At 48.4% G+C, this 70,656-nt stretch overlaps 1 protein-coding gene across 3 annotated transcripts; it reads left to right on the top strand.

Moving 5' to 3' along the window:
- The first annotated feature begins 14,294 nt into the window (after positions 1–14,294).
- SLC25A37 (solute carrier family 25 member 37) lies at positions 14,295–50,390 on the top strand. Of its 3 annotated transcripts, XM_044225138.1 has the most exons (4): positions 14,295–14,625; positions 45,604–45,832; positions 47,846–47,902; positions 49,775–50,390. In XM_044225138.1, exons 1-4 carry the CDS (start codon positions 14,413–14,415, stop codon positions 50,293–50,295), a joined length of 1,020 nt encoding a protein of 339 aa, XP_044081073.1. In that variant the 5' UTR covers positions 14,295–14,412; the 3' UTR covers positions 50,296–50,390. The 3 variants fall into 3 exon arrangements, with proteins under 3 accessions (XP_044081073.1, XP_044081075.1, XP_044081074.1); XM_044225140.1 differs by lacking the exons at positions 14,295–14,625; positions 45,604–45,832 and adding an exon at positions 45,871–46,308; XM_044225139.1 differs by lacking the exons at positions 14,295–14,625; positions 45,604–45,832 and adding an exon at positions 45,871–46,448.
- The last annotated feature ends 20,266 nt before the right edge of the window (positions 50,391–70,656 follow it).

Here is a 70,656-nt window from a genome sequence, read left to right as displayed (position 1 = left end):
TGATACAGGTCCCATTAACCAGCCCTCGGGGGACAGCGACAGATGGACCCAACCATACGATAATATTGCACAGCCTGCCCTTCTCCATCTTATTCCTTAATAACAGCCCTCAGAATTGTATTAGATAAGACATGTAAGTGGCTGGAAAGTTCTCCAGAGGAACACCAGTGGTCATTGTTTACTACGACTCAGCTGCCAGCTTCTGGGAATGGAGATGCACAGGGGCCGAGGGAGCATGAACCTGTCATACAGCCAACGAGGGGAGGGTTCCTACCTGCGCAAATGTGTACAGTAAGGCATCCCTTACTTGCACCAAGCTGACCCGTTTCAAGAGATTGCTATGGCTCTGAAGTCACGTTTGTGGGTGTGAAATCAATGGTGAGAATTTGAATGGGTTCTGTTTATTAGAACACTGATATGAAGCCTATTAAATCAAGCAAGTTGTGTTCATGCCCTGATTTTATACACTTACATTTATCAAGAACACTCTGATCAACATTTTATATACTTGCCTTTTTTGGGGAGAGAAAGGAGAACACTTAAGAAAGAGAATTAGGGGCACCTGGGTGGCTCAGTCATTAAGCATCTGCCTTCCGCTCAGGTCATGATCCCAGGGTCCTGGATTGAGCCCTGCATCGGGTTCCCTGCTTGGTGGGAAGCCTCCTTCTCCTTCTCCCACCACCCCCTGCCTGTGTTCCCTCTCTTGCTGTGTCTCTATCAAATAAATAAAATCTTAAAAAAAAAAAACAAAAAACAACCCACAGCATTAACTGCTGCCTAAGAGAAAATCTTTGGTGAACATAAGCATGCTATGAAATATGTCCATGGTTAGTCAGAGATGACAAACTATTGTCAAACGTTGAAGGGAAATGGACATTTTTAAACACACACACATACACATTGCTTAATGTAACTTCTTTTTAAGTCCTATGCTGTTGGAATTCCAGCACCCATTTTACAACAGAGGATCCAGACCCAGAGATGCTGAGTAAATTGTCCAAGGACATGCAGCTAGGTAATTAGGGGTAAGAGGAGCTTCAGACTACAAAGTCCACCTTTTCTACTAGGCTCTGCTTCCTCCTCAATGAACTGAGCACATGTTTATTGCTTTCTGTTATGAGCAGGAGGTTTGGAGCCTGCCATGAGCCAGGTTTCGTGGATAGAAGGAAGTTTAGACCAGGAATTCTGCCTTCCAGGGTCGTGCAAGGGGGACCAAGGCAAGTACTGAAATGAGCCACATTACAAAGTAGTGAATGATAAATGTCATGTCATTTACAAAAATGCTGTAGATATAGCAAACAAATCCTAGAAAAGTCCTGTGGAGAGGACTTTTGTGTGTGGGCTGTTGGGTCAGGGAAGGCTTCCTGGAGGAAGTGACATTGTATTTATTCATTCACATATAGTCATTCTGTATGTGACATAGAGTGTCATCCTATATGACATGTAGTCATTCTATATATTTATTCATTCACTATAGTCATTCACATATAGTCAGCTGTATGTAGTGATAGCTGACTCTGTGTCAGTCATAGTTTCAGGCACTGGGGACACAGTTATGAAGATGTGACACACACACTGTCTGTTTTCTTGAAGCTTCTGGGGTGTGTGTGTGTGTGTGTGCGTGTGAATGAGAGAGAGGGAGAGGGAGCAATACGGGGAAGGGAGAGAGAAAATAAATAAATAAGATCATTTGAGAGAGCAACGAGTATTATACATTTTGGGGAGGGGGCAGGGTGCCTGTCTGGCTCAGGCAGAACAGTGTGTGAATTTTGATCTCGGGGTCTTGAGTTCAAGCCCCATGTTGGATGGATAGATAACTTAAAAAAATAAACTTTAAAAAAAAGTGACTGGGGACTCGGTTAGATGGTTTTATCTGAGGATGAGACATTAATACTGAAAGATGAGAAGCCGCCCATGGGAAGAGCTGGCAGGGGGAACAGCAAGTACAGAGCTTTGAGGACGGAGCCAGACAAGATACGTGGCTGGAACCTGGTGTGCCAGAGACTCAGAGAGTGGGGAAGGCTCCTGGAGAAGCAGCTTTGCAGGGTCTAGCTTCAGTCCTAGGACAGTGGGGAACTCCCAGGGGGTGGCACGCTCCCCGAGGAACAAAGAGCTTGCAAAAACAAAAAGAAGTACTGAGGCGTGTTGGAAACTTGAGGGTTCCATTGTCCATTGTTCCATTGTCCCAATGGAGGGACAAGAACGGTGGTCACCCTAGATTCAGATCTAAAGGGTTGTGGGAGGAGGAACCCTTCACTGAATTTTCTACACCCCTGGTTCTCCATTTACCTCACACTTCTCTGCATGGAGGGCCGGAAAGAGGATTAGTAGGATATTTCCATTTTGGATCTATCATCTACAAGTTTTGTCAATGCAAAAGGAGAGGTTATATTTTTCCTCCAAAATATAGAAATATTTCCATATTTATTATTACGTATGGACTTAAACACGTGGAAGAGTGCAAGTCACAAGAGCCCGGCTCAGCGAATTTCCACAGAGTGAACACACCTGTGTACCAGCCCCCAGTTAGAGAAACAGAACACAACGAGAATCTTAGAAGGGTAACACTGTGCTGATTTTTCTTCCTTTTTAAAAAACGTTTTATTTATTTGACGTGGAGAGAGACGGGGAGGAGGGAGAGAGCAAACACGAGCAGGGGGAGTGGCAGAGGGAAAGGGAGAAGGCTCCCCACTGAGCAGGGAGCCCAATGCGGGGCTCGATTCCAGGACCCTGGGATCACGACCTGAACAGAAAGCTAACGGACTGAGCCACCCAGACGCCCCACTGTGCGGATTGCTAACATTCACAATTGGCTTTGACTGCTTTGAGCTTTATCTAAAAAGATTTCTACTTTGTCTATATTTTGTGTCTACCTTCTTTTTTTTTTTAATTTTTTTTTTAAGATTTTTATTTATTTATTTGATAGAGAGAGATCACAAGTAGGCAGAGAGGCAGGGGGAAGCAGGCTCCCCGCTAAGCAGAGAGCCCGATGCGGGGCTCGATCCCAGGACCCTGAGATCATGACCTGAGCTGAAGGCAGAGGCTTAAACCACTGAGCCACCCAGGTGCTCCTGTGTCTGCCTTCTGTTGTTCAGTATTACCTGTCTGAGATTCATCCATGTTGTCCCCTCGAGCATCATCCATTCTTACCGCCGCTCACAGTCCCTTATGTGAACATACTACAGTTGACCTACCCATTCTGCTACTGATGGACATCTGGGTTTTTTCCATTTGGGGACTGTTGTGAATTGTGCTGCCATGAGCATTTTTGTAAATGTACAAAATATACCTGGTACCTGTAACCAAGTGTATGTTGGTATTTTGGGAACCAAGTATATGTTTTTGCTGGATGTATATTATGAGAAGAATTGCTGGGTCAAAAGTTATGCATATGTATGTTCAGGTTTAGTACATACTGTCAGACAATTTTCCAGGCTGGTTGTATCAGTTTAGCTAGTTTTAAAAACCAGACTAAAAATGCTCCTTCCGATTATGTTGACCAAATACCTTGGCTTTTGATAACCTGTCCTGGTTAGGCAGATTTCTGAGGGAAAAACTGCCAAGACAAATTTTGTGGATTACTACATTTGGGCTAACTTGAGAAGAATATTAGCAAGGGAGACATCATTAACAAACAGAATTAAGGAATTTTTAAAAATAGATTTTATTTATTTGAGAGAGAGAGAGAGAGAATAATCGAGAAAGCACAGGAACAGAGGGAGAGGGAGAAACCAACTCCCCTGCTGAGCAGGGAGCCTGATGTGAGGCTCTATCCCAGGACCTGGGGGTCAGGACTTGAGCAAAGGACAGATGCTTAACTGACTGAGCTGCCCAGGCGCCCCTGGATTATGGACTTCACAGTTTATGTGTGATGGAATTTTCCCATAGTCTGGAGCTATATTTTAGGGAAAGGTGCCTTCCAGCCCATTCTAGGAAAACCAAGTTAGGAGCCTTGGATATTGGTGTTCACCTTCCAACATAGTAGCTGAGGGGTTTGGACTGGCTGTTCTCTGAGGGCACTCATGGGACTCTTCCCTTCTCTCCATTTCTGAAGGGGAGTATAGAGTTGGGTAATCCAGTGGTGATCCTGGGTTAATACTTCTCCTTGACTGGAGAGACTGGCAAGCGCTAACCCAACCCCTTTGCTTTGTTTACTAGTGACCAAGGCATCTTTGGGTGTCTTTCACCTGTTAACTCACAATTGCTCTGCAATCATTCCTCAACAGAAGCTGAAGCTGAGCCCGCACCAGAAAGACACATGTCCAGAGGTCCAGAGAGACACGCCATGCATAACAGCATACTATGGACAGAGAAAACAAATATGAAACCCAAATGAAAAATCACAATGTTGGTGCCCCAATGTGCAAATGAGCTGCTCTGCTCAAGCACAATTCTTGGAAGCAGCAGGTATTTGTTTAATTAATCCTGGTCTGTCTCCAAAGAACATGCTTTCTTACTTTCTTTTTTTTAAGATTTTTAAAATTCATTTTTGAGAGAGAGCGAGAGAGCAAGAGAGAAGAATGAGTAGGAGGGAGCAGCAGAGAGAGAGGGAGAAGCAGACTCCCTACTGAGCAGGGAGCCGGATATGGGACTCGATCCCAGGACCCTGGGATCATGACCCGAGCTGAAGGCATAAGCCTAACCAACTGAACCACCCAGGTGCCCCACAAAGCACATGCTTTCTATTTCTCCTATATTCCCTTAAGGAGCACTTCTTTTAGGCTCAGTAGTCTATCTGAGATGTTTGAAAATGCTCACTGTATCACTGAAGGATCACAATCCGTCATTCATGCGGACCAGAGCCCAGTGTAAAGCTCCCTTGCGGAGGGGTGCCTGGGTGTTCAGTCCTTAAGCATTTGCCTTCAGCTCAGGTCATGATCCCAGGGTCCTGGGATCAAGACCCGCATCAGGCTTCCTGCTCAGTGGAGTGCCTGTTTCTTCCTTTCCCTCTGCCTGCTGTTCTGCCTACTTGTGCTCTCTCTCTCTCTTTCAAATAAATATTTTTTAAGAACCAAAAATCTCCCATGTGGAATTTGGAAAGTGTGGCCATGTGCTAATATGCTGTGTCAGGCAAACCTGGCCAGAATGGAGGATTGATGACTATTGATTTTTAGACATCAGCCATCTGAGATATGACTAATGGCAGTAATAAAGGAGTCTTATCAGCCTCCACGTTTATTTCAAAGGTGTGGAGTGAAAGAGTACTGAATGAAACACCTGGGGTTTGAACTCAGTTCTGCCATTAACCACTTTGTGTCCTTGGACAAGTTGCTTTAACTTTTGGATCTCTTTTGTGATATGCGAGATGAGACTTGCAGACTATATCACTTTCTAGGTCTCTTCAGTTCCTGGGTGTAGCAACTCCAAGCTCCTAAGAAAAGTAGCAACTTAAGTTAGCATTTATGACATGTCCTTCAGAAGAAAAGAAAGTGCCCCTTTTTTCTCTTTTTGACAAACTATATTCAGAGCCTTGGGATCTAAAGAGCGACATGCTTTAATTTCCTGGAGATCATGAGTCTGCAGTGTTTTAATGTTGTGTGAGAATATGGGGCTCTTTTGAAAGAAACTCTGACTCCTTTAACAAATATGGGTTGCTTACTCAGCTTACATCCTCAAGGAACTTAGATTGTAGTGGGAGAGCTAAGACAGGGCTACTAGAACTGTAATGCAAAGTGAGAGGTAGCAAAAGCCATGGAGGAAGCATGAAAGTGTGACAGGGTTCAGCTCCCTTCTTCCGGGTCAGATAAGACTTCAAGAAAGCAAAGCTATCTGAGCAAGAAATGAGTACCATTTCAGCAAGTGGAGACACGGAGAGCCCTCTCTTACAAGAGGATATAAGGAAGGGACAGAGCTATAGGTCAATGAAGGTTTGGGGATGGAAAACAAGGGCTGGCTATATGCAGGGTGACCATATGTCCGAATTTTCTTAGAACAGTCTGTTTATATTTTCTGTCCTGGTGTAATTTTTAACAGCACCTCCTTTTTACTCTCAAAAATCAACCCAATTTGGGGTCACCTGGGTGGCTCAGTCTGTTAAGCGTCTGCCTTAGACTCAGGTCATGATCCCAAGGTCCTGGGACTGAATCCCTCATGAGGCTCCCTGCTCAGCAAGGAGTTTGCTTCTCCTACTCCCCCTGCTTGGACTCTCTCTCTATATATAATACAAATAAATAAAATCTTTTAAAAAATTGTCCCAATTTGGATGAAAAACTATATAGTCACCATAGCTATAAGAGATGCTAAGAGGACAAAACTCCACAGGGTCAACAGGATCTTTGAGGGAGAAAAGGAGAGGAGTGTTACTAAACAACCAGTGGGTCAGTGAAGAAAGCAAGGAAGAAACCAGAAAATACCTTGAGATGAATGAAAATGGAAACAAAACTTTCCAAAATCTTTGGGATGCAGCAAACACTAAACACTAAACACTAAACAACCAGTGGGTTAGTGAAGAAAGCAAAGAAGAAACCAGAAAATACCTTGAGATGAATGAAAATGGAAACACAACTTTCCAAAATCTTTGGGATGCAGCAAAACCAATTCTAAGAGGGAAATTCATAGTTATACAAGCCTACCTCAGGAAAGAACAATTGCAAATAAAGAACCTAATTTTATACCTAAAGGGTAGAAAAAGAAGAACAAACAGAACCCAAAATTAAAAGGAAGGACATAATAAAGATGAGAGAGGAAATAAATGAAACATGGACTAAAAAAAAACCAAAAAGAGCAATGAAATTAAAACCAGGTTCTTTGAAAAGGTAAAAAGAAATTGATAAACGTTTAGCCAGACTCATCAAGAAGCAGAGAGGGCCCAAAGTAATCCACAAAAATACAAAAACTAATAGCCTGCTATGAACCATGATATGCTGACTAACTAGAAAACCTTAAAAAAAATGGATAAATTCCTGGAAACATACAAATTTCTTATACTGCATCACAAAGAAATGGAAAATCTTTATAGACAGATTACAAGTAATAAAATTGAATCAGGAATTTTAAAACTCCACCAAAACAAAAATCCAAAACCAGATGGCTTCCTGGTTGAATTCTACAAAACATTTACAGAAGGGCACATATCCTTTTCAAATTATTCCAAGAAATTAAAGAGGAGGGAATGCTCCCAAACTCATTTTTCAAGGTAAGTATTACTCTGATACCAAAACCAAAGCTAACACACAAAGAAGAAAATTACAGGCCAATATTCTTGGTGAACACAGATGTAAAAATCCTCAAGAAAATATCAGCAAACTGAATTCAACAATACATCAAAAGAGCATAACCATGATCAAGTGGGATTTATTCCAGGGATGCAGGGATGGTTCAACATCCACAAATCTCTCAAGAGGACACACCACGTTTGCAAAACAAAGGATAAACATCATACGATCGTCTCAATAGATGCAGAAAAAACATTTGACAAAATTCACCATCCTTTTATGATGATTACAAACTCAAGAAAGTGGGTAGAGAAGAAATTTTAAATGTACCTCAACACAATAAAGGCCACTTATATGTGGAATATAAAAAGCAAAATAAACAAACAAAATAGAAACAGAAACAGACACAGACTCAAAGATAGAAGAAACAAACTGCTGGCTACCAGAGTGGGAAGGGGGTGGGGAGAAGGCAAAATTGGTGAAGGGGATTAGAGGTACAAACTTGCAGTTATAAAATTAAGTAAGTTATGGGGGTATAATGTACAGTGTTTGGAATATACTCAGTAATAGTGTAATAACTTTATATGGTGATCGATGATAGCTAGACATTGTGGGGATTATTTCATAAAGTACAAAGTTATCAAATCACTACAGCATACACATGAAACTAATAGGAAACTAATAGGATATTTCATAAACTATAAAATTATCAATCACTATAACATACACCTGAAATTAGCTAATATGTTAATTTGACTTCAACTAAAATAAGGATGAAAAAGAGAGGAGTCAGGAAAGACTCTAGGCTTGCCATTTGGTTGCCTGGCAAAACACAGGTAAAAATGGCATTAGAAGGAGTTGCCATTTAGAAGGAAAGATTATGAATTCAGCTTTTTTTTTTTAATAAATTAATTTATTTATTTTCAGAAAAACAGAATTCATTATTTTTTCACCACACTCCGTGCTCCATGCAATCCGTGCCCTCCATAATACCCACCACCCGGTACCCCAACCTCCTACCCCCCCGCCACTTCAAACCCATCAAATTGTTTTTCGGAGTCCATAGCATCTCATGGTTCACCTCCCCTTCCAATTTTGAATTCAGCTTTTTTTAACTGAAAAAAATTTTTTTTTAAATTTGAGAGTGAGGAGCGAGAACTGGGGAAGGAGCAGAGGGAGAGGGAGAAGCAGACTATCCGCTGAGCAGGGAGCCGGATGTGGGGCTCTATCCCAGGATTCGAGGACTATGACCTGAGCCAAAGACAGGTGCTTAGGTGACAAAGCCACCCAGGTGCCCTATGAATTCAGTTTTTGATCAGAAAGATAGAGCTGGAGGGGGCCTTCCCACCACCGATTCCAACCCCTCCTTTCACAGATAAAGGAAATGGCATCAAGGACATTATTCAGGACAGAAACCCAGGTCGCCTGCCCCCCCTCCCCTTGCACCTCTTGCCTCTCTACCTCCCTGTACTGAGTTGAATAGAGTCCCTCCTAAATTCATGTCTGCTGAAAACCTGAAAATGTGGCTTTATTTGGAAATAGGGTCTTTGCCAGATGTAATCAAGTTAAGATGATGGCATGCTGACGTGGTATGGGCCCCTAATCTAACATGACAGGAATCTTTATAAGAAGAGGAAAATCTGGGATCGCCTGGGTGATTCAGTTGATTTAGGTGACTGCCTTTGGCTCAGGTCATGATCCTGGAGTCCCAGGATCAAGTCTCGCATGAGGATCCCCACTCAGTATGGAGTCTGCTTCTCCCTCTTACCCCTCCCGCTCTCCTGCTCTCTCTCCCTCTCTCTCAAATAAATAAAATCTTAAAAAAAAAAAAAAAAGAAAAGCAAAATCTAGACGGTAGACATGGAGACACACAGGGAGAAGCTGAGATGAGAGTGGAGGCAGAGATTGGAGCGATACATCTACAAGCCAAAGACCATCAAGCGTAACCCAGAGCGACCAGAAGCTAGGAAGAGATGAGAAGGGCCCTCCCGTAGCGGCCCTGGGGGGAGCCTGGCTTTGCCAACATCTTGATCTTGGACTTGTCACCTTCAGAACCATGAGGGAGCATCGTTCCGTTAATTTAGGCCACCCCGTGTGTGGTATTCAGTTATGGCAGTCCTGGGACACGGATGTGTCTTCTGAGCTTTCGGTTCCGGTGTAGGGGTGAGATGGCACTGTCTGTGATGCACAGGGAAACGTGGGGCTCGAGTGCGGGGGAGCGGCTGGGAGTAAGACAGAGCCAGGACTGGTGATGGGAACGGGGGGACAGAAGAAAGGACCAGAGGGAGGGAAAGAAAGGAGCTCCGAGGGCAGGGCTTGGAGAGACAAGGTAGAGGCAGAGGGCACAGCCGGAAGTGCAAGAAGAGACCGGAAGTGAGGGAGGAATTCCAGAGGCGGCGGCAGTCAAGAGGTCAGGACTGGACCATGCTGATTTGGCACTGAGGCCCTCGGTGACCTTTCCCAGAGCCCCTTTAGAAAAGCACAGGGCTTAGAAACTGGCGTGCAGAAGCTTCAGGAGTGACTCTGCATTGAGAGTATGGAAAGATAAGGGGAGATACTCTTTCAAAGGATTTCAGGATGGAGGGAGAAACAGGGCAACACCTTAAGGTGTGGAGCAGGGAAGAGGGATTTTGGAGAATTGAGTATATTTGTGGAAAAAGGGGAGGAGAGGACTATGGATGTGAGCAGTTGGATGGGCCCAGGTCCACCCATGCAAACACACAGACACGGTGCCTCTCACCCAGAATTTAGCCAATGCTTTGCCTCCACTGGGACCTTGGCATTCCTCTGCCACACCCCCATCCAATTGTGGAGCCTTGAGCCATTCACTAGGGGATGGGCTCTTAAGTACAGTGGGCATGACAGCAGTGCAGGGACAGCGTGGCCCCTGATGTGGGGAGAGGGCAGCTGACATCATTGTGTCTCATCAGTGAAAGTGCATGGGGCAGCTGCTAAGGCTGTTGGGACAGGCATCCATAGAACAGGAGTCAGGGGACTGTCCCCGAGCAGTGGTTCCCAGCCATGTCACATGGACGATTACCAGGGGACTCAAACAGTAGAGTCTGCAGAAGTGTGAACAGGGTCAGGCTCTCAGGAGACACAGTAGGTCGACACTTGACCCCTAGCTTGCTGATCAAACCCCCAGCTCTGACCCTTGCCCATCAGCATCCTTTGGAAAAGATGGTAAAGTGAATCAGCTCTGTGTTCCCTGGGCTTGATGGCTCTCACCCACGACTTCCTTATTTGACATGGGGCTCTGGAGTAAGACTAGCTTTTTGCCTCCATTTCTTCTTCTGCCTCTCTTGTGGAGAAACTCATTCCAAAGTATGAATCACAGAACTTTTAGGAAACACAATGGTGTCCTTGGGAGAGTGAGAGATTCTGGGAATACACGGCCAGATATATAAGTGGGAGGGATCCAGCATACTGAGAGGACCTTGTAGCCCTCCCAACAGATAAACCCCACTTAAAATTAATGGATATGTGGATGAGAGCACATTGAGAAAAACAAGGACAAAATGCACCCCTTCCCACTCCCCCCCACCCCCCGCGGTAACCACACCACATCGTATTTGATCTAGGAGACATCATACCAGCTGCCCTCGCTCCAAGGCACAGAGCCTCCTCTCTGGCAGACAAGGGTGTCCCTGGTGGGAGCCACAGCATTGGCTGAGATCTGGGCAAGGTGTTAGTATCTCTGTGTGTTGCAGAGGTGGGCAGGTGGGTGCCAGGGTCGGAGCAATGACTGTGGGGAAAAAAGTAAGATTTTGGAGAAAGTTTAGACCTTACCTCTGTACTGTTAACTCCTTCCCATTTTCTTTCCTTTCAGTACTCCCAAATCATATATGCTTTACCACGAGATTTTTATTTTCTCATTTTTTTGTGCTTCCTTCACCAACAAATGAGGAAGTATGCCAACCAATGGGCAGGAACCACATGGCAAGTAAATGGCGGAACCAGGGTTCAAACAGGTCCATAATTCCAAGCCAAGTGCTCTTCACCCTCTACCCTCTTCAGCTCCCCACTCCCCTTTCAAAATGAAGGCTGGCTCCCAGATGGGCTATGGCAGTATGATGACATCTTCAGAACGTCACATTCAGGAGCTTTAAATAGAGACCCCAGTGGAACCGAGCCAAGTCATCTTGAGTCTCCAGGTTCACTCTATAGGAAAGGATCACTGCTCTGCTCCTGAGCCCCTATGCCATCTTTGTTGACAGTGTGGCCAAAGCACTGGGTGATGGTAGCTGGTAGCTTTGCACAGAAGTCTAGGACCAGGGCTAGTGGCTGTATTCTGATGTCCAGGAATGGCTCCTTCTGTATTTTGCCCTCCTGCTACCATATACAGTATTGTTGGAGCTGAAACCTAGGCTGGGCCTTCAGGAAAAACTCTCAGATCCACGTTCCCAAACTGGCATCCCAAGGGGTCCTCTGGCATGTCCTGGAAGGCGAGGAAGGCCATCTGCTGAAGCTACGGTACAGGGATCAGGAGGTTGCTACTGTTCCTGCTGCCATATTGCTTCTTGACATCCATGAATCTGGTGACCAGACACTGCAGGGCTGTTGCAAGAGGAAAGCCATTGCCCACTCTAATCCAAGTGTCTATGGCTTTGCTAGGCAGCAGAAAACATCAAAGCAGCAGGAAGGTGACCTCCTTCTCTTTTCTGCCTCACAGATCTCTCCAGTTCATCCAACTGGCACAATATAAGAATTCACATCTGGACTATGAGCTGCAAGGATCTGATTAATGAGGTTTACAAATTTCTGGCCACTGCAGTACAAGAAGGAATTTAAGATAGATGCTGAGTGCCAACCCACCATATCTACCTTATAGGATGAGAAAAAAATATTGAATGCTTATAGTATTCCAAATATTTTCGAAATTGTTCTGGCTTAATATTTACTTAGTGAAGTTTTTTAAAATTTTATTTGACACACAGAGAGAGAGAGAGAGAGAGATCATAAGTAGGAGGAGAGGCAGGCGGGGGGCGGGGAGGAAGCAGGCTTCCCGCTGAGCAGACAGCCCAATGCGGGGCTCGATTCCAGGACCCTGGGATCATGATCTGAGCTGAAGGCAGAGGCTTTAACCCACTGATCCACACAGGCACAGGCACCCCCTTAATGAAGTTTTTAAAAAGTCTGATATCTCTTAAGTTTATGGGCCTGTTTACGTTTGCCAAAAGTCCCCTTAATCATCCAGAGGATGGCTTCTCTCCACCAATATCACCGCTGCAAAGTCCAGAAGGCTCCTCATCCATTAGAAGACTACATCCTAAAAAAGAATTAAGTTATAGAAATGACACATGTATTATTTAGGTCTGAAAAATATAGTAAAAATACCTTTAATCCTACATCACTATCACAATGACCCCTTCCCTCTTCCTGTGTGCCTAATGTTTACATCTTTGTAAATGTCATAGAGTTTCATGTTGTTTCTTCACCCAACATTGTATCATCATCATTTTTCATCTTATTGCATAACACAACCACAATTTTTGATGACCCCAATGTACATGTCATCATTTATTCAGCCATCCCCTTCTAGTTGAACATTTCAGTTGTTTCCAATTATTTAGTACTATAAATAGTGCTTTGAAGAGGGACTTAGGCATATTTACACTTTCGTGGCACATTTCCAGAAGTGGGACAACTGTTTTAAGAATATATACTGGTTAAAAGGTATCCATTTTCAAGTGGGTATCAGTGGCTTTTGATGAATGTTTCTTAAAAATCACCTATGGTAAAAGCGGGGAAAATTTTCTCTGCCAACCACTAAACAAAGAGCTTGCTTCTACCTGTAACAACCTCAGTACTTCCTCTGGGAGCTACTTACTATTGGCTGCTACCCAAAATGGGGAATTGGTGCCCTTGGCCTTGAAGGACAATGCTCACATCACTGTATCTCGAATCCCTGGAAGGTGCCTGGGTTGCTGTGACCTGAAGCTTGGGAGCAGGGTGAGGGTAGAGTGGGTGCAGCATCTTGGGGATCTCCTCCACCCTTTCCTATCTCAAGGCCCAGCTCTCCTGACCAGAAGGCTTCTCTGGATAAGGTGTCTGGTATCTCAGAAGTGCCAAGTCTTAAGCCCCAGAACATTTAGACGTGCAGGTACCCTACTTTCCCAGAGAAGACTTCCATAGACAGGTCATTCCCCTGCTTTCTGATTTCTCCTCCATCCCCGAGATACAGCAAGACAATACTGTTTAGGTTGAAATAAAGTAACCTGGGTTACACTTTAAGAGGTCAGCTCAGGATGAGTTTAAGAACCCGGAGACCAGGCAGGTAGATGTAATGCTCTAAGATTTTACTGGGAGCCACTTAGCACCTGAGTGAGAGACCGGCCTCTAAAGACCTCCCAGGCTTATTAGTCCTGAGAAAAATGTGCTGAAGGTGCTGAAAAGCTCCATTCTGATGACTAGTCATGTCTTGCTCAGTCCAGGACAGGGTGGCTTTAAGCTTCTTTGTGAGAATAAGAAGAGGAACGCATTTAGCTCTGTGTGTTTCCAGGGAGGGAAAAAAATTTCAGCTAAACGATGTACTTCCCAGCAAAGCAGCCTAGCACAGGACCTTGACTCTGTCTCCTCCACGGTATATGCCCTTGTGCTGCACAAAAGGAGGTATGAGCCACTGATAGCACGCAGTGAGTCTCCAATTTTCGAACTCCACTCCGCCCGCACGTGTGCCCTCACCCCCTACCTGGCTATCATAACTGCTCCATAAATGGGATTCGCAGTAACTGTCCCCTCTCCAGGCCTTAGGAATGCCAACGCTTGCTGAGCAACACTGTTTGCAAAACCCCGGGCTCTGGAAAAAGATTGTGCGTGGTTCCTGATCTCCCTCCACCCCCGGGCATGGGCATGTCCCCGCCGGGGAACTGGACGACCCTCTCCAGTTACTACCAGACCCCCTCCTCCGCCCAGCCAGCCTCAAGCGCCGCAGCAGCACCCTGGAGATTGTACAACTTCCCGGGACACCCCAACGTCTCCTCTCGCCCCCGTCCGGTTGCTTGGAAATTTGCACTGGACAGTGACGTCACACAGGAAGGCGGGTCCCCAGTGTCCCGTGCACCAATGGTGGGGCCGCGGCCGGCCTCTTCTTTTCCAGCGATTGGTGTGTCGGGCCTCTTCGCTCCACCCCAGCCCGCCATGGCGTCAGGCGCCGCAAAACCGGGGAGGTGGTTCCCACTTTAAGAAGTGAAGTTTTTCGCCCCCTCCCCCTCCCTGCCCACCTCCTGCAGCCTCCCGCGCCCCGCGGAGCTGGCGGATGGAGCTGCGCTGCAGCGGCGTAGGGAGCCAAGCTGTGGGGCGCAGGATGGATGGGGACAGCCGAGATGGCGGCGGCGGCGGCTGCAAGGACGCCGGGTCGGAGGACTATGAGAACCTGCCGACCAGCGCCTCCTTATCCACCCACATGACAGCCGGAGCGATGGCCGGGATCCTGGAGCACTCGGTCATGTACCCGGTAGACTCGGTGAAGGTGAGGCGCGAGGAGACTTGCGGGACGGAGCGAGCGGACTGGGGAGCGCGCGCGCGCGTGCGTTTGCATCCCGCGCAAGAGCAGCCTGGGGGAGCGCCCCAAAGCGCCTCTCCTCCCGCCTGCGGCGGGCGTGGGGCGCGGCACCCCAGCTCCTGCCGCGAGCGCGCCGCGCCGCGCCGCTCCTTCCGCCGCGCGCCTGGGCCCCGGGGGCGCCCCTAAGCCCACGAGGGTGCTTCGCCCCGCGCTGCGCACCGCCGCTCCCACCGCCTTCCCGACCCGGGCTGCTGGCGGCGCTGCGGCGGGGGAGAAGAATTGGCGAGCGCCCCTGGTCTCGGTGGTGGCGGCGGGGTGCCCGAGAGGCGATCGGTGCAGCTCCGCACAGTCTTATCACGCCTGCCCACGCGATCCGAGGACTTCGGGCTTCCAGCTCTTCGCGGCTCCCGCTGGCGCGCCCGGTGTCCGAGCCGCGGCGAGATGCGTCCTCCGGTGTATGCGGGGTGGCCACGGCTGCCCCCACGTGCGCAGTTTCCGAGGGAGCGTGCCGCCGGGAAGCGCTAACTGCGCTAGCTGTCGCGGAGAAACGTGGCCCCGGCTCGGCCGCGCGCCCTCCGGCCGGGGTGTGTGTGGCTTCTGCTTCCCTGGTCTCTGGGCAGGCGGAGGAGTGGCAGGGGTTCTGCTGGTTCTTGTTAGCTCTCTTGGGAATACCGGTTCAGCGACGCCCGACGTGATCCCCTTTTCTCAGGGTTTCTGCACAGCTTCCCCCAAAAGTTCGTGCAGCAGCCTAGATAGAGGCAGGGAGCCCTGCAGTGACATTTGCCTTCTCTTTTTGTTGCAGGGAGGAGGGCAGGCGAGAAGAGCGTGGGCTATCCAACTCTTACTGTGGGTTGTGTAATAGGCACTCGGTTTGCCTGTCACCTCCCCACGTAGTTTTACTAGCATTTGTGCAAGGAGGCAGCGTTAGCCGGGCGGATTTTCCCTGTTAGACTGAGAGCTGCCTTCTGTCCGACTGTTCAGGAAGGTAATGCTGGCATTGACATTTTGCCCTTCTGTAGGTATAACTCATCGAATTCGTCCAGCAAACCCAGGGATTAACAGATGAAGAAACGGAGGCAAAAAAAAAAAAAAACTGATTCCCCTTGCCCAGGCTCGTACTCCACCTGTCTCCTCTGACTCCAGCCCCAGAGTGCTTTCTGAGAGTTGGGGACGGCTCTGGGTGGCAGTTATTTTGAAAGGCAGGGCCCACAGAGCTCCCCCACTGGCAGCTGTCTCTTGTTGATGCTCGCCCCACACGTGAGATGTGAAGACCAGAATGTCAAAGTCAGGGTTTTCTCTGCCCTGGGCAGCTCTCTGGGAGCTGGCAGTCAGTGGACAGACACGAATCCAGTGAGAGAAAGCATGGGCATTTGCATTAAGGTGAGGCCCAAGCCTTTGATGTTGCTACCCTGCCTGAGGCATCAGCTCTTCGGACCCTCCAGCATCCCCAGGGAGGATTAAGGGAAGGAATGGTCTTTGCTGCTAGGGTTATGGAGGGCATGGGAGAGAGTTTTGCCTGGTAGGTTTTCACAGTTTCTCCAGGAAAGACCCTGGACAGATACCCGGAGGCATTTGTATAGGAAAGAATCCATCACATGTAATAAAATTTCCCATATTCGAAGCTGTTGTGTCCAATGCCCTGGACAGACTAGGAGGAGAGTTAGGGGCAGGAACGTGTTATTCGAGCAGGCACCCGGCTCACAGGGTGGCAGAGATGAACATTCCATTGGGGAACGATGCCACATGTGAGGTTTTGCTGAGCATGGCTTGGAGCACCACTATTGGTTGTCTTTAGGATTAGATGTAATTAGTCATGCCTTTTCAACTCCCTGTGTCAGCCCAAGAGGTATTTGTCTCATATGTTTAAATTGTGTGTTTGGTGTTTAGTTTCTTTTCTGCCCCGTAGACGTCGCATGTTTTAATCCAGATGTCACTGTGTACTTAGCACATAGCAGTGAAGTAATCACCTGTGGATAGGAAACAGGGCCGTCCCAGACGAGTCACCCACCTTATAGGGCTTGACTATAAAATGAAGGCCCTGTTTAGGTAATTAGTAAGGGCTTCTGTTTCTAAGCATGCAGGTTTGGTTTTAAAGCACCTCGTTTCTCACTACAGTTTCTCGGGAGAGGGTAGCAAGGATTCTTCTTTTCATGTTTCAGCTGAGACAAAAGGCACAGAGAGAGGGTTAAGTGGTGTGAGCCCCGTTGCATGATCCCAGGGAGGCTGCGGCCAAGTGCCAAGGTCTACCAAGATCAGCATGGCTGTCTGTGCCCAGCATGACAAAACAGGGACACAACCATGCATCACTTGGGGAAACCTCGACTGTATTTTTCTTAAATATTTTGGGTGATGGAGACCATGAGTAATGGAGTCAGGAGCCTGGATTGGGTTTCCAGCCCTGCCTGTAATGTAACTTGCTTCATGCCTTAGCCACTGTTCTGCGCCTTAGTTTTGTGGCTGTAAAATGGGGCCCGCGGGCCAGTTCAGTATTTCTCCCCATTCTTAACCTGTCCCCCTTTTTGCATACACAGAACACCCACTGTCTTCTTTTATGATACTTGAAATTCCAAAGAATTATTACAGTCGAAGCCATGGCAATGGGAATTGTGTGTTGGAAAAAAAATTCATCTCTGATTTTATAAGGTACACATTTTAAACTTTGAGTACGTGAGGTTAAGTGAGAGTAACAGGTGGACCCGCTTTTCCCAGTTTTTCTGTCCTAGGTGGTGTGGACCATGGAACTCAGTGCTGGTCACTTTGACCACAGAGCCAGACGAGCTGCTTCCTTTTGTGGTCATAGGGGCAGAAAGCCAACCTTATCAGTGCTTAAAATTATTATGTTAAATATGCTTTCCCATGAAGTCCTATCCTAACCAACATCCCACAATGTCACTTTAATTACCTGTGTTTTTTCAAACTGTGGGTTGTGACCCATTAATGGCATCAACATTTTAAGAAAGATTAGTTTCTCTAGGGGCACCTGGGTGGCTCAGTGGGTTAAGCATCTGCCTTCCGCTCCGGTCAGGACCCCAGGGTCCTGGGATGGAGCCCGGCTTTGGGCTCTCTGCTCAGCGGGGAATCTGCTTCTCCCTCTCCCACTCCCCCTGCTTGTGTTCCCTCTCTCGCTCTCGCTTTCTCTCTCTCTGTGAAATAAATAAATAAAATCTTTAAAAAAAAAAAGATTAGTTTCTCTAATGGTGAAAGTACAAAATACAAGTGAGTGTGGTGTGGCCTGCAGTAAGACGTGTTGCTTGGTGAAATTGTTTGGGTTTTGTGTGTGTGTGTGTGTGTGCGCGCGCGCGCGTCCCCTGGATGGCTGTGTACAATCCCATTCTGACGGGCAGTTATGGCCAAAAAAGTATGAGGAGCACTGAACCTGATGATGGGTAACGTCTCTGAAGCTACAGCAGTCTGTGATTATTAAAGGGTTATTTGGAAGACCTTTGGCAACATTTTTGCTCCTTCCTGTGCCTCCTTCTCTCACTTAGTCCCCGGGGGTGGAGTGTGAGTACTTATTGAGTCCCTAAAGGGCCAGGTCACCCGGATCTCCTGTCAGTTCCCAGTAACTGTACGGTCTGCCTGGTACCAAGGACCGGAGCATGGGGACTCCACAGCCCTTTCGCCAACCGGTAGTGATTACTTCCTTCCCAACTGGGGCTTTGCAGTGGGTTTTCCGTGATTCTGTAGCCGGTGCCCCAGAGTGTGCAAGTGGCATGGTCCCCGGGGCCAGCACGTGGGGTGGCTGTAGGAAGCCCGGGTCGGGAGAGTGCTCAAGACCATGGGGAGAATGCCAGGTGGGTGGAGGAGGAAATTCCAACCAGATTAGGCACACCACTCTAGACCATGCTGAATCCCATGGTGGTGAAAGCAGGGGGCAAAAGGAAACAGGAAAGATTTGAAGCGAGGGAACTTCCCCTGACCCTCTCTCGGCCCTTCCCTTGGCTTCTCAAGGAAGCGCTGTCTGTAACTGTGCGGGGAGAAGCCCCCCTTCCCCGGGCCAGGCGCAGTCCGAGGGGAGGAGCGGGCAGCCAGGGGGTGAGGCTCAGCCTTCTCTCGAGGAGCTGGTGGGTGTTGAGCCAGTTGGAAACGTCGGTTGGCCTCCGGGGATTCTGCAGTTGGCCTTGCTGAGCTCTGAGCCACAGCAAGCCAGGCAGGTGCCAGGACAGCTCAGCATTCCTCCACTTCTGAGTTTGCTCCTCCGGGTCCCAGCGGTGCAGGCTGGCTGGTAGGAAGGGTGCTCAGCCGGAAGGGGAAGGCCACAGCCGGAGCCCCCTCCCGATCCCACTGCAGTGTTTTCAAAGCCAAGTACAGTTCAGTAGATGCCGCTCGGCTTCAAAAGGGCGTGAAATCCCAAATTGCTCAAGTTCTTGCAAGAAAATTATAGTGATTTCTCTGTCTCTCTTCTCCTGTCCTGTCTTCTTCAGGTTCCTCCCCTCCCTTTTTTTCTGTCCTTAAGTGGGTGATGCTTTTTTAAAAGGTGCATTTGGAAGGGGTGTGGAGTCAAAAAAGGCGTGTTCTTGAACTTGTGTCCTTTTCTTTGCCTCCTGAGGATGCCCATAGCCAGGATCTGCACCTTTTGCAGGCCTGCTGCTGGAGGAGGGGGCGGACCTTAGCCAGCCCCCTCTGCCTGGAAGTGGGGGAGGGGCCAGCTGGGTCAGGGCTTGAGGGGCGCCCCTAGGAGTCTAGTGGACAAGGAAGGCACCTTCACCTCTTCAGTAGGGAGAGGCAGTTTTGCCCGCATGGGGGATTTACCTGACTGGGTCTTTAAAGCACACAGGGGTGCCCTGCCTGGCACATGGGAGAGAGCATTGCTCGTGGAGTGTGTGTGTCCCTTATCCCTTCCTGGTTTTCTTTTGGGCATGTCTTAGCTACCTTTGGCCATCTCATTTGTGAGAGCTTTCATCCCATCTGCTCTTGGGCACAGTGATCCGCTGCGGTCCACTTTCCCTTTTTGATGGGCGTTGGTTCTTGACCCCCTTTCAACTTCAGGAGGGCTGCCTTTCCCCAGCTTCTGTGTTGAACGTAGCCTCTCTCAAGCCCCAGAACATTCTGGCTGTCTTCATATTTCTCCTAGGACCCAACATTTTCTTCTCAGAGAATTTTCCTTTTGGTTTTCTAATCCTTGGTGAGCCCTCTGGCCTCCTCAGTGCCGGCTGCAGATGCATCTGTACGGGCTGGCTGTTTGCACGAGCTCTTCAGCAGGCATTGCAAGCCCCGAGCCTGCCCTTCCCCTCCCCGCCTCCACCTAGAATGTTCTGGCTGACATTTTCGATAGAGGGGACGTATCTAATCACTTTGTCTTTAACTCTAAACCTCCCCTCAAGGTCTTTCTGTGCCACATGTCTCACCCTCAGAGAACTATATTGGGGAGATTCAGATCCCTAGTCATTGATGTACTGGTTGGGGCAGAGCCGGCTTAGCTTTTCTGAGTCGTAATTGCTTTGTCCGTAAAACGCAGATAATAATTTTCTTGCTGGTTTCTCTCTCCCGACTGAGCTTTACACTGCTTTCTTCCTTTATTTTTCATCACACCCGACGGAAGTTGCTTGGAACATGCTCGCTTGTATCTGCACCGAATGTTCCTTTCGTCTCCCTGTCCTGATAGGGAGACAGCTCTTCCCCTGAGGTCACTCCTTCCCGGAAGCCTCTCAAGTGTTAAGATTCCCACCGGCTCAAGCCCAGGCACCTCTGGGGCTCGTGGCCTCTCACTGTGACCCACCAGCCTGTTAGTCTCGCTCTTCCTTTGAGGCTCCTGTCCTTCCTCTTTTTTTCTCTCTCTCTCTCTCATCTGCTCACCTCGGGGCAGGAGGAGGAGAGGTGAGGAGCACCAGTGCGTGGAGGGCGTCCAGGCTCTGCTTAGTGTGACCCTGGACCTCTTCTCCCGGTGCCCTGTCTCCTGTTGGTGAAAAGGGGAGAGTGGCGGTGAGGCGGAAGTCCTTCAAGCAGTGGATGACGGAGCCTGCTGTGCCCAGAGTGCTCTCTGGAGCTCAGTGCTCATCTTCATCTCTGTCATGGTCAACAACATAGTTGTGCCCCTCTTTCCCCGATCTCTCTGGACGTTAGCGTCATGTTCACAAAGACTGTTTCCACCCCGAAGGAATCCCGCTATCACTCTTGAGAACATCCCCTCCTGGTCGCCAGCCAACTAACATCCAAACCCCTCTGTTCTTTATGGCCCTCAGATTGATGGCCTGTAACTCCACGGGGCCTCGTCCTAACCTGGCACTTTTCCACCTTTGAGATCCCGAATTTAGCTGTGTTAGCCTGGCCCCACCGGGCTGGGCCTCCGCCTGGCCCTGTTTTCCTCCTCCAGCCTAGAGCCTGTGGCCGGCCACTGCAGCCACTCCCAGGACCTCCCTTTCCCTGCCTCATTGGTCTGCCCAAACCCCAGTCCTGGATGACCCATTGCCCCATTGGGCGGTCGAGCCCTTCTGGAAAAAAAATCGCACGTTTGCCTCCACTGGTGCCCTGTGTGCACGTGTGTCTGGGGCCCTCAGCCTGTCCTTTTGTGTGTTCCGGTCAGCCTGTTCCCAACCTTCTCAGCAGCTCCTCACACTCCCCTCTGCTTTCTCAGCCCCTTGTGTGGTCTCTTGCTCCGTAGCTCACAGGGAAACCAGGACCCCAGTGAAGATCACCTTCTTCTCACTGCCCTTCCAACCAGCCTGCTGTTCCCTGCCTTCCTCCTGTCATAAGGTAAAAGGGTCTTGCCTCTGTCAGAGGGGAATCACCAGGCCTGGGAAAGGCAGTGCGTGGGAACCGCTTGCATACACCTGTGTTTCAGCCTTGCCTCTACCCTGGGCCGCGGGAGTGACCTCTGTCACCTCAGTGTCCTTGTCTGCAGAGTGGGGATGTTCATACCAAGCCCTCCCTTGTAGGGCTGTTGGAAGAACTGAACAAGGCATCTCTCGGAAAGCTGTTGCTGTAGCGTCTGCTGCCCGTGTGCTATAAATGCTCATGGTGGCAGTTATTTTGGTCGTCTCTCTCATGAGCAACTCGGTTTCAGTATCTTTAGCCTTCCCCCGACCTGTGATTCCTTCTTACAAGCATTTATAAAGTCCAGACTCATCCCATCTTAAATAACAAATACCGGACATCTCACCTTGACCTCATGTGCCCCCAGGGGTTCTTCTCCTCAAAATAACCAGGGTTAGGAAAGGATCCTGGACACTTGGTCTCTACTTCCTCACCTCCTCCTCCCCTCCTCCTCCCACCCCTCACTGGCCAGGCCTTTGGCTTTGTGGCCACCGCTCTGCTGGAAACCTCACAGAGGCTGCTAGTGATCTCCTGGCTAATAAAATCAGTCATCATTTTCCTGGCCTCTCTGATGAGGGGGGCAGCTGCCTGGTCTTCCTTAGAGGTCAGCCCCCACCCTCTCTGCTTCCCGCAGTTTCTGTCTGCGTCCTGCTCACTCACAGTTGGAAGACTGGGGTCTCTGGTCCAGCCTTTCTGGAAGCTGGGTATCTGTGGCCTCCCAGACATGTCTTAGACGTGGCTGCCTCAGTGTCCAGGATGTGCCATGTAGACATCACCGCCTCCCCTCCAGCCTGGGCTCCCTCCCTCAGAAACTTTCTCTTCTTAAATAGGGAAGAGTCGCGATACCTACCCTGCCCTCCTTTCAGGTCTTGTTACTACATCTAGAAAGAAAATGCAGCCGGGTTTGCAATGAACTCTGAACAGTGAATACAGTCTAAGAAGTATAAAATAGCTCTCTGCAGGTGCCAGGCCATGGTTTTATCAAACTGGGAACTTGCTAAAAGGTAGGGTTAGCTGATTGGAATGGAAAACCCAGCCTGTTCTGCACGTGCGGCAGAACCCGTGCCGGGAGCTGAGGACCAGCCCCATCTTCTGTATCTCGTATCAGATGGTCCCTCTCTCTGCTTCATAGGCCCCTAGCTGCCCCCGTTGCCTGCAGAACAAAGCCCGAACCTTGAGCAGTGTGCAGACGCCTAGACCTTCTCCCCTCTGACTTGTCTAACAGAGCAAGACAGATAAAGGTATTCTGTGAATAGCGGTTGAATGAATGTAGGCACAGTTGTTGTTTTAAACAGGTGTGGGAGGAAGAGGGGGCACCTGTGTGGCTCATTTGGTTGGGCGTCTGACTCTTGATTTCGGCTTGGGTGGTGACCTCAGGGTTGTGGGATCAAGCCACCTATCAGGCTCCGTGCTCAGCAGGGAGTCTGCTTGAGTTTCTCTCCCCCTGCCCCACCATGTCCCCCTAGTGCGTTCTTGCTTTCTAAAATACATAAATCTCTAAAACAAAAGAAGAGATGTGGTGGGGAAAAGTTCTTTAAAACATGCTCAGCCCCTTTGTTTGTCCTTTGTTTTGCAGTAGAATTCGCAAGCCACCGTTCTATCCCGATGAGGCTATTAATTCTTCTGGCCACCCACTTCATTCCACACTTCCTGAGCGCCTTCCCTGCTCGTCTCTGTGCTATAGACACCAGACAGCAAAAATAAGTGCTGGCCCCTGGCCTCAGAGCATTGCTCGCTATAATTAGATCCTGAGCTAAAGTGGCAGGATGGGCTCCCTTTGAGGGGAAGAAGGGCCCAACTTGGTGTTTGCTTTCAAAGGGGCAAAAGGTCTGGGGTGTCCAGGCTCTGCCATCTTGCAGGTCCCGAGGCTGCCCAGGGAGCATCATTCCGGACTTCTTTGCCGTGTAATCTTGAGTTGGCTCCTTGCCCTGGAGAAAACAGTGGCCCTTAGTTGTCCTATGTGCCCCCCCCCGCCCCCGGCAATCCTCTCCCTCACCCCTGAGATGGTTAGTCATTCTGGAAGCTGAACTTGGCTCCCAGAAGGTGCCTCTGAAAACATTCTCCACCCTACCAGTAACCCCAGACAGTTGGGAAGGGCCGTTGTCTGGTCACTAAGAGGTGTTACGGTTTCACATTCACGCTTTCTCTCTGAAGAGAAAACAAAACGTGTTGAAATGGAAATCCCAGCAGCAGCTTGGCTGAAGCAAGAGTTGCATAACAGCTTTAAGAAACGTCTGGCCATTGTTGGGTCAAGTGGGGGGCTGCAGCTTCGAGTCGCCGAGGGGACTTCCTCTGGGGCCTCTGGATCCATCGGACGTGTCCAGCAAGAGACCCAGAAAGCGGCGGCACGCCGAGGTCTGATTGGCAAATGCCCTTGCCGCGGTCGCTCATTGGGGTGACAGCTTTGGTTCCCTGGCATGGCCATAAAGGCTTCATCTGAGATCCTTCCGTGGGCAGGGGCTGGAGAGAGCCGTATGTGCTGGTGTGGAAGACCCTAGAAGGCCCCAGTAGGCTCTGTGACGTTAATTTCTGGGCCTGCCATGGACCAGCTTTGAAACCTTGACCATGGTACTTCTCTAGGCTAGGCTGGTGTCTCCTGGTCTCACAGGCTAATCCTAGTCTCCTAGACTAACATCGTCTGCTTCCCCACTTGACGGGGCCTTTGAGAAGCTCAGGCAGGATCACGTTTGTGGGCGGCTTTTGTAAACCTGGACATGCCCAGATAATCCTAGATATTATCAGAGGTAACATGCTTCATGATGAAGAGGGGAGTGGTTCAGGTTCACAGAGCAGGCTCTGGGGCCGGACTGCCTTGGGACGGTGCCTACAGAAGCTACTGACCTCTCCGTGCCCCATTTTCCTCATCCGTAAGAGGGGGTAATCACACGACCCACCTCAGAGTGTTGCCATGAGAATTAATTGTGATATACCGCGAGTGTTAAGAATAGCATCAGGTGGGGCGCCTGGGTGACTCAGTGGGTTAAAGCCTCTGCCTTCGGCTCAGGTCATGATCCCAGGTTCTGGGATCAAGCCCCGCATCGGGCTCTCTGCTCAGCGGGGAGCCTGCTTCCTCCTCTCTCTCTCTGCCTGCCTCTCTGCCTACTTGTGATTTCTGTCTGTCAAATAAATGAATAAAATCTTTAAAAAAAAAAAAAAGAAAAGAAAAGAAAAAAAAAGAATAGCATCAGGTACTTGGTAAGCATTCAGTTAATTTTAGTTCCTGTGTCGTTTCTAAAGGTGTTATTGCTTGAAAGCCTATTGATACTTGTATGTTGCTTTTGCACTTGTATGTTGCACTGTTTTTGTATTGTTCTCACCTGCATTCTGTCGGTGGATTCTCTTAGCGCTCCTGTGAAGGTGGGAAAAGACATGTGCTGTTTCTCATTTTGAGAAAACAAAACTTCAGAAAAATAAGACGCTCTGGAAGTCGGGCATTTTCTGCCATTCAAGAGTGGAGCGGAGACAAAGAGGAAGGGAAAAGGCAGGAGAAAGCTAAGGAGGTACCGGGGAGTAGAATCACACGTTAATGGCAGCAGGGGCCCCTGAGCTGGGTTCTGAGACAAGATGACATGGCCCCAGCTGCATTCTTGGGAGGGAGGAACTGGAGTGAAGGGAGCACCAGCAGTGACTCAAAAGTCCGGCATGGAACGCAGGGCTCTAACGTATTAGTAGGAGTTCTTCGGTCAGATACTCCAGCACAGAGGGCAAGGGGATGATGACATATGGTTATGGCTGTAGGTAATCTCTGGCTCTGTCTGACTTCTCTCTCTGGATCGACTTGCAGCCGCTGTGGCCCCTTCTCATGTCAGCAGGGAGTTGAAACGTGGAGCTCAGTATTGTGATTTGACTTTGGACTGGCCCGAGAATCCTTTCCTGAATCCCAGGATCAGGACGGCCTGTTTTTGGGAAGAGCACTACGTCATCATTCCTCGGTCGGCTAGGGTAGCTGTTTCCTTCCCTTCCACAGGGAAGAGTAGCAATGACCGTCGTGCCTCCCTTTCCCATCTGCTCACTGCCTCTAGGAAGAAAATAGAGACGGGCTTGCAGCAAACAAACCTTTCTACTGTTGAAAAAGTCTAAAGCTCTCCGTAGGTGCCAGGTCACGGTATTTATTATCCATCAGGGATCCTGTTAAAGGGGTAAGGTTAGCTCATTGGAATGGAAAATCCAGGCTCTGTTTCCAGCCACTGTGGGATTCGCAGCATGGCCTCGGGCACTTCACCTCTCTCCTTACACAGTGTCTCCCATCTGTTGAGTAAGGACCGGGGTGGCCCCCCTGCACCCGCCGCCTTCGCTGCGTTGTACTCAGGGCATGCTCTGAAACACATTTAAAATTGATCACGGAGGGCTGATGTTGAGAGTTGCTGCGTGTGGCCACCGAGATGAAGGATCGTGAATGACGGGCTGAGTGCAGGGAGGGCAGTAGGGTGCCCGGGGCAGTGTGGGGTGCCCAGGGCAGTGAGGGGTGCCCGGGACAGTGAGGGTCCCGTTCTTCTCTGCGGGTCAGCCTTTTATAGCCTCACTTTTACTTTTTAAGTGAGCCTGCCCCTCCAATGCCAGGCAGCTGGGGCTGGGATTTTCCCACCGTGGTCCGTCCTGTGTCTGTTTTCCCCGTTTTCTCAATGACTGCTGTCACAGAGAAGTAAGAGGGGAAAGAGGTAGGACACAGACGCCTTTGTCTTGAGGTCCTCCGGTCCTTGTTTCCGCATGCTGCCTGCTTTGAGGGTTTTGCTGGCTGGTGCCTGGCTTGCCCTCGGCCTGGCAGTAGGTGCGGAAGGGGGTGGGTGGACACGGGCAGCCCGCAGGAAGCTTGCCAGCCGGGCCTGCTCCGGACAGGAACACGCCGGGCACTGCCTCTGACTCGCAGTGCCTCCCTTTCCCCTGGAAGACGGGATGTCCCAAGGATGTCCCGGGGCTGTCACGAGCCTGGATTAAAGGAGCAGGGGGGTTAGCTGATGAGCCACTCAGAGAAGTCAGACCGGAGCCGGGAAGCCTTTCCAAAGGAGAGATGTTGGTGTGTGTGTATACATGTGTGTGAGGCTGGAAGGGGCGGGCCCAGGGCGTGTCAGTCTCTTTCCTTAGTCACTGTCTCCGTGGCTTATTTGCTAAACGTGGGCTTGTGTTAGCCTGATTCATAGAACGGTGGAAGAGTTGAAAGGCCTTTGCAACAATGCAACTTCATCTGCTGGATTTCACTGAATGACTAAATTAAGTGAGGAGTGAGGACATATGGAGAGTAAGGATGTGTGCGGGGCCCCGGGGGAGCTGGAAGGCTCGACACCTGGGAGGTCTCGCCTGACAGAAGACCCGTCCGGCGGGGAGGACAGATAGATTGATGACTCCTTCCTGTAGTGGATGTTGAGCCTGTCCTCAGGGAACCTGCACCTCATCCAGGGGGTCAGGAAAAGGCACCTCCAGGAATTAGCTCAGTATCTATATGTAGAACAAAGGGGATACAGATGTTAGAACAAAGCCATGCCATTCTCTCTGTCTGCTAGGCTGTCCCGTCCTGTTCTCCAACGTGCCTGGCCATAAGCAGGACACCTACATCCCTCTGACACTCTGGTTTTGGGGTTCTGCTCTGAGCCTTCTGATTGCAGAATCCGCAGAGACCATTTTCATAGTTGGAGGTCACCACATCGGGTCTTCCACGTGGGACCTGCTCCCTGTTCTGAAATTTTCTGCCCCCGCCCCGCCTTTTCCTGAAATTTCTTTTTTTTCTCCCTCATGTTCTGGGATTTTAATTCCCTGTCCAGCTACCAAATGACAGCCTGATGGCTTTCCCTCCGAGTGGGACTTTTTACCGCAGTGCCAAAGACCAGAGGAAGGCGGGAACAAGGAGGGAGGGATGAAGGCTGTCATCTCAAAGGCATTTCTGCTCCTAATTGGCTCATAATTAATGGGTGGCATTAGTGGCAAATGCAGCTGCAGCAGCGGCCAGAGAAGTGGCTAAAAATTAAATACCGTCATGTGACTTACAGAGGTTTAGGGTTTGTTTGCCTGAGTGACCTTTACTTGCACAGGTCACCATTTGTAGGGTTACGAGGAGAGACTGGACAAACAGTGTAGTGACCAGTGTGCTTTCCAGAGGGTGGAGACCTATCTAGAGTCCATAGCGCCTGTACTCCTTCCCGACACTCAGATGCGAATGTCATTCCTTTTCGCTTTTTAAAGGACACTGCGGAGCTGAACGTGTTTCCCCGTCCCCTCTTCCGTTTTAGCCTATCTGGCTCTGGTGGAGCCTTCTAGAAAATGCGGAGAGCACAGTTTCCCGGGCTTGTCCCATCCGCCTGTGGCAGTTTTGATAAAGAGCCTGAAACCGGGCTCTTGAGGAATGTTCCCCCTGGTGTCTGTGTTCGTCCAGGGTTTAGACAGAAGTTCCTGGAACTCACCGCTTTTGGAAGCCAAGTCCTGTTTCTCCAAAAGGCCAGTCCGGTGACATAAGCAAGAATCGACTGACCCCAAGGCCAGCCCTCTCTTTCTGTGTCTGCGGATTCCCCTGGCACAGGAGGTCTTTGTTACCAAGTCTGTTTGCTGAGTGTTTTGAAGGAGGGCATGTGTGGGCCTTTTCAGTGTCGTTAGACAATGCTGAGCTGTTACCCAGAAGAAACGGTCCTGGGAGAAGCCAAGATTTGATCTGGTTGAAGTTCTACCACAGAAAGTGCCCAGATAAGAAGCGGCCAGCGAAATGGTTAAAATCCTATTGTAGTATGTGAGACTTGAGAGCTCGCTTTTAATGTGATTGTGTTTCAGTGTTTTCTTCCCCCTTGAATCTCAGCTTCTCAGATAATAAACTGAATTAACGTGCATGTATTACGCAGTCCAGGAAGGATGGCGTCCAGTGAACTTTCTTCACAAATTACTGCGTATTTATAGTTTGCACCTACAGCTTTAAGAACGTCCGCTTCAGAAGTGACTTTTCCTCATAAAAGCAAGGTAATAGCAATAAGGAATATATTGACAAGTTGGTAGGAGGCCCAGCGCCTTCTGTGCTTCCAAAAGAATCTTTCGAGTTTTGGAAGGAAGCAGAGAAGTGCTGGTGTTGTTGTCTGTCCTCTTGGGCGTGCACGTAGGGACAGTTTCAGGTGGAAGTGAGTTCCCGTTCTCCCTGGACTTAGCCCTGTTCCTTCACAGGCTTCTGAGGCCGGCGGCTGGTGCTCTGCCTGACCTTGGCTAAGGAGTCTCATTTTGAACTTCCCTCGAGTGTCTCTTTCAAGGGTCGTTTGTATTTTCTGATAATACAGGCACAAGAAAGTTTCTGAAATTCTCGTTCGGACCCTAAGAACCGAAAGTCACTGCAAAGCCGGAATTTTACCAGAAACTGCTTTAAATTGGAAACAGATTTCTGATTCCTGAGCAGTCAGTTTAAGGGACAGGGAGAACCTTTGTCAGCCCAGAACTTGAGCATGGCGGTCAGGGAACAAACTAAAGAAAAGCAAGGCGAAAGCAGATCCTTTCTGTACATCTGCGCACGTAATGTTCGCATTTGCCTTTTATTTTATTTTATTGTTTTTTAGCAGTTGCCCTCGAGAGTGAATTGTAATTAGCTTAAGACGACCGGAGGCCCACCAACCGAGTGACTCTGAAGAGAAGCACTTCACTTGTGCAAGTCTCAGTTTCTTCATCTGTAAAATGGCAAGAGTGAATCCAAACTAAATGATCTCTTTGGAAGTTTCCAGTTTTAAAATTTCCACCCTTTATTTCCATGGGACATATAACTTTGGGACATCTTCTTCTGACTTTGAATATATAGACTTAGAGGCACTTGTGTTTGGAGTGGGACACTGGAAGACCCCGGTCCTGGAATTTCTACCAGGGGGATAAGGAGCAGGGAGAGGAGCGGCTGCCCAAGTACCATTTGGGATCCCTGCATCCCAGAGTGCCTGCTAGTCCTAACTAGACAACTGGAGATTAGAGTCTGTTTAATTTCCTTCAAACCTCCAACTACAGTGCTTTAAGACGGCAGACCATTCATTCAGGCAATTCCAGAAATGCTGAATGGCCACAGCCCCACCCTGGAATCAAGGGGAGCCGTGTAGCAGATACTTCTGGAAGGCCCTGTTTATAACTCTGACTCCTTCCTGCCGGGGACCTTTTACAAGTTCACTACCAGGAAGCTGAGTCATTGAGGGGTCAGCTGGCACGGCCAAGGTCAGGCAGTGTTGCCAGCAGCACAGATGGATTAGCCCAGACAACCCGAGGGTTTTGGGGGGGCGTTGTTGGGAATGGCAGGGTGGGTGGGGCTCCTCCCTTGAGAGGCTTTCGGGGGTGTCCCCTCACAGTAACGGGAGCACCAACTCTCCTCATAGCTTGCATTCCTGTCTAGATTTTACAGTGAGAAATGTGTCTTCTCCTGTGTCCTTTACCTCCTTTCTTACCTCCTTCCTCCTCCTCTGTTCCCACGTCCAAGGCCGGAGGTCAGAACCGCACAGACTGAAGGGTGAATCGATCCTTGCTCCTGCCATGGACTTCAGGGCTCACCGTGGGCTCAGCTCCCAGTGATACCCTTCTTGGGATGGCTGGCTCCTTCCCACCTGCCACACTACCTATGCCCCAGGAAGCCCCTGCATCCTGAGGTCCACTTGCCTGACTCCCCCAGGCTTCAGAGTCCCTTTCGGGATCCCCCCCACCCATGGAAGTGAGGCTTCCTGCCTTTGCTGTCCTGGCACCATCCCCTTCCGCTTTGCTTCAGGGCCCTTAGACTCTGTCGTTTTATTACTTATATGGTTTTTGGTTTACTCTTGCTGTCCTTACTAAGACGATGGATCCCCTTGAAGGCAAGGACTCGGCCACAGCACCCTCGTGGGCACACTGATGATGTTTGTGCAGTGGGGAGAAAAACCCCATTGTCTGACCATGCGGGTCTCCTGCTCTCACTTCTGGAATCCCTTCAAATCCTTTAAAGCTCTTGTTTCCACCACAAGGGTTTTTAGTCAGCATCAAAGCTCACCCATGATTGTAGGCCCCCGCCATACCCTTGGGCATCCAGTAAAACTTAAACATGACTCCCCCAAAAGCTTATGAGATAATTTATACATGCAGACGTTTGCACGTGTAAGTAGATTCCAGAGCCTGAGAGGGGGATCTCTGGGACGTTTCCTTTGGGCTCCACCCCCCCCCCCCACCACGAGAGAGACCCTGAGAACATCAAGCGTGCTGTTCCTGGTATTTTTGGTTTCTTTCTCTGTTATTGGCTGGTGTGCAAGGTGTGTGAAGAAAGCAGGGGAACGTCCCTTCTAGTTGTGACCTGCCTCCACCGGCACATAAATCAACCAGCATTATGGAGATAATGGGATCTGAGCATTTTTGGGGAAATCTGGCTTCAGTAACAACTGGGAAATTTACCCCACACCCTTCCTCAGGCCTCTAGTACGCACTGAGCCCCGGAGTCCAGCTCTGATTGGGGCTTCCATCCCTGGCTCCTCTGCTGTGTAGGAGGCCCAGAAAAGTGAGATGCATAGTGCTGGGGGACACAGCTAGTGGGTAGCCTTTTGGGGGAGCAGGCAGCAAGGAGACAGCTGTTCGGCAAGGGGCCGTGCATGCGGGGTTTTAAGGACCTCCTTTGTGTATGTCTGTGGGTGGAATTTTATGCACCTCCGAGACCTTGACTGCCGGTTATCTCGTCCGCCTTATAAAGCATGATGCTGGGGCACTGAGATCACCAATGCATGAGGCCGTCTCCTCCTTCGTGTCCTCAGACTTTATTGGAAGTCAGGCATGCAGACGCATCATCTGCTAATAATTACAAGTAGAGAAAGGAGCAAGAGCAGGCTGGCAACAGGGCTGCTCTGAAAAGCCTTTTCTTCCTGTGGATAATGGGCTCACGGTGGGGCGTGCAGTTAGACGGCCTGGCCTCCGAGAAGGGTGTGGAAGCCGCTGCTGCAGAGGCTGACAGGACCACACTTGACTCGAGAAGCGTACGCAGGGCTTCGGAGGTGCCCGGCTCGCTGGGCCTGTCTGGGACGGATTCCAGCAGGGCCGTCCCTCACGGCGCTCCCTGGCACTGATGGCCTGTCACCCATGTCGTCACCCAGTCTGTCACATGCAAACCCTCGGCTGGCTTTTGACAGCTCCCTCCTGCCTGAGCAGCTGGGGTACTGGTCCCTGGGATGATGTCTTTTTGGGGTGGCCCAGGCCAGCGAGCCCTGGACAGGGAAGCACGGCCTCATCGAGGCTGGGGGGACAGCCTCCGGGAAAGGGCGGAAATTCAAACAGCATCTTCGCCATTTCTGCCTCCTGGGGAACGTTTGCCTGCTGTCCGAGGACTCCTGGGCTGACCTTCCGGGGCTTCCTTCCAAGAGTGGCCCTGGAGCCAGGAATACTGCTGTATCTAGGGGATTCTGCTGTGTTCGAGACCCCTGGTAACCTTCACCAAAAACAAACAAATAAAAAAACTGCTCTCTCTGGTGTTGGAGGAAGTCTAGGGAATTACTGATTGTAACAGGATTTCAGATGATGAAAAGCCTGTGGAACAAGCTACGGATTAAATTCAGGATTTTAAAAGTGTGTGGTAAAATACACATAAAATTTACCATCACGACTATTTTGTTTTTCTTCTCATTTTCCTTGAGTTTTTAATTTAATTGCAGGGTAGTTAACATACAGTGTGTGTTCGTTTCAGGTGAACAGGACCATGTTAACACTTTTTAAAAAGATGTTGTTTATTTTGAGAGAGAGGGGGAGAAAGAGAGAGGGAGAACGTGAGGAAGAGTGAGAGAGAGAAACAGGCTCCCCGCCGAGCAGGGAGCCTGGGACCCTGGGATCATGACCTGAGCCTAACGGAGCTGCTTAACTGAGCCACCGAGGAGCCCCCCCACCCCCAATCTTTAACATTTTAGAGCGGGCAGTTCAGTAGTGCTGAGTACATTCACGTTGTGAAGCCACCCTCCAGAACTTCTTGTCTTCTCAGAGTGAAACTGTCTCCATTAAACAACCACTCTCCCTTCCCCCACCTCCTGCAACCCCATGGCTACCCCCATTCTGCTTTCAGCCCCTGAATTTGGCTATTCTAGGTGCCTCATGGCACACACATTTGTTTTTCAAAGGATTTTTTGCCAGTTTCACAGGTTTAGACTGTACGAAGCCAAAAAGGACTTCCTTAGTGACATAGTATTAACTCCATTGATCCACTGGACAGATATTTGCAATTGTAATAGATCGTGAACAAAACAGTAGAAATCTTTTCTGGTATTTACCTCCCGGTGGAAAGCCATGTTGTTGGTGCCTAGCTAGGCTGGCTGGCTTCGAGGTCCTCAGGGATTTGAAGGCAGAGCTGGCTTGGAGTCTGGGTCTTCTTACTCTTGGAACAGGGCTCTGTCTGTTCGGTCATACTCAGGTTTAAGTGCATATTTTGGGGGGATTGCCGCTGTTTGGGGAAGTGAGACATGCTTGGTGGAAACATCCTGCAGCACTGTGTGGATTGATCCCCCAGAATCCGAGGGACCTGCGAGCCTGCCCACGCCCATGCCCATGCCCGCGGTGAAAGCCCAGGTGCTGCAGGGTGACCGTGGAACACAGGACAGGGGGCAGAACCCATAGAGGACTCCCCGTGCCCAGTGCTATAGTTCCTCTTTGGCCCCATCTGGCTATTTCTCTACAGTTCAGAGAGGAACCAGTTCTTGAGCACGGGGAGGGCCCTCTCCATGGTGGTGACCTCGAGGGAATGGGCTGCAGTCAGCAGTGTGAGGGAACCTTGGGACTTTAGCACTGGTGAAAGGTTTCCAGAACCGCCCTTGCCGCCGAGCAGCCAGGCCTGGCGAGCCAGCTTCCTGAGTGAGGCACTGTCATCTTGGACCCTCTGCGCCTGTGTAAACTGACACTGGTGATTTTCCCTCCACCTTTCAGCCTACCCAAGTTCCCTTTGTTACATAATCAGGATTAATGTAAGCAGCCAGGTCCATTCGTTTAGAAATTGAGAGCCAGGAGAGGGGAATGCGGGAGTGGGGCCGGTGAGAGGGACAGAGGCCCTTGTGGGTGCTCTAGTTAAGTCCCCTGGCTTTTCTGGGCCTTAGTTTCTCTTCTTTGAGGAAACAGCAGAACTGCAAGCTGCTCAGCCTGAGGGGGACTCAGGTAGGCTGGTCTCAGTGTGTGGTAATGGTTGGGGGCGGGGTGTTGCTCCCCACTGGGGCTGATCTCCTCCGGAGGGAATGAGTTTTATGAAGGAATTAGAGTAAAAGTTACATCTTCCTAGGAATTTGCAGTTTATCCAAAAACAAACAAACAAACAAACCCCCCCCCATGCCAGACCCCAGACAAAGGCCTTGTCATTCATTATTTCCTTTAATCCTCACAGAGCCAGGAGGAGGTAGGTGCTGTTATGATCCCCCGTTCACAGATAAAAGAACAGGCTCAGAGAGATTGAATAACCTGCCAAAGGTGCAGAGGTCTGAGGCGGAAGCAGGGAGTGGTGCTGTTTCAACTTGGGCAGGGCCCTCGGCCAGCAGTGCTGGCCCTTGTGGATCTGGAATCCAGTGGAAACAAGGAGGCCACCTCGCTTTTCCAGCCTCTTTCTGACCAGAGGGGGTGGGGGCTGGGTTTCATGCCTCTCCCTACCTTGGGAGGTTACAGGAATTGGGCCCCATGGCTGGCCACTTCCTTCTGGGATCTGGGGGTCTATTGCGTGTGTGGTTTACGGCCTATCCTACTCTGTAGTCTGGTGTTCAGCTCAGACACGCAGTGAGATCCTTTGTGCTGAACAGCCAGTCATCAGCAAGCAGGAGGGAAAGTCCCACACCTTCCGGCAAGATGAAGCTAGTTTTTTGCTGGTGGTTCTTACTAAGATTTCAAAGCCATTTTATTAACATCGGCGGTGGTTTAGGGAACATGCTGGAGCCTTTACGAAAATAATGACCCAGACAATAAGCATGTGTTGAGCACCTCAAGTACTGTGCCAGGTGACCCTGTGCTGAAAAGGCTCCTTGTGTCTTCGAGGCAAGGACACATGTGAGGGAGGGGTTTTGCAGATGAGGGACCGCCATTCAGAGAAGTTGAGTAACTTCCCTCAAGCGCATACAGCTGCAAAGTAGAACAGGCCTTCAGCTTCGAGGTGGTTGAGAACAGGGGACGTCTTGGCGTCCTCGGGTCCTGATCACAGAGTCAGGCCTAGAGCCGAAGCCCAACATGTAATTTTCCATGGAACATACATGCTTCAAACCCGGGGACCGTCTGAGCTTCAGGCAGGTGGTGGTTGAACAAGTTGTGTCTGAGATTCCACAGCTGTGATTTTCAACAAAAGGCTGAAGGATGGTCAGCAGGGCAGGGTCTGGGAGCTGGAGTGCTGACCAGTGCTGGCACCATGGTGACCAGCCCTGGGAGCTTGGGCAAGTAACATACTAGTTCCTCATTAGAGAAGACAAAGTGGAGGTTGGGGGGCTCCATGGGTGGCAGAACTCAGAAGTCAAACAGAAGCCCATCGGGAGCCCCACCCTGCCGAGCCGTCATGGCAGAGCCACCAGAGCTGAAGGTGGGGACAGGGCCCGGAATGGTCGTATGGAGACTCGGTGCTCGGACTCTGTTCTTCTGTACTCAGGTAGTCTTGGTGCCTTTGGAGTGGCGTCATGTGCTTTTACGGTATTTCCGTGTGGATTCTTGCATTAAATTTGTTCTTTGATGTGGCGTGCCGATGCCTCAGCGAGTTTACTGACGTGCAGGGAGAAGAAAGCACTTCGGAGAGCAAGTATCTCTTCACTTCTGCCCCTGACATCTTGTCCTTACTCGTAGGTGGGGCGTCTTATAAGCCAATGACATAGACAAGGCTACTGAGTCAGGGGAGGCCCTGGGCAGGCCAGGATCTCGAAGTGAATTAAATTCTTGCCCCAAAGCGGCCTGAACTTTGGAATATTCAGTCTTCGCCTTTGAATAGGGTAGGAGTACCGGGCTTTCATCCATCAGCGCGCCCCTCCTTCCCATGACCTGAGCGAGCTCCTTTGGAGGGGAGAGAATGTGTTCTTACTGAATGAGGCGCGGTTACCCAGTTGCGCTTGGGGCCCATTGGCCAGGCTAATGGCCACCAGTGCGAAACAGTGAAGCTCTGTGACCTCCATGGGACAGGGCTCATGACTCTCTGCAAGTACCCAGCTTGCGGCCCGATGTTGGTAGGACCCTTAGGAAGGAGCTTTGTGGTCTCAACTGGTGGCGATTTTGGTGACTTGAATGTAGTCGGGGCTACTGCCTCTTCACAGGGTGATCGCTTAGCTTGGTAGGAGAAGCAGAGGACCTCAGAGACAGGAAGGAAGTTGGAGATCACTTGTGATCCCTAACTGTCCACCCCCTGGCGAGAGTTTGGGGGGCCTCCTGGTTCAGAGCATGGCTCTGGAGCCAGTCTGCCTGGCTTCCATTCTGCGTGTACTCTGTGACCTGGGGAGCTAGTTCCTTAGCCGTTCTGTGCCTCAGTTTCCCTGTTTGTAAGATGGGGATCATTGGTTGCCCATATATATTTATAATTATTATTTATTTATAATTTTGTTGCCCAATTATAATTATTATTATAATTATTTTGTGAAAGCGGCCCTGGGGGCTCAGAGAAACAAGCTGACTTGCTTTAGGGCACACAGTCCTTAATACCAGATGTGGGACTAGAAAGCAGGACCCTTGCTAGAGCCAGACAAGGTGGGTAGGAGTGACTGGTGGTTCAGGCTTCTCCTCCGGCCCAGTGTTTTCTTCCGCTCTGCCAGCTTCTGGTGGGGTCACCAATCCCATCCGTGCATTCCGAGTCCTGTTACCTGGCATCTTGGGAATTTTCCCACCTGTAGAGCAGCAATAATTTAATCCTTTGGGCCGACCACAAGCTGGATGTTCTAAGTATGTCTTGGGTACATTGGGTCTGAGCCAGGCATGGATTCTTTCATTCCTACCTCCGTTGGCCGGAGAATCTTCCAGAGAAGGGGAGGAGTGACCAGGCTTAGCTCCTAGGATAAAGGAAAGTGGGAATGTGCTTTGAGCCATAGCAGGGTGGTGAGCTGCTACCCATGGGTATGGGTTGGTGGCACAGTGGCCTTGGTTGTGGCCACGGCTTTGGAGAGAGCAGAATGTGGCCAACCTGTAACCAGACCCGGCAGGGAGGAGTTCTGTGGCCTGGCCCTGATCCCTTCTCCAAGACGCTGGAGGTCCGCTCTGTGTTGCTTACATGTGGCTTCATAGCTCCCGTCACGGGCGGTACGTAACCATGGAAGACACTGGACTGTAAAGGAAATTCCAAATGCCTGAACGAGCTGGTCAGGGCCTCCCATCGTCCAGCCCCAACTTGCTTTTCTCTCAGCAAACATTGATTGATTATCTAATGCTGAGGCACTCTGCTGAGCCCAGGACTCCCTCTCCATCGCAGTTACCTCCGCATTTCCCCTGGAGCATACCCTTCAGCCGTAGCTTCCTCTGGTTCCCAGACCCACCTGCACTTTCACATTCCCCCTGGGCAGAATCATTCACTTCCTCTCCCTGCCCCGTTGGGCTTTTTTTTTTTTTTTTTTTTTCCAATCAAGGTAAACCCTTGCTCCGTAGTTAAGAAATCACATCAGGTGAAGGGATCGTAAAGAGAGCTCCATTTCTTAGCAATTGCAGTACTGTTCCTTTTTCGACCTGGGGCCTGACTCCCCACGCTGTGACCTGTTCCCAGGACAAGTCGTGTCTGGGGCCATAGCTTCTTCCCTGGGAGGCTGAGACACTTGGTTTTGGCTGTCTTGGTGGGATTTGTATTTTCTACTGAATACTTAGGCATTTTATCCTTAGAAACAGCAGTGCCCTGAAGGACACCCTAATGGGCCCTGGAGGTTTTGGGACACCGTTTGGAGAGTAAGAGTGAGAGATGGTGTGGAAGCTTCGCAGGTCCGGCTGGTCTGTTCACATGAAAATCAGGCCGCCTGTGGGACGTGAATGGAAAGAGAGTGGCCTTGCTTGTTCGCTCTCATGTGTGTGAGCGCACTGCCTCCCACCCTCCCCTGAGCACCCGGGTGACCGTGGACGGAGGGAAGTCCAGTCCTTCTGATAGGTGAGGCAGGGAAATGGGCACAGACATGATTTAGCCAGAGGCGTGTTCCCACCAACTCTCATCTCTCTGTTTTGCTTTGGCTCAGCACCTCTCACTGATGGTACAGTGAACCGGCCCTCCTGCCCTGCGCTGAAACAGTGGTTCTCACGAGGGCCTTTCAGAATGTGTGTGCCAGGAACTCTCCACTCACCACTCCGCCACATGCTTCATTCCCCTACCTCGTGCCGCCCTTGATTGGCGGGGCGCGGGGAGGCCAGGACTTCTTTTAAGGAGTCCTTTTTCTCTTGCCGGTTCCTAAACTTTAAGAGGATCAAGTTTTCCTTTTGATTAAAAAAGAAAGACAAAGACAAAGCTATGTCTATACTTTTGTCAAATTTGGGAGATTTAAGAAAACGCGATCGGGAATTTTGAATTTGGGAATAAACTTCAATGTGCCTCTGCTTGCCGTTAACAGTGTGGTTCTCCTTAAGGCATTTCCTGCAGTGCTCTGTTCCTGGTTAATATTGCCGGGGGGTTGGGGGGGGGTTGCTGCCGGGCTGTATCCTCATGATTTTGGTGATTTCAGCAAATGTTTTCAGCGGCCTGGGGTGACCGCCCATGGGACGCACATTCTGAGTTGGAATGCTGGCAGTCCTCGACTCAGGAGAGTTGAACGTGGTTCTCCTTGATGTGGTTTGGGTTTCTTCTCTGCTGTGCTGTGTGCCTCCTAAGGATTGTGGAAGGCTAGGATAGTACTTTCTAAACCCCGGTGAGGTCTGCAGCTTCATTCCGGAAGACAGTTCTTTCCTCACAAAACCCTGTGCCAAAATGCCTCTCTTCCCCGGCTGCCTACAGGGGTCTGTGCGCCCGTGTCTCTGCCAGCAAGCCCTGCGTGGGAACAGGCTCCTTGGCCTGACGCAGTCTGTGCTGCGTGGTGGTGGGTGAGAGCTGGAGTGTCACCAGCAGACCCCAGCACTGGGGACACATAGGGCCGTGGATGGGCTGTGAATGTAAGCAGAAGAGCTTCAGGCCACGGGGCTGAAGGGTGAGGCTGTGTGCCGGTGGGTGGCTGGCCATGGCCTTAGAAAATAGGGAGGGGGCTGGGGTTGGGACCTGCAGTCTGGTTTAGGCTGTGGTTCCATTTACTGACTGTCAGCGTCTCTTGGGAACAGTTGGCAGATGGAATAGAATTAAACATACGGATTTGATTGCTAATTCTGCAGCGGATGCTGGGCAGCAGACACCGATAGGATACAGTATTTTCCCAGCACTCTGCGGGTGCCTGAACTGAATTTCCTTGCTCTGGGAGAGACTTCTGGGTAGCCTTTTGGGGTCCGTTCGGTGGGTGGGCGTTGTGCCCACCTGTTGTGCTGGGATGTTTGTCCACACCATGACCTGGGAGCCCAACACACACTCATTGTTGCCCTGTCCCTGCATTGTACCTGCCTCAAAGGGGAGCTTGGCAAAATGCTTTCGAGTTGACGAATCGGTAGATTTCACTTTATCTTCTCCTGTCTGTAAAGTGCATGTATTTTTTTTTTTTTTAAGTGCATGTATTTTTGACACGGGAAGAATTTGTTTTTTTCTTTACTTGTTTATTTTTAAAGTACGATCTGTGCCCAACGTGGGGCTTGAACTCACGACCCTGAGATCAGGAGTCACATACTCTGCCAGCGGAGCCAGCCACTTGTCTTTGGTTATGAGAAATACTGAGAAAGGAGGACTGGGGATCCGGGTCGGGTGGGAGGCTGGCGGCCCCGTGATGCTGCAGGTCCTCAGGCTGGGCAGGACATGCAGGGAGGTCAGAGGTCTCCCCGCCAGGCTCCGCTGGCTCCCTTTGCTTTTCTTGTGGGGCGCCCCAGTTTTCTGTCTGAAAAGAGAGGCGCCAGCTCCGAGCTCCGTGTGCCCTCCGCGCAGGGCCCCTGCCGCTCCTGTCATTTGATCCTGCGAGCTCACCGGAGGCATTGCAGGCATTTTCCACTCTCGGGCCACCCTCCTCCCCTCGAGAGGAGAACCACACAACAAGGCGGGCTCATCCTGATTTGTCTTCTTAGGGGGACGTTTGCACCAAGGGGCTTACCCCTCACTCCCTTCCAGCCTTGCTGAGAGCTTAGGGAGCCCGTTTAGTGCAAATAAAGCGTTTGTATCATGGGCCTGGAGCCCTCCTGTAGAACTGCCCTTCTGGAGCTGGAGGAGATTTGCTCAGTCACACAGTGAGTGGCAGAACCAGGCCCGAGACCCAGGTCTCTCGATTTCTGCGCCAGAGTGCTTGGGTAACCCGCCCAGAGGCTCATGCTGGTCCTTGGCCTTGCTGCTTCTCGGACCTGTCTTCCAGGCTCCTCCTGCCTGCCGCTCCGGGCCTGCGCTGCCCGGGGTTGGGGGGCCGGGGTCCTCCTGACGCCCGGAGCGGCTCTCTGTGCTTCCTGCTTTCTCAAAGTGTGTCCTGCGAGGTGGATCCATGAGACCGAGTTTCTGTTGCCCGAAACAAACAGGTAACAAGTGCCTTGTTAACCAGAATTCTCGCCTGCTCTCCTGAAGGACTTCCCAGAGCCTTTAATATGCTAATGGACATTCCAGATTTCCAAGAGTGGAACCTTAAAAGGCGAAGAATGAGAATTTATTATAAAGAAAAGGTGGGCAGGCCTTTTCTAGGCCTGAGCAGGAACTGAAACCCAGGACAGGAAAGGTGGTTTGTGAAATTCTTCATCTCCGTCTTCTTGGTTTGTTTTGGTTGTGCTTTTTAATCTCTGCCTTTTCTCTGTGTCTTTTTCCTTCTGTCTACCCTCACACCAGGGCTTTTTTCAAAAAAACATCGTGGTAAAATATACAAACATCGAACTTGCCATCCTAACCATGTTTAGGCTCTGTGGTCCCAAGCACATGTATAGCACTGTTCATCTTGCAAAAGCGAAACTCCCCGTGCAGGGAGAGCAACCCCATTCCCCTCCCCCAGCCCCTGGCAACCACCATTCTGCTTTCTGTTTCTATGGGTTTTTGGGTGACTCCAGTACCTCATGTTACGCGGAATCAAACTGTGTGTGTGTGAGTGTGTGTGTGTGTGAGAGAGAGAGAGAGAGCGCCTAGCTTATTTCACTCTGCGTCATGGCCTCCAGGTTCCCCCGAGCCGTAGCCTGTGCCAGAGTGTCATTCCTTTCTCAGGCCAAAGAATATTCCATAATCTGTATGGATCCCTTTTTGTTTATTCATTCATCCAGCCAGGGACAGGCCCCTTGGGTGGTTTCCACTCAACCCCAGCTTCTTCTCTGGTCCACAGGTCACTAAGAAATGCCTGGCCCTGAGTTGTACCTTTTACAAGTAGAGTCACTGAAAAAGAAAAAAGGGGCTAAACTGGGGGAGGGGGTGTCTCTCTGCTGTGGCCACTGTGTGACCCCCTCATCTTCTCTCCACCTGTCCCACGACCATGCTCACAGATTGGCCTCTCCTCTCTTCCCTCCGAGCTCCTTTGAAGCACATGGACAGTCTGTGTCCTTCTCCCCTTATCTCCCACGTTCTTTGTTACTTACTTCCCCAGTGACTCTCCCTTCTGCATCCTGGTGCCCGATCGAGGGTGGGAGCTCTCTGTGGGCAGGTTGGGAAATGAAGGTCTTACCAGAGAGGATCTGGCCCCGAACTTGGCCACGGTGGGCCCAAAGGGGCCTTGACTGAGTCCTCCTCTGTGCTCAGGGGCCACTGGCCTATGTCCCAAGCCTGTGTCATTAAATGTAGCCTCCCTTGAGTAGACCCTGGGACAGAGAGATACCCAGTTGTCCTTTTCTTGGCCACAGGGGGTGGCGCATTTTTTTTTTTAAGATTTTATTTATTTATTAGAGAGACAGAGATCACAAGTAGGCAGAGAGGCAGGCAGAGAGAGAGGAAGGGAAGCAGGCTCCTCGCTGAGCAGAGAGCCCAATGCGGGGCTTGATCCCAGGACCCTGAGATCATGACCTGAGCCGAAGGCAGAGGCTTAACCCACTGAGCCACCCAGGTGCCCTGGGGTGGCGCATTTTTGTTCAGTAAAATTTACTCCAGCTGTCTCACCCCTAATTTAAAAAGAAAGCGGTGAGGGGCTCCTGGGTGGCTCAGTCGTTAAGATCATTATCTTAGGGTCCTGGGATAGAGCCCCACATTGGTCTCCCTGCTCCTCGGGAGGCATGCTTACCCCTCTCCCACTCCCTCTGCTTGTGTTCCCTCTTTCACTGTGTCTCTTCCTGTCAAATAAATAAAAAAAAAAAAACTTTAAAAATTAAAAAAAAATTTTAAAAATAAAAAGAAAGGGGTGAGAATCAATCCCAGCTTTCCCTTGTAAGTCTGAGGGCTGGCCAGTGTGAACAGCTTTGTCAAGGAAAGGGTGGGTAGGTAGGCCATCATTGCCTCCCAGCTCGAGTCAGGCCTTTCTCACGGTGACCTCAATCCCGAATGCTGCCAGCTCTCTGGGAGCTCGCTGGGGTAATTATTCCACAACCCAACATTGAGGAACCTGCTCTAGGTCCCAGCGCTGGAATTCAGACCAACAGGGTCAGAATGGCCGGCTCTAAAGCTTCCTGCCTCTGCCCCCCTTCTGTATTCACTGCCTCCCCAACCACCCACTGTCACTTAACCCAGGTGCCCCCCCACTTCTGCCAAGTGTGGATGCAGAATGTTACATGAAAGTGCTAAGGCAGGGCGCCTCAGTGGGTTAAAGCCTCTGCCTTCGGCTCAGGTCAGGATCCCAGGGTCCTGGGATCGAGCCCCCCCACTGGGCTCTCTGCTCTACAGGGAGCCTGGTTCCTCTGCTCTCTCTGCCTGCCTCTCTGCTTACTTGTGATTTCTGTCAAATAAAATCTTAAAAAAAAAAAAAAATAAAGAAAAGAAAGTGCTAGGGCTAGAGGGCCCCCTGTTTTAGGGATTCTCCAAAGGGAGTGTTGATCAGAATCATCTGGGGAATTTAAAAAAAAAATTTAGAATCAACATGTGTTGGAGTGGTGCCCGGAGGGACATTTTTAAGCATTTCCCTGTGATTCTGGTAATCAGCCACTGTTCCAGCCCTCTCTTTCGTTTTCCTAGTGAGGACACTGAGGACCAAAGAGATGAGATGCCATGGCCAAGGCCATTGGCCCTGTAGGTGCCAGGGTCAGGTCAGAAACCAGCCTCTCAGCTCCTCATTCCACGTCCCAAGTGTCTTCTCACACAGCTTGTAAGGGGTTCCTTTGTTTCCCCCGCTGGGACCCAAGAGAGGCCTTCACCACAGGCCGGTCTTGCTGCCAGAGGCCAGAAACTGGGGCCGTAGGGGTGGAGAAGGCAGCCAGCTAGCTTCTGTGTCCATCCCGGGGGGCCTGTCCCCTGGGCACAGGACTGGCAAAAGCCAACCCCAGGGACAGGCTGCCTCAGCCCTGTGAGTAGCTCAGCGGATCACTGCTGGACTTGAGCAATGCAGCAAAATGGGGACTTTTTTTTAATCAATAGGGAACGGGTGGTGAGAGGAACGGGTAACTCCAGGAAAGCTACTCCAATTTGAGGGAGGAGTGAAATAAGAGATTTAGTACCCCCTCACCCCTGTTGGTACCCTAAGTCACGCACATTTGTTTGTCCATCCATTCATTGGACAGACATTTATTGACCCCCTGGTGTGAGTTAGACGGTGTAATAGGCATGGTAGATACATTATAAATACAACAGTCCCCGCCCCCCCCAGACCCCCAAGATGCTTAGACCTCTGCAGGGCTGGATAACTAGAACCACATCCTTTATTGTCATTAACATGTAACGTGTGACGATGGTCACAGAGATTTAATTTTCTCAACCATTCTGTCACAGGAGATGATGAAGTGGGGAGGGGGGTCACTGTCTAGCCCAGGGGCACAGTGGAAATGATGGGATCTGGATTCCATCCCTGGTCCCTCCACCCCCTCCTGCCTGGTGCTCCTGCTTTTCCTCAGGGGCAATTAAGGGGAAAAGCCCTGTGGGGATGAGGGGTAGGGGGACTATGGAGCTTTCTTTGCTGTAAAATGTGAGCGATTTCAAGTGTCTTTGAGGATTTAGTGCCCTGGGTAGTCTCAGCCGTCCTGAGGCTGTGCTTGTGGACAATTTGTGCTCCCGTTCTTGGTTCACCCCTGCCAGGAGCACCCACAGAGCAAAGTCAGGCCCCTCTAGGTTGACAGATTCCCACCTTCTCCTTCCCTTGCTCTGGTTTGCTTATAATGTGTCCCCCATTATGAAACCATCTCAAATACTTTTGGAATCGTGTTAGAGTAGAAAACAATTCAACAGAAAGGCACAGGGACACACTGACCCCATCCATTCCCACGCTGCACTCCCCACAAGTGGGCCCAGGTATGAGGCAGCTGCCGAGGGCTGGGCAGGGGGCATTTTCACCAGAAAACAAGGGGTAAAGTGCTGAGTTGTTTTGTTGTGTTTTTTTGGTTTTTTGGTTTTTTTTTTTTTTTTTTTTTTTTTTTTTTGAGGTGGGGGGCAGAGGGAGAGGGCGCAGCGGGCTCCACTCCCAGCACAGGACCCATGTGGGGCTCTATCTCAGGACGCTGAGATCATGACCTGAGCCGAAACCAAGAGTCAGACACTTAGCCAACTGAGCCACCCAGGCGCCACAAGTGATGAGTTCTTTAATAAAGCTAAATTTAATTTAAAGAACAGTTTTTATGCCCCGTCTTGGCAAAATGACAAGTTGCCAATGATGTGCCCATTTTCTCTGTGGTTTTTACTAGCCGGTGACTTCTGAAAATGACCATTAGTTTTAAAAATTTATTTTTTAGAACTCATGTATAGTTAACAAGGAGTGTTATATTCGTTTCGAGAGTACAATATAGTGATTCAGCACTTCCATACATCACCCAGTGCCCATCACAATAAGTGGGCTCTTAATCCCTGTCACCGAGTTCCCCCATCCCCCACCCCCTCCCCTCTGGCAAACACCAGTTCGCTCTCTATAGTTAAGAGGCTGTCCTTTTGTTTGTCTCTTTTTTCCTTTGTTTTTTTTTTTTTCCCCCTTTGTTTCTGAAATTCCACATATGAGTGTTAATTTAGATCATTGGTTTTCAGGCTGTTCCTGCTGCTCGTTGCTGGGGGGACAGGAAGTGAAGAGAGCCCAGCCCCGCCCCCTTCTCAATTAGAGAAATTCTTCTTCCATTTTACATATTAGCTTTGAGTATGATTCTGTTTTGGTGGTAAAAGGATATACCTGCTCACTGTCGGAGACCCTCTCCTCTAGACTATGTGTTGAGGGGAGTGGAGGAAGGCATGATGTTGCAGGACTGGGCCTGGGTGGGTCTTTCACGGGGTAGATATTATCTCCTGGACCAATCAGGGTTCTCCAGAGACACCAAACCAGGAGACAGAGAGAGACAGAAAGAGTTAATCTGTTTCATTCAAAGTCTAATTTAATAATTTAACTGTTAATCTCCTCTATGAAAATACCTCCATAGCAACATTTAGACTAGTGCTTGGCCGTAGTTGGAGCCATTGTGGGGACCATGGTCTTGCTACGTTGACACACAGATTAACTGTATACCCACTTAAGAGCCTTGGTCATCGGATAGGGTAACAGAGATGGGGAAAGCCGGGCTTCTGCCTCAAGGAGACAAGGGTGCATACAGGAGGAGATTAAGAACAGGACTATTTATTTGTAAGTGCTAATTTCTAAAGACAAAATGTAAAATGCATTTAGAGGAGCTGTGGGCTGAGGTCTGGAGGACCCCTGGGAGATTCCTGGTGGCGGCTGAACAGGCATGGAGGTCTTCGATGAGTGAGGACATAGACTTTAGGACCAGAGGGGCAACCACAGGATAAGAATGCTCCCCATTGACTGGGCCTCTGAGCTCATGAAGGGTTTCACATACCATGTTTCATGCGACGTTTGTGACCATCCTGTTTTTTTAAATTGGAGGTGGGGTGGTCCCATGGTCCAGAGAGGTTAAGGGATTCCTTAGGGGTCACACAGCTTGACGGTGGCAGGGTCCATCTTCCTGTTTCATATCCTGCCCCCAACCTTCTTCCCTCCTGCTGGCCATAAAGGAATCCTTGCGAACAAACATGCTTACTTGGTGAGGGGTGGGGGGAGAGCGGTGGGCGGCAGGGAGAGTACTCCAGGAAGGAGGGAATCAATGTTTTCCTCACCGAGGAATCCCGTGAAAATGAAAATAGACAGTTGGCTCTCACTGTCTCCCTGGGTTGTGTGTGTGTTTATCCTCTTTACCATCCTTGTTAACTTCCACCTTTTTTGTTTCCTTGCCTTCCCCCAGACACGAATGCAGAGTTTGAATCCAGATCCCAAAGCGCAGTACACGAGTGTCTATGGAGCCCTCAAGAAAATCATTCGGACTGAAGGCTTCTGGAGGCCCCTGCGAGGCCTCAACGTGATGATGCTGGGCGCAGGGCCGGCCCACGCCTTGTATTTTGCCTGCTATGAAAACATGAAAAGGACTTTAAATGCCGTTTTCCACCACCAAGGAAACAGCCACCTAGCCAACGGTATTTTGAAAGCGTTTGTCTGGAGTTAGAGAGCTCTCTCCTTCAACAGACCCTTCCCCAGGGTTCTCCTCCCTGTGACCCAGCAGCCTGACGCCTCATCTCCGCTGCGCTTGCTTACGAATAAAGAACTCTCGAGTCGTGTGTGCGCACACACCCAAACACACGCGCACGCGCACACACACGTGCACACACACATGCGCTTTTTCTCTTCCCCTCCTTCGCTTTCTAAAGCCTGGGGGAAGTCGGTGACAGAGGTGTTTCAGTTTACATTGTTGCGTGGGTTTTTTCATTTTTTTTTAAGACATTGAAAAGCAATTAATGATCAGATCTAGGAAAAAAAAACAAAACCCTGAATAGAAACAAAACTTTACAATGCTGGATTCAAAAAAAAAATTATCTGGACAGCTTCTCTGAGACTATTTAAAAACTGGTTCAACAGGTCTCTGCAACGTCAAGATCTAACTAAGCTTTAAAAGGTCAAGAAGTTTTATGGCTGACAAAGGATTTGCTGCAGCACAGGCCATCTTTCCCACCTTAAGCCTCTGGGAAAATGGGGATTTCACCCCCATTCTCTTCTGTTGGTCTCGATTGCATCTGTCTGCGAGCAAGGGCTGGAGTAGTTTTCCTTTGTTGTTTTGAGGGGAAGTGGCGGGGAGGGGGCTTGGGTTGGGCGGCGGGCGGGCGGGCCGGCGGGCCTGCGGCGGGCAGGTGAACGGCTCCTACGTCTGGCTCAGCGGGCTCAGCAGTGGCTCTTTTCTTTGCCTTCTGTGGGTTTTGCTTTTGATGGTTTTTGTGTCACATGGAATAAGGTGTCCTTACTTTAACAAAACTCATTTTTCAACACCGAAGACATAGAGTGACCGGCGGCAGCTTCCCCCCCACCCCCGCCCCTTCCTTTTGTGCTACTAAGAGAGAATCCGAAAGCATCCCTTCCATCAGCAAACCCTGGCTGGTTTGCAGACATTTCTTCCGCTTTAAGAAAAAAAAAAAAAAGGGCCCCTGGTTGCATTTTTCAAGACAGTCCCTAAGGATCACACTCTGATGCTGTCCCCCCGAGTCCATGGCCTTGGGGTTTGCCGCTTGCTGAAACTGCCATGTGTAATGGTTTAGTCCCTTGGTCACTGACGCCCTTGGAGGCGGTTGGATGGAACACAGTTCTGCCCAGTGCTGTTCCTGCTTCGCCACGATTTTTATGCTCTGGTTGCATTTTGTTTGACCTTTCTGGTGGTAATCGTGATTGTGTGCAGAAGGGGAGGGAGGGGGCTTTATCCACATTTCTGAAGCGTTATCCTGGGTTGCTCATTCCTCCCAGCTTCTGGTGCTAATCTTACTTGCTGGGCAGTGTCACCTGCCCAGGGAGGGAAACCAAACCCTAAAACAAAATTCCAGGTCTGAATTAGCCTTTAGAAGTTCCTGGTTCTTGAGGCCAGGCCAGATGAGAGCCTCAGGATGGGGTCTGCCATCTCCGAGACAGGTCATTGATTTGCAAACCAACCCTGGAAATCTGCCCTATGCAGAGCTTCCTGACGTCTGCTTCTCCTGCCTGTGTTCTTGAAAATGCCTGGATTTTATTAAGGATATTCCTTTTTAAATTTCTTTTCTTTTTCTCCCCTTAGCTATATATATATCATCCCCTTTGTTTGCCCCAGCTCCAGAGCAGAGTAAGTTGGTTTGTAGACAAAGGTGAGGGACAGAAGAGAATGGAAATCTGGACAGTTTTCCACTGGGAAAAGCCACGAAGTGTGGTCTCTGGGTATCCTTGGCCATCGGCAGGTCTAACCTTTCCCAGCATTGACTTCACATCCGCAGGATGAAAATGTGGCCAGTGGTGCTGTTTTCCCCCCAACAACTCAATCATCACCTTACGTTTTGAAGAGTCCATGCTCACCTGGGAGCAGCTGGGCATAGATTTGGCTTCTCAGAAAGCTCTGTGCAGGGCTCTGGTTTTAAGTTCCAGGAACTTCCTCAGAACACCCGGTCGCAGAGGGTAATTTTCTGGAGTTTGTTTTGCAGGGATAGCTGGAAGTATGGCCACTCTGCTCCACGATGCGGTAATGAATCCAGCAGAAGGTAATGCTTCATGGTCCCCAGGGAATGGCAGGAGGGGATGTGCGAAGGGGCAGGAAAAATGGTGGTGGGAGGGAGGCAGAAGGTCGGGGAAGGGGACTTCCGGCCCCCGGTCAGAATAAGCAGAATTCTTTACCATCGAAGGCCTCGAAAAGGGTCTGAGCACTGGAGCTTACGGTGCTCCTATTCTCTTGGACAGAGAGTGGGGCTGTGATCTCTGGGCCAGCAGCGGTGTCAGCATCTCCTGGGACCATGTTAGGAATGCTAATTCAAGTCCCACCCCAGACCTGCTAAATTGGAGTCTCTGGGGGTAGAGACAGGGAGTCTGTCTAAACAAGCTCCCTTGGCTAGTCCTTGGCACTCCTGCAAAACCTGTGTGTACATGTACGTGTACGTGTGTGCACAGGCACAAACACACGCACACACACACACACATGCACAGGCCCTTGTCATCTTTTATCAATCCTAGACAAAAGCCATTCACTAGGGCTTGGGTTCAATTGGCATTTTTAAAAATCTGAGATTAGCATGGACCATCTCGAACATACGCAGATCCAGAGAGAAGAGGTTAGGAATGCCCATGTGTGCCTCACTCTAGTCGTGCTTTAACCTTGGGCCATCTTGGCTTAGCCAGCTCCTCCAACATTATCTTTTTTTATTATTATTTGGAATTTGGGGAGCACTGGAAAACAGTTGTCAGCCATGCAGATGTGAGTCCTTAACCAACCCAGGTCTGCAAAGCAAGGAGCTCGGGGGCCTGGTCCCGGGTGTCCGCCCAGCTGGGTTATTCTTGGTGTGACATGTAGGACCCTCTCAACCTTTCTCCCCATCTGAAAAATGGTCCCTTGCCAGAAGGGAAAATCAGAGGTAAAATGTCAGCATTTCAAGTCTGGGGTTACAAGTTTGTCTGGTTTTGTCTTTTGCTGCGAACATTTCTTACTTGTGCTCAGCTGCCTCCCATTCCCTAGCAGACAGAGGATCTGCTCTGACCTTCAGGGGTCTGATGGGCCAGACTGGGAGAGGTGGGCTTTGTGTTTGTGTGGAAGGCAATGCATTCAGGAACCTGGTCAGTGACCAGTTAATTACCCCATGTCAAGCCGGCAAGAGTTTTGCTCCTTTTCAGAGAGAAACAAGTGAGGTTCAGCTCCCTCTCTTCTCTTTGACATATTGATTTAAAGACTTCATTTCTCTAAAGGCAAGCACACTGCATGTCTTCACTTGGCAGTGCGTGGGGGCTATGAGGACTCAAGCCTGAGGCCCTCCCATTGCCTCATAGCCTTTGAACCCGCAGTTCTGCTTTTTAAGCCAGGGTCTTCATTGGAGTTTGTCCCTGAATTTAGGCTCACATAATTCCCGTATGTCTTCTAAGAGTGCTGTGACATACAGAAGCTAACAGCCCTGTGTACCATCCACATACAGGGAACAAAATGCGGGACCCACGTGCAGCTGGGAGGGCAAAGAGAGAGACCAGGGGAGGGGAGGGAGGGGAGGGACGGGAGGGAGTGGGGTGGGACAGGAGGGCGGGATTGAGTTTGGCTGCAGGTGTGATGCTGAAAGCCTCCGGGATCTGGGGGATCAGATCCTTGAATCTAGTCTGCCTGGTTTGGGGATCCCCCCCACCACCTTATGTGGGCTGCAGGCAGGAGAAGCCGAGCACAGGTCCTGGGGTCATATCTGTAAACGGGATTGCTTGGAGCAGGCTCGGGTTCCTCGGGCTGGGGCCACGCGCCTGCTTGTTCTCTGGGACCTGTGTTGCTAGTGTGTCTAAACTTGCTTGTTTCTCTTTATGGCTTGGCCGCCCCGTTTCACTCCGACCCCGGGGTGGTACCAAACCCAACCTACTACCCCCCTGCCTGCCGGCGGCCCTGACCGCAGTGGTGAAGCAGCGCCTACAGATGTACGACTCGCCGCACCGGTCCGCCCTCCGCTGCGTCTGGACAGTTTGGAGGACCGAGGGCTTGGGGGCCTTCTACCGGAGCTACACCACGCAGCTGACCATGAACATTCCTTTCCAGTCCATCCACTTTATCACCTACGAGTTCCTGCAGGAGCAGGTCAACCCCCACCGGGGCTACAACCCACAGTCCCACATCATCTCGGGCGGGCTGGCCGGGGCCCTGGCCGCTGCCGCCACCACGCCCCTGGACGTCTGTAAGACCCTCCTCAACACTCAGGAGAACATGGCCCTCAACCTGGCCAACATCAGCGGCAGGCTGTCGGGCATGGCCAATGCCTTCAGGATGGTGTACCAGCTCAATGGCCTCCCCGGCTACTTCAAAGGCATGCAGGCCCGCATCATCTACCAGATGCCCTCCACTGCCATTTCCTGGTCCGTCTACGAGTTCTTCAAGTACTTTCTCACCAAGCACAAGCTGGAGAGTCGAACTCCGTACTAAAGGAACAGGCGTGGGCAGTGATTCCAGAATCTTTTATTTGTCAAAGGCTTTGCCTGCCTGCTTCCATTCCCTTGTCCTCACACTGAGGTCATTTTGGGTGTTGGCAGGGTGGGCCCTCTGCTCCCTGACACCTGAGAGAGCAGGGGGAGTGAGGGGGAGGCGATGGGACAGCCGCTTACCAGAAGGCCGTCCACAGGGACGTCTGAGGTGGTAGGTGGGGAAAGACTTCGGATGGGGAACAAGGGGTGGCTTTTGCTCTCCCTCCCCTGACAGGAATGTAGCTTTTCCGCCTCCCTGTAGCCGTTGCCTGCCTCGCAGCTCACACGGGAGGGGAGAAAAATATGCAGCGACTGAAAACATTAAAGAAAAAAAGAGAATTCTGTATATAAAAGTTCTAGTACACAAACAGTACAAACTAGATGGATAATGTTTATCCTTTATTTTTCTATGTAGAAGTTTTTGGGGTGTGTGTGTGTCTGTGTGTGTGTGCGCGCGCGTCTGCACGCGCGTTCATGTAAATAAGTGGTACAGCTGGGAATATCAAGTTGTTTTTAAAAAAAAAAAAAAAGGAGGGCTGATTTCTTCCGTTGGGTTAGTGAAAAGCCACCAAAGTGATAAATTGCTGAATGTGGCCTAAAATTGTGTGGAGCCCCCAGATGGAAGTTTCACTTGAATGTAAAATAATAAAGTTTATATTTTGAATTTCTCTTTTCGTGGGGGGTGGGGAGGTATGTTGCAAACAAAATCAAAATAATGATATATTACTCTCAGCTACTTTTTTTTCTCCTTTTATTCAACCAATCACCTGTGTGTGCCTTTTCCTCCTGTCTTTCCTGAAAATTCCAGGGCCAAAAATCCGGCCCTGGGGCATTTTCTCTTGCCGTAGGCACAGATGCTGTCCCACCTAATGGTGGCAGGATCGGTCACATTGGAGGACAGTGGCCCCCAGCAGGACTGGGAGGACTAGCCTCACTCCTGCTGACACTTCTGCGCTGTGAGTGGTGTGATGTCTGCCTCCCTGGGCCAGCACTTAGCTCTTGAAATGCCAAGGATTTATGACTTGTTGGGCAGGCAGTTGGGATAAGGCCTCCCTAGGACTTATTTCTGCTTCGACCTTTAACTCTGGCACCCCAGCTGTTGTGTGTGTGTGTGTGTGTGTGTACTAAATCTGTTTCTCTGTGCGGTTTCAGGAATTTTTTTAAAAAACAGAGCAAGTATGCCTCTGGCGTGTGTCCATCCCTCTGCCCACCATTAGTTCACAGGGCACGAAGCCTCTCACCTCGCAGGGACAGAGGCCAAGCCCTCTGGCCAAGCCCAGCTGCTGAAGTGAGACCCAGACCCACGTGCCCGGGTCAGGGCGCCTCTCCAGAGCTATCTTCAGCCTCACTTGTCTGCATCAGCTGAGAACTCGAGGCCTAACTGCCTTGTTTTCTGAAAAGGTGCATCTGAGCCAGACGATCACTAAGAAAAGCTTGTTTTCCCTGGCCATGTCCTTTGATTGGCCGCCAGGCATCTCCAAGGGAAGCCTAAATGGCTTCACAGTTTCCTTCTGGAGCTCTTTAAAAAGGAGCAGGAAGAACATGTATATTCAATCTCGTGGGCCTGGCCCTGACCTTTAGCTTTTGCCCTTTGCCCCTGACCTGCCCCATGGTCAATGTAGCGCCCCTGACTGAGGCTCAGACCCAAGCTCCTTTGGAGGAGCCAAGAACTCCAGGTGGCACTGGGACAGTTTTCATCTTGGGACCCTGCATGCTGCCTTCACGAGTCATTTTGAGGTCAGAGACAGAAGGATGCCCAATCAAGCAGCTCCCACGTGTGCTCCACAAGCAGGACCTTGCTCCTGGGCTGGGAGGGCTGCGCTGCTGGCTTCCTTTGGAGTTAACTACTCCCTGCCCGCTGCCAGTTGGAAACCAGGTGCAGCAAGCTTCTGTCCCACGTGGGGGTGCAAAATGCCGGTGGAAACCGTGGTGGTCTGGGAAGTATTTACATCCCCTACTCAAATATTCTGTCCATTACTGTTAGATTCTGCAAAAGGAAGAAAACTAGAGAGAATTCTGGAATAGTTACCCAGCCACCCTTTCTCGTCCTCTTAAAATGTGCCACTCTGGGGCACCTGCGTGGCTCAGTGGGTTAAAGCCTCTGCTTTCAGCTCAGGTCATGATCCCAGGGTTCTGGGATCGAGCCCTGCATTGGGCTCTCTGCTCAGTGGGGAGCCTGCTTCCTCCACTCACTCTCTCTGCCTACTTGCGATCTCTGTCTGTCAAATGAATAAATAAAATCTTAAAAAAAAAAAAAGGTGCCACTCTGCTGCTACAAAGTATTCTTTCTTACAGGATTTTTTTTCGATGGTATTCAGAAAACAAACTTAACTTCTCTGGGAAAACTCTGGGTAAGGGACACAAGAAGGAGAGGCAGGAAGGCGGTATAAGAGCTCTGTGGACTGAGCTGGAAGGTCTTTCCTCACTGTGTGGATAGGATTGGTTGGGAAATGGGGTGACACCCCCTGTCCTGCCTTCCCCACTGGACCTTTATGAGGCTGGATGAGCTGTGTATCCAACAGGGTTTTGGAAGTGGTGAAGCTCTAAACTAATGTAAGTGGTCTCAGTGTTTTGGGAATTGATTTTCCCCCTTGATCTGTGCTGCTCTGTGCAGGCTATAGTCCATTTGTCAACGGGGACTTTGACATTGAGAAGTAACTGAATAAGCAAACGTTCTTACCACCCCCAGTGATGACCAGCTTGACATAATCATGGCACGTGCTTGGTCTTCTGTATATTTGGGGTGACCTCTGCTGTCAGGCATGCGTCTTGAGTGTAGAGTGTGTGCACACAGGCAGGATCTCTTATGCCCAGACCAAGATAGGAGATGGAGTCCCTTGTAGGTCAGAGTTTCATTTTAGCATAAAAATGGATTTTTCTCAGATGTGATACAGCTTCACAACTCCTTTTTTCTTAACTTTGGGTTGAATCTAGCTATTGACTGGCCTATGATCCTTCCGTGTGTGTTTTCTATTTCTGTTTCTTTTTTTTTTTTAATTTTTTTATGATGATGTCTTATTCCAAGCGCCGTCCTCAAAAGTCCCCCTAAAGCTGCATCTCCAACACATTGTTACACCCATAAGGTCTTATTTAACTTTATATTTAAAGATGATTTTGTCTGTTAAATGCAAATGTGCCGCTGCTTCCTGCCTGTAAGATGCGCAGTGTCTTTCAGGGTGAGCGTGTGTTTCCTAGGTCCCTGGAGCAAATCGCATGGTAGCTGCCTCCAGCTGTTGCCGGCTCTTTGGAACAGGAACAACTGTGTGTTTATGTGAGGGGTATTTCAGATATGCTGCTCTAGTCATGACACTGGAGCTAGAGAAAATAAAGCCTTGATCTTTGAAGCGTTGTGGGCTCTGTGGCGGGAATATTGAAAAAAGAAGAGTGGATGGAGAGAAGGACCCTGATTTGGGGGGGCTGGTGCCTCATCCAGCCTTGCTCATGAAGAACAAGGTCCAAGGCTGTGGTAGAAAGTGCCACGTCAGCTCTCTTAGAGATGGGAGCAGATCATCATGTCGGGCAACCGGGACGGTCACGTTATCATGCCCCAGGTGAGGGCCGAGGGCCACCTCTGGCTTTGCTCTCCAGAGAAGGAAGGTGGCAGTTTCTCCTCTTAGTGTAAGAGTGTGAGCGTGACAGGCTGCGAGTGTATGGTGTGAGCAGCCCTGGTACCTGGCACATGCCTGTTACACACACACACACACACACACACACACACCCTCTTTGCAGAGGTTCAATCAGGGTCCGTCATGGAAGGCCCAAGAGTGACCAGAATCCTCACACAGTTCCCAGATAACTAAGCCTTTTCTGGAGGTAGGAGAGGGGTGGAGGGAGGAAGGTCTCAGACCCCTTTGAAAAACCAGGGACAAGTCTTGACGCTTCACACAGCTTGGAGGTCGTTGAACCTGCTGGCAGCATCACCACAGAAAGCTTCAGCGAGGGTGGAAAGTCATACTTGAGGCCAGGTCTGAGAACTAGCCACCAGCAAGGGTGCGGGAAGTGGGTAGAGGGATGAGAGAACACGGAAGGCTTGAGGTAAACTCACAGCTACGTCATTTTACCAAAGGCCAACCCCGTGCTTTGCAAAGCTGACCTGTGGCTTGTGGCTGCTCCCACTGCTCTGGTGGGGGTGGCAGGTACGGGAGGGCCTGACTGCAGTGCCTATATAGCCATTTGGCAGACGATCATCATTTCCCTGCCCCTCAGGCTGGAGGGCATCCCATGAGCAGAGCACTGTGCCTGGTGTGGGGGTTGGGGAGGGGGAAGAGACCCAGGTATAAGCTGTGGTTCCTGCCCTGTCTGGCCTTAACCCACTAGGGGAATACAAGAGAGGACTTGGAGGGCTGGCTGGGTGGCTCAGTCGTTAAGCGTCTGCCTTTGGCTCAGGTCATGTTCCTTGGGGTCTTGGGATCGAGCCCCACACAGCAGGGAGCCTGCTTCTCCCTCTCCCACTCCTTCTGCTTGTCTTCCCTCTCTTACTGGGTCTCTCTCTTTCAAATAAATCTTAAAAAAAAAAAAAAAAGAGGACATGGAAGTAAAACAGTGACCGTTATATTGCTATCAGACCAAACTCTGTGACCATGACTGACTTGGCCCCCTTAGTCCCATCTCCGTCCCCAGCCGCAGTGCACTGGAGCCGGCCTGCGCCCCACTCCCTGGAGCAGACTGCGTGCATTTCTTCCCGGCTCTGTGTTTGGGACTGTTCCATGGCTAGCTAGAAATCAATGGTCGGAATCTTCACAGCACAGAAACAGACAAGGGCTGCAAGCCAGGGCTCTGACTTACCAGCTTTTCAGTCCACCCCTGTGGACACACAGCCCTGTGCTTGGTACGCAGCAGGTGTTTGGAACACGTGCGCTGAGAGAAGGGCTTGAAAGAAGCTTCAACCTGTGCCTCTTCTAGTGAGTGCTGGCCCTCCCAGTTCCTCCTGGGGCAGGGGCCATCTTCATCACTGACGACCCTCTCCGGCATACCACGCTCCTGAGATGCCAGCCCTAGGAGAGCTATGAAGGGCAGGGGCTCCCTTTCCTGTGGGGCCCAGCTCTTCTTTTTGTCTGAATTCCCCAAGACTCCAATCCTCCCCGCAAGGGTGGCCTTAAGGAACAAACATCTCAGAGAAGAATGTAACAAGCCCAGAACTGTGCAAGAGGAAACCCCAGCATGGGGAGGGACTGCAACTGGGCTAGTACAGCTCACGGGGGAATAAAAGCATTGTCTTTGGTCTAAGGCAGAACACGGGTGCGCCTAGGAGTAAGGAGTGCAACCGGAGAGAAGAGCTCAGTTTGCAGCCTTCTGAGCATTGTAGGAGGTGCCCTAGTGGTAAGCAGCAAAGCAGAGTTTGACTGCCACCAGGAGGAGTGTGACCTTTACTTTAGTCAGTAGGTAGTGGGGAGCCATCAAGGGTCTTGGAGCAGAGGACACTGGGAGCTCGGCTTTAGGAAGCGTCATCTGGCCAGAGTGGACCAGATGGAGTGGAGAAGGAATACCAAGGAGTCAGGAGATGGTTGCTTTGGTGTCCCGGTGAAACTGCCCAGAAGTGGGATAATGAGGGGGCTGGAAGGGTGACGGAACAGAAGGCGTGCAGCTGATGAAAGTGTAAAAGTGGCACCCACAGGGATTGTGGGGTTCATGAGTGTAGGACAAGGTGAGAGCAGGGGCAGTGTCAAGGGGGAGACCTGGCTGGAAGGAAAAGCAGCTGGTGGCAGAGAAAGAACCTTGTCTCTACATCCACCCATCTCTTCTAGCCTGGATTCTCCTTGGGCATGCACACCACCAGAACTTTGAGCTTTTGGCGAAGAGCTGCCTCCTTGGCTCTCCTCTTTTGGCTTCCATTTCCCTGCCTTCCTCCAGGTTGCCTACCTCGACTACCATCCCTGGCTGCCCCCAACCAGCTTCAGTTTCTTTCTGGCTCCCCAAGGATGGCTGCCTTTGGACTTCCCGTCTCTACACCTACTTCTTGTGCTGGTAGGCCTTCACAGCTTCAGTTGGCCTCTCTGGAAAGATGGTTCCCAGATGTGGGATAGAGCATCCCGACTTCTCTCCTGAGCTCCAGATCCAAATGTCCAGGTGCCTGCTGGAGATCCCCCCAGATCTTAGTAACACTTGTCCCCTAGTCCCAAGAGACCCCTGCTCCCTGCTGTCAGAGGTTTACCTTGCTCAAAACCTTCAAGGCCTCTTCATTGCCCATTTAACTTAATAGCCTCTCCTACATAGGCCAGTGCCCAATTTAGCTTCCCGTGTGAAGGAATAAAGAGAAATAGGTTAGCAGTGCTGTCTTCTTTCCAGGTCTTTAAAAAATTTATTTTATTTTATTTAAATTAAATTAATTAACATACAATGTATTATTACTTTCAGAGATAGAGTTCAGTAATTCATCAATTGATATAACCCTCAGTTCTCTTTATGTCAGGTGTCCTCCTTAATGCTTATCACCTAGTTACCCCAAACCCTTACCCTCTCCCCTCCACAACCCTCAGTTTGTTCCTTACAGTTAAGAGTCTCTTATGTTTGTTTCCCTCTCTGATTTTGTCTTGTTTTATTTTTCCTTCCCTTCCCCTATGATCCTGTCTTGTTTCTTAAATTTCACATATGAGTGAAATCTTTCTCTGATCGACTTATTTCATTTAGCATAATGCCCTCTAGTTCCGTCCACATCATTGAAAATGGTAAGATTTCATGTTTTTGATGGCCGAGAAATATTCCATTGTATATATACACCACATTTTCTCAATCCAGTCATCTGTCAATGGACATCTGGGCTCTTTCCATTGGTTTGGCTATCCAGATCTTTGTTCCCACTGGAACGTCCTCCTCCCTCTCCTGCTTCTGCCCGACCTCCCCTCTCTGCCCATCAAAATCCCATCTTTTTTTTTTTTTAAGATTGTATTTATTTATTTATTTATTTATTTGAGAGAGAGAGAGACACATGCACAAGCGGGGGGAGGGGCAGAGAGAGAGAGGGAGAAGCAGGCTCCCCACCGAGCAGGGAGCCCGATGTGGGGCTCCATGCCAGGACCCCGGGATTATGGCCTGAACCGAAGGCAGTTGCTTAACTGACTGAGTCCCATCTGTAAGGTGCCCTGAAGGCGGCGTATACTATTCCATTGCAAAGTTCTTCCCAACTCTCATATCACATGTGGTCTCTCTCTCTCCTCATCAGTCCCTGGTCTAGAGCCACTGGAGCCTACCTCAGTTTTCATTTTGATGCCATCTGTCCAGGATCTGTGCCCCGTGAGAACAGAAACTGTTGTTCATTCACTCTTTCTTCGCAGTCCCCCATCCACCCACCTAACAGTTCCCTTGTTCTGCATAAGAGCAACAATCCTTGTTAATTGTATTTTGCAAACTTCTGAAGTCCCATTGAGTTTGGAACGCCTGTGGGATACCCGAGGGGGAGATATCTAACCAGAAGGAATCAAAGTTGGTGCTGGAGCAAAGCTGGAACTAGGGCTCAGGATTTGACCATTAACTGAAGGGGTGTGATGGCACAAGCTGTGCTCGCAGATGAGAGCCCTAGGAGACATCAGGAACCTTGTGGACTGCTCATATTTAATAATGAAAGAAATAGGAACTGGGAGACACTGGAGTGGTCGGAAAACCATGAAAGTTGCCAAGAGCTGAGGCTTTTCTGAAGGAGAAGGCATCATCTGTTTGACCTGCTTATGCATAGTGGAAAAACAAATAAGCCATTTTTTAAATTCCCAGATTTTTCTCCTTGATCTTGTCCTCTTTGTTCCTGGCTTGTTTCCTACCCCAGTCCTGATTTTTGTCTTTTCTAGGTCCCTTCTAAATCCCACCTTTGCCACGTTCAACTGCTTTCCCTCCCAGCGCCATTATTAGTATGTTAGAGGTAATATTCCCATAGCCTCCTAAGGTGATAATTAGAAAAGTACTCGGAAATGGATTGTTCCAGGATTGTTCGTAAAAGCCAAAAGCTGGAAACGAACTGGGGATCTATCCAGAAGTAAAGGATTTGTAGAATATCCCGGCTATCCCAGTAGTTTAGTGGGAAGGGAAGAAATTTCATGAGGGGTCTTCTGCTGAATACCATATTTAAAATTTAGGATCTCCTTTACATTTATACAATTTGAGAATACTTCCAAACTTACTTCTCTAGCCTTGCCTCCTGAAAATAATATTATTTGGGGGAACATGCAAGCTTTCTTTGGTGAATGTGTGGCTACGAGAGGACACTTTAGAATTCCAGTTTTCTCTTGATACGGACTCATTAGGAAGCTCTTTGCTTATGTTATTTACCCACAGTAGCCATGATCTTTCATTTTCTACTGTAGCTGGGGCACCTGGGGAGAACCACTGGAGCTCTGGTGGGAGGACAATGTGCCATCTTAAGAGGGATAGCTCAACCCATGGTCACTGTTACCCGAAACTCCTCTGTGGGAAGAAAACATACAGCTCCAGATGATACTGGCAATGTTTTTGTCTTTGACCCATGGCCATTGGAGCTTGTCCTTGCTTTGGAGTCCTCGTGAATTTCTGTGGCTGTGAAGGACTCATGGACGACAGCTCTGACTAAAAAGCAGAACCCAATGGAAGCTTCATGAAGCCCAGAGTGACAGAAGGAGGCATGGTGCATGTCTGGGTTCCCCATTAGTGTCACGCTGCCTTTTGTGGTGGCCGCCTTTAAGGAAGAGGGAGCTTAAAAGGAAGAAATGAAGAGTAGTAATGGGAACATTTGCTCTCATTGGGTTGTGGACTTGTGGAAGTAGATTCTGGCTTTCTGCTGAATGATGAGAACATCCTCTTGGTGGATGCCTTGAGCTTGACAGATGACAAATACATATTCCAAGACTCATATTTTGAGCATAGTGCAACCACGTGAGTGAAATATTTCAGTAGCTTTCTCCCTTTCCCTAATTGTATCTGTGTAAGGTCTAGAGTAAGACAATGCACAAACTTCAATGAAAAACCCATAGAACCCTTTTTCTGGAGCACTGCGCTTCATGAGGTTAATGGGTAAGTACTTTCAATAACAAGAGTCCTAGGTTAAAAAAAAAAAAAAAAGTACTCGAAGATTCAAGACAATGTCCAAATTTCACCTGCCTTGGGTCCAAGACTGAAAAAAACATTGGTCTAGAAGCTGGTAAGACCCAAGTGTTAACATTTTCCTTTGGTTCTTGCCTGATTCTCTAGCATTTCCAGTGATCTTATTCATGGTTCAGTTTATGTCCACAATAGTGAAACTTCATGGTCAGTTCACTGCCTTCAGGCAGGATCCTGGGTCTGATAGCCAACTGTAATATATGACACCCTTGCTGGCCCTCCCCCGCTCAGGCTCATGACGTGAATGAAATCTGGGTAAATTACATGGGGGTTTTGGTTAGTGGTACTGAGAAGGCAACATACTGAGAGGGGCAGCCAGGAAAAAAGAATGTTCTAGGTGGAAAGACGGTACCAGACCCCAAGCCCATTATTCATCATGGTAGAAAAACCCCCTCCACGTAGAATGGAACCTGAGGTCCTGAGCCTCATGACGCTCTGATGAGCTAGGGCGCCAAGAGCACTCGGATGCAGGTGTTCTTGGATTCTTACTGTTGGGCTTCATCTGAACCACCTTCTTATTTTGAGGAGATTGTTTTTGTTGGTTTGACTCAGATCAAAATCTTTGTTTCTTGATGCTATCTTGAATGTCCACCTTGGCCTCTACAAGTCTTTTGTTTTTAAGATCAGCAAGTTTCTAAAAAACAGGTTTGAAAAGCATACAATTATCTTATAGTGCATACTAATGCATGAATACTTTTATTTGTTGCTATAATGAAGTAATTTATTTGCTCTGGTCCAGTTGAACCATTGAGTGCATAGCAGGTGGGTCAGCATGTCCAAAGACCTGGACACTAGTCCTGGAGCTCATTAAGTAGTTGAGAAATTTTGAGTGGTCTTGGGCATATCATTTAATCTCTCTGGTCTACAATGTCCTCATCTGCAGAATGAAAGGGGTGGGCCAGGTGTCCTATAACAGTTCCTTCAGCTGCAGTAACCTCTCTATATAGTGTGTATCTATGGTATATATTCCACATATATTGTATATTACATATATAATATAGGCTCTACCCCTTCTCTATGCCTATAATTACAGTGTAATTCCTTTTTTTAAATATGAGATTGGAAAGAGAATATTTACAGACCTTTTAGCCCACCTGCCATAAAGAATCATTCACTATCACTTTTCTTTACTACTATTCACTTTTCATTTCCTATACAATAAACCACAAAAATCCAGGAAATTGGAATAGGAAATTGATGGATGTAGGTGCATTTCATATCCTTCTCTTTAATTTGCTTTTAACTGCTACAACTCTGTGCCACTATAATTCAATAATTAGTTTGCCTATATGACTATCTAAATTCCGAGTGCATCCTGTTTGTCTGTGTAGAACTCTAGGCACCCACAACACCTGAAACAAAACAGGTCATAATGTATCTCGTGCCTGCAGCTTAGGCAATGTGACAGTAGTAATGCCTTTATTTTCACCTAGTATGTGACTATAGGAAGACGGAGTGTGGTTTTTCTGTGGCTTTTTTTTTAATTGTAGAGACTATATGTTTGAACTTAAAATTATACATCATATACATATATACACACACACCCACATAAGTACATACACTTGATTTTTTTCGAATAGTTTTGGGTTCACAGTAAAATTGTGAAGAAGGTAGAAAGCTCCCATATACCTCCTTCCCCCACATATGCATAGCCTCCCTTCATTATTTTTTTAAAAATATTTTCTGTATTTGAGAGAGAGAGTGAATGCACAATGGAGGTGGGGTGAGGAGCAGAGGGAGAAGCAGACTCCCTATTGAGCAGAGAGCCCGATGTACCTCTCGATCCAAGGACGCTGACAGTTAATGGACTGGGCCACTCAGCTGCCCCAAGCATCCCTCATTATTAACATCCTACCAGAGTGGTACATTTGTTACAACTGATGAACCTACACTGACACATCGATTTCTCCCAAAGACTGTAGTTTACATTAGGGTTCATTTTTGGTGTACATTCTATAGGGTTTGGACAGATGTATAATGACATGTGTCCATTATTATTAGGATCAGACCAGCTGGTTTTGTTAGCTTAAAAATCCAATGTGCTCTGCCTATTTTTCTTCCCTTCCCCCAACCCTGGGCAACTACTGGTCTATTTACTATTTCAATAGTTTACCTTTTATAGAACATCTATACTTGGAATCATATATTATGTGATCTTTTCAAAGAGGCTTCTTCTGCTTAGGTAATACATATTTAAAGTTCCTCTATGTCTTTTCATGGCTTGTTGGCTCATTCTTTTTAGTGCCGCATAATATTCAATTGCCTCGACGTACCACAGTTTATTTATCCATTCACCTACTGAAGGACATCTTGTTTGCTTCCAAATTTTGGCAACTAGAATAAAGTTGTTATAAACACCCATGTGCAGATTTTTGCACTGAAAGTTTTTAAGTCCTTTGGTTTGAAAAGAACATGATTGCTGGGTGGTTTGGTAAGAGTGTATTTCTTTTTGTAAGAAACTGTCAAACTGTCTTCTAAAGTGGCTGTACCATTTTGCATTCCCACTGACGAAGGAGAGTTCCTGCTGCTTTATATCCTTGTGAGTGTTCTTGATTTAGGCCATTTCAGTAGGTGAGTATTTGTATCTTATCATTGTTCTAATTTGCATTTCTCTGATGACATAATATGGAGCATGTCTTCATATGCTTATTTGCCATCTGTATATCTTTTTTGGTGAGGTGTCTCTTAAGGTGTTTGACCCATTTGTTAATTGGGTTGTTTGTTTTCTTATTGTTGAGTTTGAGAGTGTTTTGTATATTTTGAATAACAGTCCTGTATCGGATGTCTTTTGGAATATTTTCTCCCAGTCAATGACTAGTTTTTTCATTCTCATGACAGCATCGCTTGCAGAGCAGACATTTTAAATTTTAATAAAGTCCAGCTTATCAGTTATTTCTTTCATGGATCATGCCTTTGTTGTCCTGTCTAAAAAGTCATCATCAAACCCAAGGTCATGTAGGTTTTCTCCTGCATATTACATTTACACCTGTGATCCATTTTGAGTTAATTTTTGTGAAGAGTGTAGAGTCTGTGTCTAGATTAATTTTTTTAACATAAGGATGTCCAGTTGTTCCAGTATTATTATTGAAAAGACTATCTTTTCTTCATTGTGTTTCTTTGCTCTTTGTCGAAGATCAGTTGACTGTATTTACGTGGATCTATTTCTGGGCTCTCTACTCCATTCCATTGATCTATTTGTCTATTCTTTCATCAATATCACACCGTCCTGTTTACTATAGCTTTATAGTAAATCTTGAGGTCAAGTAGTGTCAGTTACTTGACTTTGTTCTTTCCTCTCCTTCAATATTGAATTGGCTATTCTGGGTTTTTGCCTCTCCATATAAACTTCAGAATAAGTTTGTTGATATCACAAAATAACTTCTTGGGATTTTGATTGAAATTGTGTTGAATCTATAGATCAAGTTTAAGAGCTGGCATCTTGACAGCATTGAATCACCCTATCTAGGCACATAGAATATCCATCCATTTATTCAGTTCTTCTCTGATATCTTTCATCAGAGTTTTGCAGTTGTCCTCATATAGATCTTGTACATATTTTATTAGATTTAGACCCAAGTATTTCATTTTTTAAAAGATTTTATTTATTTATTTGTCAGAGAGAGGGAGAGAGAGTGAGCACAGGCAGGCAGAGAGGCAGGCAGAGGGAGAAGCAGGCTCCCTGCCGAGCAAGGAGCCCGATGTGGGACTTGATCCCAGGACGCTGGGATCATGACCTGAGCCGAAGGCAGCTGCTTAACCAACTGAGCCACCCAGGCGTCCCCCAAGTATTTCATTTTTGGAATTGTTAGTGTAAATGATACTGTATTTTGAATTTCAAATTCCACTTGTTCATTGTTGGTAATATAAGAAGGCGATTGGCTTTTGTACACTATCCATATATCCTGAAAACTTGCTATCACTTATTAGTTCCAGGAATTAAAAAAAATAAATTCTTTCAAATTTTTTGCAAAGACAGTTATGTCATCTGTGAAGGGAGACAGTTTTATTCCTTCCTTCCCCAGCAATGTAGTTTTTAAGTAGTTTTAAATAGCTTTTATTTATTTTTCTTGTTTTATTGCATTAGCTAGAACTACCAACACAATGTTGAAAAAGAGTGGTGGTAGGGGATATCTTTGCCTTGATCCTTACCTCACTGGGAAAGCTTCAAATTTCTCACCATTAATTATGACGTTAGTCATAGGTTTTTTTGTAGATATTCTTTATCAAGTGGAGGAAATTCCTCTCTATTCTTTGTTTACTGAAAGTTTTTATTATGAATAGGTACTGGATTTTGTCAAATGGTTTTTCTGCATCTATGGATGTAATCGTGATTTTTCTTTTTTAGCCTGATGATGTGATGCATTATGTTATTTGATTTTCAAATGTTGACCAGCTTTGCATACATGGGATAAATCCCAAATTGTCATGGTTTATAATTCTTTTATAAATTGTTGGATTTTATTTGCTAATCTTTTGTTGAGGATTTTGCATCTATGTTCATGAGAGACATTAGTCTGTAGTAGACTAAAGGAAATGTAGACATTTCCTTTTCTTGTGATATCTTTGTCTGGTTTTAGTATTAGGGTAACACTGGCCTCACAGAATGAATTAGGGAGAATTCCCTCAGCTTCTATCTTCTAGGATAGATTATAGAGAACAGGTATAATTTCTCCCCAAATATTTGATAGAATTCACCAGTAAACCCATCTGGATCTGGTGTCTTCTGTTTCGGAAGGTTATTAATTATTGATTTAATTTCTTTGATAGATATAGGCCTATTTGAATTGTCTATTTCTTCTTGTGTGAGTTTTGGCAGATTGTGTTTTTCAAGGAAGTGGCCTATTTTATCTAGGTTATCAAATCTGTGGACATTAGTTTCTCATAGTAATGCTTTGTTGTTCTTTTAATATCCATGGGATCTGTAGTGATGTCCCATCTTTCATTTATAATATTAGTAATTTATATCCTCTCTGTTTTTTCTTAGCCTGGTTGGACACTTAACAATTTCAAAAAAAAAAACTAGCCTTTAGTTTGATTTTTATCTCTCAATTTGTTCTCAATTTTATCGAATTCTGCTCTAATGTTTATTATTTATTTTCTTTTGTTTACTTTGGATTTTATTATTTTTATTATTTTATTATTTATTTTCTTTTGTTTACTTTGGATTTAATTTCCTTTTATTTTTCTAGTTTCCTAAGGTAGAAACTTTAATGATTGATTTCAGATTTTTCCTCATTTCTAATAGATGCATTCTATAAATTTCCTTCTAAACACTTCTTTTGATGGATCCCATTAGGGATCGCTTTTAACTCCATCTCACAAATTTTGGTAAATTATTTTAGTTTTAATTTTCATATAGTTCAAAATATTTAAAAATTTCTCTTGGATTTCTTCTTTGGCCTATATGTTATTTAGAAGTGTGTGTCTAACCTCCAAGTCTTTCCCAGCTATCTTTCTGTCATTGATTTCTAGTGTAACTCCACTGTCGTCTAAAAGTAGACATTGTATGATTTCTATTCTTACAATTCTGTAAGAATGTGTTCTACATTGGGTAAATGTTCTATGTGAACTTGAGAAGAATGTGTATTCTATTGTTGTTGGATGAAATAGTCTATAGATGTCCATTATATCCAGTTGATTGCTGTTGAGTTCAACTATGTCCTTACCGATTTTCTCCTTACTGGATCTATTTCTTTCTTTCTTTTTTTAAAGATTCTATTTATTTATTTGACAGAGAGAGATCACAAGTAGGCAGAGAGAGAGAGAGAGGCAGGCAGAGAGAGAGAGAGGAGGAAGCAGGATCCCTGCGGAGCAGAGAGCCCCCTGAGGGACTCAATCCCAGGACCCTGAGATCATGACCCAAGGCAAAGGCAGAGGCTTAACCAAATGAGTCACCCAGGCGCCCCCCGCTGGATCTAGGGGCATTGAAGTCTTCAACTATAATAGGGGATTTATCTATCTGTCCTTGCAGTGTATCAGTTTCTGCCTTATGTATTTTGATATCCTGTTGTTAGGTACATATACATTAGAGATTCTTTTCTCTTCTTGAAAACTGATCCCTTGATCATTATGTAATGCCTCTCTTTATGCCTGAAAACTTTCTTTGTTCTGAAGTCCTGTCTGAGATTAATATAGCTACTTCTTTAGTCTTTTGATTAACTTTGCATGGAATATTTTCTCCATCCATTTAGTTTTTAAAAAAGATTTTATTTGCTTATTTGACACAGAGAGAGAGAATGCATGCATGCACAAGCAGGGGGAGTGGGAGAAGCAAGACAGGGAGAAGCAAGCTCCATGCAGGGTTTGATCTCAGAACCCTGGGAACATGACCTAAGGTGAAGGCAGATACTTAAACAACTGAGCCACCCAGGTGCCCCTCAATCCATTTACTTTTAATCTATACGTGTCTTTATATGTTAAAGTGGGTTTCTTGTAGACAAAATATCACTGAGGCTTGTTTTTTTAATCTACTCTGATAGTCTCTGTCTTATAATTGATGCATTTCTAAACTTAAAAAAAAAAATCATCCAAATGGTAATATCAGCAATGAGACATGATTATGTTTATCTTGATTTTTTTTTCTATTGAATAACTCTTGGATTGAGGGGAATTCTGAACTTTGCGATGCTGTCAAAATTGGCCACTTAATATATGGCTAAAAAATATCACAAATTATCAATTTTATAAAAGAAAAACAATTTAAAATAGTACCACAAAAAATACTGGATTTATAAAATAATGCAAAATATAAGTGTTACAAATGATAAAATATCTTAAAAATTACTTCCTTTGTAGACAACTTTTAGCAAAGCATTCATTCCCTTGTAATTAAAATTTTATTTTCTCACAAAAGGAAACTCTTTCACCTAATGTCCTTGCAAATAACTTCTATGTTATTTTTACTCTTCAGATACCAAAATTTCCCTGGGAGTTTATCGAGGGTTGATCAACACTAGATTTTGGGTGAAGTGACAGCCAGCCCGATAGATTAGAACGGGGTGGGGGGGGCGCGCTTGAGGAGGATTGTAATTGTCAGGTGTGTATGAATTAAGAATTGTGGATGTAGAACCTCATAGATTACAGCAAAGAAGTTTAATGTGAGAAAACACTATCCCTATGGCAATGGAGCAGATTACTTGGGGAAGGCAACTTTATATTTGATTCCCAGAGCAATCTATTCTTTTGCCCAACTGAATTCTTGAGTTTTTATTTCTGGCCACAAGGTGGCATCTGATTTTCATTAATACAAGAATCACACACTTCTCACCCCTCAAACTGGAAACCCACATCTGTCTCAGCTTCTGGAAGCTTATTGTACCAGAATATTTTTCAAAAGGGAACATCTCTAAAGGAAATTGCATTAACTTATGTTTGTCTAGGAACTTTGAACCAAACTTCTTTTTTTTTTTTTTTTTCTGGTTTGGTAGTCATATCTGTATCAAGGTATGTTTGTGCTTTTAAAATTTTTGTAATTGATCATTGTGTTGAACATGTACCATAGTTTGGGGCACGTTCCCCGTGTCTTTCTTTGCCTTACAGCCAAGAGAGGAGGCACAAAGTATTTTGACAGATATGCTACACACACACTGTTTTGCTTGAGTGGGAAGGTACCCAAAAAAGCTTTACTCCCATCTAGCTTCACGCTGAGTCTGTACAAGGTACGTGCATGAAAAAAACATAAAGAAAAAAACTCACAAGGCAAACTGTCTAAGTTCCAGACCATTATCATGAGTAAGGTCTCTGGATCCACGAAGAGACAGTCCAAGTCTGATAGGTCTGCCACTGGGTTCCTTATACCTTACACGGCCCTGGCACTTAGTAGGTACTCCAAACCAGAAAAACAAAACAATGACTACAAACCTTATGAAATGCATGGATGCGGAAGACTGCGAAGTGTTTCATGGAAGAGTGGATCGAAGCTGACTGTGGACTAGGGTGTGAGTCAGAGGGAGAAAGTCAAGGTGGGGAGGCATGTTGCAAGCTCAGGAGCCAGGGGGAAGTTGAAAACCCTTTCAATGGACTGTCAAAGTGCAAAGTATACTGGGGGACAGCACAGGACCAAGAAAGACACATGGTGCCTATGTAGCTAATAATAGCAGGCAGTATGGGACACCTAGCCTTAGACGGTATAGAACCTGACTCAGAGCAGGAGAGTGGGAGAGTGCTCCCCCTGGCAGAGTACACAAGGGCTTGTTACAGGGAGAGGTTACCCTTAGCCAGGCCTGCTACCATCACGCCCAATATTTGAATTACCTTTTCACAGTTTACCAAGCGTCTTTTCAAACACCGGCATGTGTAATGCCAACGCTATCCCTGTGATGTCAGCACAGTTACTGTCTCTGCCTTACAGGTGGGGAAGTTGAGGCTCAGCGAGGTGAAGTGACTTGTCCAAGGTCACCTGGCCCTCTGGGCTGACCCAGCTTATTGAAGGATGGGGAAAGTGAGAGTTAACAAGGATCTGATAGACCAAAGTAAGATTTCCCCACTTCTGTTTCTATATTATTACAAACATAGCTGTTGCCTTACAGAACAAAAGGAAACGGTTGCTTTTCTTCTACTGTTTCTTGATCTGATAATGTTTTTGCCATATAAAGGGCCACAGGGTTTTATATTTTGATGAGAGCATAGGGGAAATGCATTGGTAAAATGCCATCAAGCAAAAACAACAAAAAGCAAACGATCTCAAGGTTTTTTTTAGCTAAGACTGTATTCATTTATGACTGAAATTTGCATCATTTTCATTCCCCTTCTAGGATCTTTGCACTCAAGGAGCTTGCAATCTAGTTGCTTGGAGAAAACACACACATGCTCAGTGTAGCAGATCTTGTGACCTGTGGAGCATTGTGCCAAAAAGGAGGCAGCCCTTAGGTACCTCAGGGCCTCCTTTGAAGCTGAAGAAGGTCACTCAGCTAGCTGTGCTAGGCAGGACCTGAAGGACAAAGGGTGGGATAGTCGATGCCTCCAAGGAGACAGAACTCCTTGGCCATCGGCCCCAGCCTCCCCTCTCTAGTTAGGATGATGCCCAGCACACACTCCATGGTTCTGCAGGGGATCCTGGTGGGTGTGAGTCCCCGTTGATGAAGGCGTTAACCAGTTTAGAATGCATCCTTGGCTGGTTTTCATTCTTCTCCTTTCACTTTGTGAACGCTCTTACTTTTTTTTTTTTTTTAAGATTTTTTTTATTTATTTGACCGAAAGACACAGTGAGAGAGGGAACACAAGCAGGGGGAGTGGTAGAGGGAGAAACAGGCTTCCCGCTGAGCAGGGAGCTCATGTGGGGCTCGATCCCAGGATCCCGGAATCATGACCAGAGCCGAAGGCAGATGCTTAATGACTGAACCACCTAGGCGCCCCACTCTCTTACTTCTGTTTTCTGGTATCATCTTCCAAATAAACTAGCTGCACTGAGGTTCTTGACTCAGGCTTTGCTAAACAAAAAACATGCCCAGTGGGTTACACGTGTTTCTAGAAAAGCTCGCTCTACAAGACAAGAAAGCACAGCCAGGCCATGCCTGCATCACGTCTTCTAGGAGTTCAGAGGAAGGGACGCTACAGATGCTGGGGTGGGTGCAGTAGGCTGTGAGTGAGGAAACTTGGCTGGCTGTGTGCGCTGGGCATACAACTGGAGCACACCAGCTTTGAGTGGGGAGTGTCAAGGGAAGGCCTTTTTAGGAGACTTGGGATTATAGTGAGCAGGAGCTGCAGGTTTGGAAAAGAGCCAGATGAACAAAGACGACTGCTTTGCGAGGGAAGGAGATGGGTTTTAGATTGAGGGGCAGACCGAGGTGTGGCTGTGTTGGGCCTTGAGCCTGGGTGGCTTTCTTTGTTAGGGATTCTATCACAGGTGGTGGCTCTGCTTTCATTTGGGGTCAGGAGTGGAGGGAATTATTTTTCCATGGCGGACATCTTCCTGGTGAATTGGTAAGCCCAGACTGACTCAAGAAATCTGATTTTTCCCATCCTGCTGGCCAGGAGCCTTTTCCCATCCTGCTGGCCATGCTCTTCTGTCTCGGCTTCCTCCAGTTTTCATTGTGCGTTAGTTCGTCCTACCATGACGGAGAGAGTCTTCACTCTGACAACTCAGGGCTTTAAGAAAACGGTTTGACAAAGCGCCCTCCTGGCGTACTGGTGTCTGCGCTCACACCTGCACCTCTGTACCTCTCAGAGCATTCCCGGTGCTCAGCAATTAGAGGGTACCAGTCAGGGGGTGAGTTTCCATCTCAGTTCTGGAGGGGGCCAGGAGGCTCACAAGGGTCTCAGAAGAGTGCCATTGCCTGACAATTTTTCCTTGTTCTCCTGAGACTCAGTTGCTGACTTGGCTGTCACATTGTAGCCCATCCATTGGCTCACTCACTTGCCCTGGTCTTGGGAAGCCAACACCACAGCAGCAAAACCGTTACTGTCTATGAGTTTTCTCAGTTTGGCAAAAGACTCCAGGAACCTGCTTTTCCTGTCAGTGTCAGTCAGCGATGCTGTTGGTTAATCACCCGGCAAATGTGCATAGTATTTTCTAGATTGCAAAGCACTTACATGTATATCAGATTTCCTCCTTCCCTTCCTCCCTCCCTCCCCCTTCCTTCTTTCTTTCCTTCCTCCCTCCCTCTGTCTTTCTTTCTCGCTCTCTCTCTTTCTTTCTTTCCATTTTATTTATTTGAGAGAGAAAGAGAGTGAGATCACAAGCAGAAGAGAGGGAAAGGTAGAGGGAGAAGCAGACTCCCCTTGAGCAAGGAGCCCTGGGTGTTCATAACGGATGGAGCCAGGCAGATGCCTTCCTTTTTTTTTTTTTTTTTTTTTTAAGAGAGAGAGAGAGAAGGAAAGAGATTGAGAGAGAGCTTACATGGAAGTGAGTGAGCACAAGCTGGCAGGGAGATGGGGGAGGGCAGAGATGGGTGGGGAGGGGCGGAGGGAGAGGGAGAGAGAGAATCTTAAGCTGGCTCCACACCCAGTATGGAACCAGATGTTGAACTTGATCCCACGACCCTGAGATCATGACCTGAATCAAAATCAAGAGTCAGACACTTAACTGACTGAGCCACCCAAGCAACCCTCAGCTTGCTTTCTTATCTTTAGCTAAGCGAGGTAACTATAGTTTCCATGTTATTAGTGGAGAGGCTTAGAAGTTGAGTGACTTGCCCAAGTTGACAAAATTGGGTAGCTTCACAGCAGAACTGGAAACCAGGAATCATTTACCACTCAACCCCACTGCTAAGGGAGAGAATAAAAAGCATAAGATCCCATCTTTCCCTAGAGGGTCCCAGAGTAT

This window comes from Neovison vison, chromosome 11 (genome assembly GCF_020171115.1).
Source record: "Neovison vison isolate M4711 chromosome 11, ASM_NN_V1, whole genome shotgun sequence".
Classification (NCBI taxonomy): domain Eukaryota; kingdom Metazoa; phylum Chordata; class Mammalia; order Carnivora; family Mustelidae; genus Neogale; species Neogale vison.
The sequence above is the reverse complement of the archived record's forward strand: the minus strand, read 5'-3'. Positions and strand labels throughout refer to the sequence as shown.

Excerpts from the sequence above, each read along its gene's own strand:
- SLC25A37 (XM_044225138.1), top strand. The coding sequence starts at position 14,413 with ATGGAGCTGCGCTGCAGCGGCGTAGGGAGCCAAGCTGTGGGGCGCAGG. Across the intron at positions 14,626-45,603 it reads ACCCGGTAGACTCGGTGAAG|ACACGAATGCAGAGTTTGAA; the intron begins GTGAGGCGCGAG and ends GCCTTCCCCCAG. Across the intron at positions 47,903-49,774 it reads GGTAATGAATCCAGCAGAAG|TGGTGAAGCAGCGCCTACAG; the intron begins GTAATGCTTCAT and ends CCCTGACCGCAG.